Source organism: Callorhinus ursinus, unplaced genomic scaffold (assembly GCF_003265705.2).
Source record: "Callorhinus ursinus isolate GAN/ISIS: 27379988/994484 unplaced genomic scaffold, GSC_fseal_2.0 scaffold9, whole genome shotgun sequence".
In the NCBI taxonomy this organism is placed as follows: domain Eukaryota; kingdom Metazoa; phylum Chordata; class Mammalia; order Carnivora; family Otariidae; genus Callorhinus; species Callorhinus ursinus.
In genome coordinates this window covers 34,717,570-34,789,658 of record NW_027397071.1, presented here as the reverse complement: position 1 = coordinate 34,789,658, position 72,089 = coordinate 34,717,570, and the positions used below count along the sequence as shown (strand labels likewise).

At 34.9% G+C, this 72,089-nt stretch overlaps 1 long non-coding RNA gene across 2 annotated transcripts; it reads right to left on the bottom strand.

The window, feature by feature from the left end:
• Positions 1-37,576: 37,576 nt before the first annotated feature.
• Positions 37,577-69,399, bottom strand: LOC141373363 (uncharacterized). 2 transcript variants are annotated; one of them, XR_012379267.1, is made up of 3 exons: positions 69,187-69,399; positions 41,432-41,614; positions 37,577-37,980 (listed from the first exon to the last, which is right to left on the bottom strand). It is a non-coding gene; the product is annotated as an uncharacterized lncRNA (long non-coding RNA). The 2 variants fall into 2 exon arrangements; XR_012379268.1 differs by having other exon boundaries at positions 41,432-41,611.
• Positions 69,400-72,089: the final 2,690 nt, after the last annotated feature.

The window sequence follows — 72,089 nt, the reverse complement described above, 5'->3', positions numbered from 1 at the left end:
AAGCCCTTATGAATAGAATTAGTGCCTATAAGAAGAGGCCAAAGAACTAGCTATATCTTTTCTTTGCCATGTGGGGATACAAGAAGTTGGTTTCTAAAACCCAGAAGAGAGTTCTCACCAGAAATGGACCATGCTGACACCCTGATACCAGACTTTCAGTTTCCAGAACTGTGAGAAATAAACTGTTGTTTTTAAGTAACTCAGTCTGTGGTACTTTGTTCTAGTGTCCACTTGTCGACATCAGTTAATAACAGTACCATTCTTCCAGTTGCTCAAGGACTCTGGAATCTTCTCTTTCTCTCCCACTAGTTCATCAGCAAATCCTGTTGTCTCTAACTTCACAATATATCAGGAATCCACTGACACTTATTAACGCCTCTGTTGATACCAATCTGATCCACCCCAGAATCACTACAATAGTCTGCTAAATAGTTGCCTTATTCTGCCCTCAATTCATTCCTTGCAGTCAACATGGAAGTCAGGTGAAGATAAATTAAAGATTAGTTAAAGATAAGTTAATTAAAAGATAAGTTAAAGATAAGGCAGACTGTGTCCCTTTTTTTGCTCAAAACCCAAATGGCTTCCTATTTTAGAGTAGAAGGTAAACTTCTTCCAATAACAAGGTGTTACCTAATCTAGGTCAGTAGTACTTCTCTGACATCACGTTCTTTTAATTTGCTACTGTTCACTCTTATCCCATGCCATTGACTTACCAGTGCCAATGAATGGTGCATGCCTCTCCCTACCCCCAGGACTCACTTTCTCTCACTATAAGAAAGAAAAATGGGAAGGATAATTTGGAAATAAGTAAGTTTGGGAGTTGTGAACACTTAACTTTAATAATCTAGACTTAAGTTATTATGGACTTTTATTAAAATAGAATGTTATTTTCAGTATCAGTCAACATGGGAATTTGAAGATAAATGTTTAATGTGATTGATGTGGATGAGAGATCTGCCTGCTTCACATCCACTCCAGCTCCTCTGTAGTGTGCTTTCTCGAGCTGAAAGGCTAGAAAACTTGAGAAAGAATATATTGCTCATCTTTACAAGTAGGGTCCTGAGGGTAAGACTTCAATTTAGAGCTTCATGGGATGAAAGGCAGAGGACAAAGTGTTCATTTTGCTGATAGGATTATGAAAGAGGTGTGTAATTCTGGAGTAGCAGATACAGAGCTGCAGTTTCCAAATTCTATGCTTAGCTTTCTGATTGTACAATTTGCTAATCGTGGCTCAGGCAGCAGTTTCCTTGGCGGTCAAGTTCTGATGTGTGGCTTTGCCAGGAATAGATTGTAATAAATCCCTTTCTCCTTTTTAAAATTTTAAAAAATATTTTATTTATTTGAGAGAGAGAGTGAGCATGTGAGCACAAGCTGGGGGTGGGAGGGTACAGAGCGAGAAGGAGAAGCAGATTCCCTGCTGAGCAGGGAGGCAGGGCTCTATCCCAGGACCCTGAGATCATGACCTGAGCTGGAGGCAGACACTTAACCAACTGAGCCACCCAGGTGCCCTAATCCCTTTATCTTTAAACTAGAGCAAATTTTGTTCTCTTTAACCAACTGCTGATTGAAACAGTTGATGTAAGTTTTAGATTTTTTTTTTCTTAAATTACAGAAGACTGCATTGGTTATCTGGCAGAATATGGCTTAATCTTTATGTTCTCAACATGATTTGCAACTTGTGGAATATGGCAGCACAGAAAACATTATTGACTACTTATGTTATTTAAACCAGCCCTCTACCAAGATAGAAGAATGTCAGCTTTTAATAGAGCAGGAATACATTAGATTGGTTCAACTCTATATAGCATAAATGGACATTACATTTTTTAACCTGTCATGTGTTTGCTGATTTGGAAGAGAGAAAGGTTAAAAACTAAGGGCGAAATATTTTTGCAGTAATTTCATGAGGAAGATAAGTATATAGATTTAGCAGAATCACATGTGAGTAAGACATGATGATTTAATATACAGTAAACTCAACTTGATATGACCATCAAATGTATAATGGGTTTTAGGCTGCAATGTCAGAATTATAATATTTAAAATAAAACAGTTGCCTTGTTACAGGTGAATAATACATTTAGTTCTGCATGCTCCATTTTAAGACAAATATATATACATATATATATAATATGCATACACATATGTGTACATACATACTATATATACCCACATATACATCACACACACATATATATGCTCTCTATACACATATACACTATATATACATATATACACTATACACACATACATATGCAATATATACATATATATACACTAGAATATCTCAGAAAAGAGTGATCAATACAACTAAGGTAACTAAAATCTTGCTTTGCCTGGAAAAAGGAAGAAGATGGTAGAGGGTGTCAGGAAATAGTTACTAGGTATGAAAGCAAGTTGACATATTTATTCTTTTAGAAATGTCAAGAAGTAAACTGTACTTAATCAAAAGATACCAAGCTATCTGTCAGTGGAGCTGTTCAAGCAAAATTTATTTGACAAGTAGGTTGAAGTGATTCAGAGAAGATCCCAACCTCTGAAATCTGGTGAACCAAATGAACTTCAATTTCCCTTTCAACATCAAAATACTATGTTTTTGTCATGCACATTAAAATAACTATACAAGTCAATAAATGCCAGTCACTAAATAACTCATAAGTGCTAAGGGAGATTAGATGCTGGAGAAACAAATAACTTCTTTACAGTGGAGAAAAATCCTCAAAGAAGTAATGGAATTTGAATTGGGCCTTTGGGGAAGAAAAGAAAAGAACATGTTGAAAACACTCCAGCAAACGGAACATATTTGATCAAAGATAAGAAATATCCAAATATGCATGGAGTGCTCAGAAAAATCATAATGATAAAACATGGCATTTATATAGCTTATACCAGTTTTCAAAATGCAAAACAGAGGGGTGCCTGGGTGGCTTGGTCAGTTAAGCCTCTGCCTTCAGCTCAGGTCCATGATCTCAGGGTCCTGGGATGGAGCCCTGTGTTAGCTCCCTGCTCAGCGGGGAGCCTGCTTCCCCCTCTCCCTCTGCCTCTCCCCACTTCTTGTGTGTGCTCATTCTCTCTCTTTCTCTCAAATAAATAAAATCTTTAAAAAAATGCATATCAGTATCAAATTTGACTCTCACAATGTCACGATAAGATAATATTATTCCCTATTAAACAAAAGGAAACTGAAGTTCAGGCTGGTCCCAGTAAGACTGCAAGTAGATCCTGAATTTTCTAACTTGCTGTCAAGTATTCATCCTACTCTATCTTACATGACATCCCAAGGTGCAGGTGCAGGGAATAAGGTGTTTTTGGTTTTGGTTTTGGTTTTAATAGATGCATTTATGAGTCACAGAGCTTGGGACTTGCAATGAAGTTCTGAATTTTGAACACCGAGTAATACATATTTATTGTCCCACAATTGAATATGTGTTTGTATGGGAAATGTTACTTTGAAGATACTCTTGGAATCCTGTGATTTTAAAGATGAATAAATTATATGCCATTACAATGTACATATACAGTTATGATAAAATCTTCCTGTATAAGTTAAACTAATACATAAAGTAGTACTTGTTTATTTTTAATATACTATGTTTTTCTCCTGATATGTGGTGGGAGAGTGTTCTGACAAGCCTTCCATTTACTGTTCCAACTCCCTGGAACACTCCTCTCCTTATTCTTCTTGCCTGAATTACTATTATTTATCAAATTTAAATTTGAATGTAACTTCTTCAGGGGAGTCTCTTTCTGAACCCTCTCCATAGATCTGGCAAGATTCCCTTTTGTATGTCTTTATAGCATCTTCCATGTCAGGCTCCTAACAAATATCACAGTTGTAATTAAATGTCTTGAAAGGTTATGATTTGTTTTATGTGCAATGCCCTGACAGACTGGGCCTTCTGAGACAGCAGGGACCTCTTTTCTCTATATCCTCAGCAATAAGCACAGAAACTAGCACTTGTAAACACTCAGGAAATAGCTTTTAAATAAATGGACAATGATGAATACTAAAATTGAGTGTACCATTAAAAATAAATGTGTTGGTCATCCTTTGGTGAGTATTTATCAAGGAAGAATTTCATTAAGGATAATTTCTATTGTTTTTTTTTTCAGAAGCTCTTTATGTTGACATTCCATGAAATTCTCCTTTAAAAAAACTAATAAAAATAAGTAAATCCCTCTCAGAACACTTTTCATAAGATGGCTCAGGAAACTGGGATATCTTGAAGAACCAAGTACTACAGAGTTGGAATTAATAAAACAATCACAGGTTGTAGTTCTTGAAATATGTTTGTAGATGAGTATAAGGAAAAGAAACTGAGAGCACACTCCTGAGAAGGAATAGGTATTTAATAAAATGAATATAGTTCACACATTGCATGGGCCTTTCTATGCCTGAAAATCCAGGCATTGGCTAATATAAAAGTGGAAATGATTTCATTTACTATCATTATTTTAGTTTTAGTCCTTACTTCTCCAAAAGATTTTGGCATAAGCTACCTCTCCATAGGAAGCTCAGTGAAATTATCTTCAAATAAAATCACAACACTTTATTAGTTTACATGTAATCAGTTAAAATACACACATATAAACAATCATATATCTAACAACCTTTATACAAAACACCACTTTTAAAAATATTTCAGTGATGAATGCTTTGGTTTTCTTATATGTCTATGTATGAAATTCCATTAGACAAATTTATCAAGAATCATTCACAAATAACGGTGTAGGGTACCACCTGTGTTCACAAATTTAGTCAGTCTACCTGCAAGGATCATATATCATAATCCGAGAATTTTACCTAAGGCATATGGTTTAGAGACTTCCAGTAGGCTTACTACATATTAAAGTAGAAAATGTAAGCAAAAACAAAACAAAACAAAAAACCCAAAACAAAATAACCAAAAAACTCCCATGATTCCAAACATCCGAGTGGTTTTAGATGCTGTTTAGATCAAAGTGTCAATATGTTCCATAATATTTAAAGCATGTGCAAGGACAACAGCTTTTAAAAGTTCCGATGAGGTACATCTCACCCACAAGTACATTTATAAGTTGAAAAGCACCATTTGAATGACATTTTAAATTAGTTCCATGCATTCTATCTAGAACTATCATTTTCTCTAAATACACAGATGTCCACAGAGATATATAACTAGGTCATAATACAATTTCCACACTTATTACTAATCAATTATGTGCAAATGTAGAGAGCATCAGTGGCAAAATCTGGCAATTCAATAATACTTGAACCAGAGGGTTACATCAGCAAGTGTTGAGTTTGTCAGTTCTCAAATTATAAAGGATTAAGTCACAGACAGTATCCATATTACTGCATCACATCTATGAGAACTGGAAAGCTATCTTTGGAATTTAAACTGTGATTTATTAATGCTATAGTCATTGGTCATCATTAACCCTATAGGAAGTCAACAGTGTCAGTCAATTAATCCCTATTAGAGGACTAACCATGGAAAAAACCTTGGACGTCTCAATCACTAACATAATAAGTTTTTATGACCACATTTACTTACAGTAAAATACATTTTACTAATATGTAACTAGAATATTATTGAAATATAATGGTGCCATATGAGATATGGATGGCAGACTAATTCATTAAGACATCAAAGTTATTATAGTGACACAGCTTTTTATGTGTTGTATGATTATTGTGATGTAGCAATTTAACTTGATTATTAAATCAGTAACAGTCTAGGAAAATGGTGACATTTTTCTAATAAAACCTCTCTGCTACCCACAGATAGTGATAAACAGTGTGCAATCGAATTTATTCTGTAATGTCATAATTAAGCTGTGTTGAGAAGACGATATGAAACAAAAGTACTTATGAGCTCAATACCACACTCTCTATAATGAAACCAAATATTAATTCTTTCAGTTCAGGCGCTTGTTATCTTGGTAATACCCATCCTAAGTCATTACAATAGTTATTTAAAAATAGTTAACTATTATAAATGTAGGCTTTTTTTTAAAGATTTTATTTATTTATTCATCGGAGACACAGAGAGAGAGGCAGAGGGAGAAGCAGGCTCCCAAGGAGCAGGGACCCCAATGCAGGACTCGATCCCAGGACCCTGGGATCATGACCTGAGCCAAAGGCAGACGCTTAACCATCTGAGCCACCCAGGCGCCCATAAATGTAGGCTTTAATATTCATCAAAACAAAGGACTGCTCACAAAGAATACCTCATGTCACCTATGAATAATTGTTACCATGTTGTGAAGCAACTGAAAATAATTTATTTATTTTCATGAAAGGGAACTGTAAATATATTTATTAATATATTTCTAATGGAATTTAGGTGAAATTGCACAATGTGCAAGAATCTCATATTTACCCAGTTCATCCACTGGAATAACTAATAGGAATTCCATGTATAAACATCATTTAAAAAAAAATCAAAAGAATATAAGTTCTGTGAGTTTTTTTAAAAATGCTAAAATAAATTACATTTTTTAGGAAAGACAAATGAATATGTTCTAGCATTTGAAAAATACATACCAAATATATTATGTTGCTCCTAGCTGTAATATGTACAATGTGATTTCAATGTACTGTGGAACCCAAACAGGTGATTGCCTATTATAGTTCCTAAACTATAATAGCTCTGTGTTTCCTGTAAGTAAATGCTAGAAGTTTTGAAGTTAAGATTTGCCAAGGATAGTGCAATGAACATAATTAACTGCAATGTTCTGTGACTGGCACAATAAAATATGATAAATCCAAGATTTACGGAGTCAAGGGACTTAGTATAAAATTTAAGAGTATTTCCCAATTAATTTATGTTTAAAAAGTAAAACTAATACAAAAAAACAAGCTAATTGAAATAAAAGGAAAAGCAACTTTTATAAATAATAAAAAAAGAAAGTGTGAAGTTTGAAAAGTAGGTATTCTATATATATATATATATATATATATATATATATATATATATATATATATATATAATTTGTATTTTCTCTGCCCATGTTATAGTCTGAACTATCAGGATATGGAAATATTATTAACTTCTTTAAATTAGTGCACATAACCACGATATGATTTTAGATCTACATTCTTGAAGTATGTTTGAAGCAGCTGAAGAGGTGAGGGATAGTGTAGAAAGTGGTGAGGGGACAGATGGAATCAGTGCAGTCTTTCCTGGACTCTGGCCTAGAGTTATAATTAGATGAGTTTACTTAATCAGTACTGAATTTCTCTCTTTACTTAAAGAAATAGAAAATATCTTTAAAAATTTACTGAACATTTTACTTATCTTTTTTTTTTAAGATTTTATTTATTTATTTGACAGAGAGACAGAGAGAGAGCACAAGTAGACAGAGCAGCAGGCAGAAGCAGGTCTCTGTTGAGCAGGGAGCCCAATGCGGGGCCCAATCCCAGGACCCTTGGGATCATGACCCGAGCCGAAGGCAGATGCCTAACCGATTGAGCCACACAGTTTATTTATCTTTTAAAAGCATTGAGTTTCTTCTGTCATTGTAGACATAACGGTTTCTATACCGAGAAATGGGTGTTGACATGTAGCATTATTGACATAATCATTAACTCAAAAAATGGTTAAGACCTTAGGTGCAGCACAGAACAAGACATGTTGACTCAAATGTACTTAAGTTCAAATTTTCACTCTATCAATATGCAGAGTGACCTTGAAAGTTCAAAAATTTGCATTATGTTTTCATTAGTATGTCAGTTTTGTTCAGTGCTTGATGTCTAAAACATAGTTTTGTGTCTGACACAGTAAGTCCTCACTAAAAACTTTTTTTCTGGTACACATTAACATAAGATTATGCATCTGCTGCCTAACCCCATTGATGTTTAATATCCAGCAAAAATGATAGAAATCTTTGGTAAAATAGCATTTGTAATTCAGTGCTACTCAATATTTCGTCCCTTAATAGGCTCCAGAGAAACCTTAACCCTTTGAATATTCTATGTACATTTTCTGAAATGTTTTCATTCAATATGTATTTATTGAGGTACACTGGAATATACATTTCAAACTTCTTTATGTTGCTTTATCTCTTTGTGCTTCCATTATGTCAACTTGAAAATAAGATTGATAAGAAATTAAATGACTTAATATATGTAAAGTGTTAAACAATGACTAATAGTAAACAATAGTAAGTGCCTAATAAATACTTATCAGCATCAGCATCATCAGCCAGTAATTGATTTATAGGTATAAGGAAATGTAATACTTTCCATATTAGGAAGATAATATCTATTAGATTCCTCCAAAAGCTGGTGATTCAACAAAGATTAGGAACCACTGTTAGGAGTGATATGAGTGGGAACTATAGAATAAAAATCTCCAAGAACTCCAAAAACCCTTCTTCCATAGAAGCATTGAAAGCAATGGCAACAATTGTCAAAATCAACTTTTCAGAACTCTAGAAATTAAGTTAAGACATGCAACATTCCAGGGAACATTTAAGAAAAGTGGCTTTATCTTGTTTAAAATATTGAGCTTTGTGGCACTTTAACTTGTCCTATTTTTATTCCTCTCTTTCTAGCTCCACAGAATTATTAACTAGCCTAGCTGCCACCGATGAACACAAAACAGGTATGTTACCCTCTAAGCATCATTCTCAGAAAATTGTCATTTTTGACCTCTCTGGAAATTCCCTGGAAAACCTAAATCATAAGGCCTGCCTTTATTTGACCTGACTCAGAGCCTTCTCAGTGAAATCAGCCTTTTCTTTGGGGGCAATTGTCAAAGACGATCAGCAGCAATTGTTTAACATCACACATACCCAAGGTTGTGCTTAGAATTAAGGCCAACAAAAAGGTGACCAAAAACTTAAAAGGGAAAGCTGGGGAGTAAGATATCCATAGGGGGATTTGAAAAGGTCTGACATATTCCTGGGAATCTTAGAGACCACATTTATTCATATAGCTCTGTGCATTCCCAAGAAAGAACTGAGAAGATCCTGTGTTCTCACCTCTGGCTGACCTTAGGGCTCTATGCAAGCAGATAATGAAGATTAAGGCAGAGTTGTAAACTCCTGCCTGAATGTTGAAGGCATGCCCAACACACACATGGAGCATAGAGCTCCTTGACAAAAACTAGGAGACTATATTGCTTTCAATCACTTAAGTAAATCTCTCTAATAATCAGCTGACTACTAAGTTAATCAAACAGATTCTTCAATGGTCATACATTATAGTGAATACAGACTTTACAGAATTTTTTCAGTAAAGTCACTAAATAAACAAAAGTGACAACAGCAACAACAACAGTCCCTGAATAAAGGGGTGGACCTGATTTCCAGAGTTGCCACATTATTTAAAATGTCCAGATTAAAACACACACACACGTGTGTGCATGCACATAAAGTAGGGCACAGACATTGCAGGAAAAAAAAAAAGTCAACAGAACATGTCCCTGAGAAAGCCCAGACAATGGTTATAGTAAACAAAAGTTTTAAATAATCTATTTTAAATACATCCAAAAAACTAAAGTAAACCATGTAAAAATAACCAAAGAAAAATATGAAATGATGTCTCACCACATAGAGAATATCAATAGAAGAGAAGGCTTTGTTTTTTGTGTGTGTGTTTTCTAAGATAATAACTAAGTAAAAATTCTGGAGTTGACAAGTACAAAAATTAAAATGAAAATTTACTAGAGGGGCTCAACAGATTTAAGCTGGCAGAAGAAAGAAGCACAAACTTTAAGATAGGTCAATTATGATTACCCAGTCTTTGGAACAGAGCTAAAAAAAAGAAAAAAAAAATGAACAGAGCCTAGAGACCTGCAAAACAACATCAAGCATACCAAGTTACATATAATGGGAGTCTCAGAAGGAAAGGAAAGAGAGAAAGGGACATAAAATATATCTGAAGAAATACTTCAAAATTTGATGAAAAACAATCTATAAATCCAAGAAGCTGAATAAACTAGAAACAAACAAACAAACAAACAAAAGTCCACATCTAGGCACATCCTAATCATACTGCCAAAAGCAAAAGACAAATGTTACATCTTGGAAGCTGCAAGAGAGAAGCAACTCATTATATACAAGAGATCATCAATAAATTAACAGCTGATTTCTAATCAGAAACAAAGTAGGCCAGAGGGCGGTAGGACAGCATATTCAAAATGTTAAAAGAAAGATTATCAACCAAAAATACTATATCCAACAAAACCTTTCATCAAAAATGAAGGATGAATTAAAATGTTTTTGATAAATAAAAACTGAGTATTTTTCACTAGCAGACCTACCCTACAAAAAATATTGAAGGAAATCCCTCAGGATGAAATAAAAGACCACTAGACAGTAATCTAATTCACATAAAAAATTAAAGAGCCCCAGTAAATGTAACTACAGGAGACATATAAAAAACAGTATACAAATATATTTATTTATTTTAAATTTTTAAATATATGATTTAAAAGATAACTGCATAAAACAATAATTACAAATATGGACTCAACATATAATGTTTAAGATGTAATTTATGAAAACAGTAGTATAAAGGAGGGTAGAAGCAATGCAAGTATATATAAAAACACTCACCAAAATAGCAACAGAAAGGAACTTCTTCAACCTTATAAAGGCATGTATGAAAAACCCAGAATTAACATCATACTCAGTGGTGAAAAACTGAAACTTTCCCACTAAGGTAAGGAACAAAGCAAAGATATACACTCTTGTCACTTACATTCAACCTTGTGCTGGAGGTTCTAACAGAGGTGATCAGGCAAGAAAAATATATAAAAGGCATCAGATTGGAAAGGAAAAAGTATCTCTACTTATAGATGCCGTGATCTTACGAATATAAAATATTCATAAATCCACCAAAAAATTATAAGAGGTAATAAACTAGTTCAGCAAGGTTATAGGGTACAAGATATTTAAAAAATTAGTTATATTTCTAATACACTAACAATGAACAATCAAAAACCAGATTAAGAAAAGCAATTTTACTTATAATTTCATTAAACAGAGTAAAATAATTAGGAATAAGTTTGACAAAAGAAGTGTATTATATACTGAAAGCTATCAAACATTACTGAAAAAGAAATTAAAGAAAACCTACCTAAAAGAAAGATATTCGGTGTTCATGGATTAGAAAACTTACTATTATTAAAATATTAATACTCCTCAAATTGATCTATAGATTCAACACAATCTTTATCAAAATGTCAACCACTGTTTGGCAGGAACTGGCAAACTAATTCTAACACTTATAAGGAAATACAAGGGACCCACGCTAGCCAAAACAAACTTGAAGAAAAGTAAAGTTCAAGGATTCATACTTTCTAATTTCTATATTTATTATGAACATATAGTAATCAAGACATTGTAGTTACTGGCATAAGAATGGATGTATATACCAATGTAATAAAATTCAGAGACCAGAAGTAGGTCCTTATGTTGTGGTGAGCGCTGTGAATTGTGTAAGACTGATGAGTCACAGACCTGTACCCCTGAAACAAATAATACATTATATGTTAATAATAAAAAAAAAACAATGATCATAAAAGAACTTCTTTGAAAATATTAAAGAAGAGTGATATACTATCAAGCAAATGAGGCAAATGTGAAAAAGAATCAGCTACAGCTTTTAGAAATGATTAATAAAATCATGATTTTTTAAAAAGAAAAAAAGATTTTTAACAAGAGTGCCAAGACAAACGGGGACAGTAGTCTTTTCAACAAGTAGTGCCAGGGCAGCTGGACCTCACACAAAAAAATTAACTCAAAATAGATTAAATATCTAAATGTAACAACTAAAACCTTTATAAAACTTTTAGAAGAGAACATGGACATAGATCTCTGCAATTTTAGAATAAGCAATGTATCCAGAGCACACACAACAAAAGGAAAACAAAACAAATAAATTGTACTTGATCAATATTAAAACCTTCTGTGTTTCAGGGGATCCTATTCTGAAAAAAATGAGAAAATGAGATTATAGAATAGAAAAAACATGTCTGATAAGGGACTGGCATTGAGACTACATGAAGGACCGTTACAATTCAATAATAAAAAGACAAGTCACTCAATTAAAAAATTGACAAAGGATCTGAATAGACATTTTTCCAAAGAAAACAAATGACCAATAGGCATGTGGAAAAATCTCAGTATAATTAGTCTTTAGGAAAATGCAAATCAAAATCACAATGAGATACCATTTCATGCCCACTAGGGTGACTATAATAAACAAAAGATAAGGATGTGGCCAAGGATGTAGAGAAATAGAAGCTGCATACATCACTGGTGGGAATGTAAATGCTGCTTTGGAAAACTGTTTGGCGATTGCTCAAAAAATTAAAAGTTCCATTATCATATGACCTGGAAATAATACTCCTACCTAGGTACCCAAAAGAAATGAAAAATTCTACACAAACAAATGTGTACATTTGTGCGGACTGAATTTTTCAGAATTGCTAAAAATTAGAAACAGCCCATATTGCCCACCCGTTGATAAAAGAATAAACGGACTGTGGTATGGCCATACAATGAAATATTTATCTATAAACAGGAATGAAGTATTGATAATGTTGCAATGTGGATGGACACTGGCAACATGATACTAAGTGAAAGAAGCCAAACAGAAAGGCAATATGCAGTATTCTACTCTCTGAAATGTCCAGAGTGGACAAATCCATAGAGGTAAAATGAATTATTTTCCAGGGGCTACAGAGAAGGGACAATGGGGAGTGACTGTTAGCGACTATTAGTTTCTTTTGGAAGTGGTAAAAATGTCCTGAAATTAGATAGTGATGACAGTGTCAGAACTTTGTGAATATATTAAAAATCACTGAATTGTACACTTTAATGGGGTGAAATTTGTGGTGTGTGAATTATATACCAATGGAAAAAATACTGCTATAAAAATGTATGTGTGTGTGTGTGTGTGTGTGTGTGTGTGTGTGTGTGTGTAGCTTCAATAAGTAACAGCAAATATAGCATGCTTAGTAAGTGTTATGGATGGAGTATGTGCTTAGAATATCACTGAGTAAAAATGCACATTTGTTTTACCCTCAAGCAGCTTATTGTCTAATGTGAAAAATAGACATTTGATAAATATACTAAAAATGTATCAATATAAATTTTGGTTAAGTGTTAGGAAGTAAAGGTACAACTTAACTATACGAGCTGATACCAGGTATGTCTGAAAGGGCAGTGATGCCTTCAAAAAACAAGAAAAAAGGCCTGGATCTCAGAGAAGGAGACAAGTGAAGTGAGATCTGTCTGGAGAATGCAAGCAGGGTCTAAAGGGCCTTGTTAACATTTTTGTATTTATATGATAAAGAGAAAGCCATTCTAGAATTTTGAGACAAGAGGTGGAGACACATAATTGTATCTTTCTTTTGAATATAAGGACAATGTAAGAAATAGCTGAGAGAAAAGCAACAGGGAAAGAAGGGAAAACTAGTAGGAAGACGCATCAGTAGTCTAGAAAACAAAGGACAGAGATTTAGGCTGGGACCATGACAATGACCCTGGGATTGAAGAAAGGCAAATAAATCCAAGAACATGGTGTTTAGGTACTGGTACAAGGTTCCTGAAACTGTTTCTTGATTTGTTCATTGTTAGTGTTTGATAAAAGTTCCCCTTTTATGGGGGAAGATCATGAGTTCATTTTGGGGGCATGTTGAGTGTTATGGAGACATAAATGGCACATAGTAGGTGCTCAAAACTATTCATTAAAATTAGTGTTGAATTAATGTCAAACAGTCAATTGGATGGAGCAGCCTCCATCTAGGCCCTGATAAAATAATTTTGGCTACAAAAATCTATTTTTGGTACTTGATAATAGCAATGAATACATTGAGAGAATAGAAACCTAATACAGAAAACTGTATAGGAAATATGAAAACTCTTTAAAACCTGTTGACAATAGCTACATAGACAAAAAAAAGCTATAGTGTTACTGTAATATTAATAGTTTCCACAGCCTGCTCACCAACTATACAAGTAAAACTATGAGAAAAGTGTCTCTCCCACTCTCATTTAGGATTTATTGACCTTGTCTGTGTCTCATGATTATCATAATAAAATAAATGTAAATAGTCTTGTAAATAGTCATGTAAAATAGTTTTCATATATAGTTGCTTAGTACTAATTGCAGAAAACATTTAGTATTTCTATCTAGCAATTTTCAAAGGTCACCTATTAATATAACTGCATTTTCAAAGAAGCAGTTTGCTTTTATTGTGCTATGCAAAATGCAGGCGGATGTGACTTTTATTCCATGAATGGTATTTATGTTCAGGAAGTACTGAGTTTTGTATCATTCTAACACTCCAACGTACTCTATACTACATCAGTTGAGTGGGTTATATCTACATCAGTTTTGATTTCCTCTACTCCATAATAAAAAGCAATTTCTTTCTTTTACTTATTTAAATATGCTAATAAGGTGGAAGAAAAAAATAAATGATCCTACAAAAGACAGTCATCTACAATTTTGGTGTACATGTTTCCAAACAGTGTAATAAGCATATTGTAAATCCTTTAGTGTAGCATGTACTACTAGGTATGCAAAAAAATATACATTTCCATCTTCTACAGTTATTTATTGAAGCCTAAGTTGAAATGACTGCATATAAAATTATGTAATGTTTCATATTATTAATGCATTACTGTTAAACATTAAATAAATTTTTCATGTTTTGCTATTATACACCAAACTCTAATAAGCATATGGGTGCATAAATTTTAGCACAATTATCTCATTATTTCATTAGTATAAGTTGCTGGAAGACTGACAGTTCAAGAGATATGTGCAATTTAAGTTTGTTGATGTGTATTATAAAATTAGTTTAAAGAATAGTGTTATTAAAAAAAAGAATAGTGTTAAATTTATCATCTCCCTACCAATGTATTAAAGTATTCTTTCAGCCATTTTCTTTCATAAGTAGATGCTTTGTTGAATATTCTTAATTACAAACATTTTAAAATTAATTTTCTTGGTTCTCACAGTAAAATCCTATTTACCTCTTCTATATCATTTCTTTTTTATAGGTGATAAAGAATGTCAAAAAAATTAGTACTAGCGGGCATGCTTGATTCTTTCACCATTTACATTGTCTAGTAGTTTCAAAGCTAAGAAGAATGATAGTTACTGGTTTGTGATCCGTTTCTTGACAAATTTGCTTATGAAACTACCTGAGACCAATATCTACCTAGAGGTTAGCTTTTTGAAAACTTGTCAACTTTTGAACATGTACATGTAATTCAGTTAATTTTACCTCTTGGTTCAATTGACATTGACCAAAAAAATTATTTCAAGATTTTAAAATTATTACTAAAGAATTAAGTGTTTTCATTGTCATATATTTAAATAATAGTCTCTCGCAGTAGCATCTTTAACATTATATTCTATATTTATTTTCTCTTTTGATGTATTCTTGCATTTTGTATTTGTACCTTCAAATACCAAATATACACATTTTGCATTTTACTGAATAGAATTTTTGCTTTTTGTAACAAATTCTTTCATATTTTATATTTGCTATTTCCTTTTTTATTTTTAGCAAAATGTATTGAATTACTTATTTTTTTTCTTGAACATTCAATGTTATAGATTTTTTTCTCTAATATACAGTTGGTTTCATTCATTTTGTTTTGTTGTTACCTTTTATTTGACTATAACAATAACATTTGATTTTTCTTTCACTCAAGAATACCTAGAAGAGTTGTTTTTATTTTCTAAGTGATTTGATTTTATTTTTGCTCTTTTGATTACCATTGTTGTTTTCTCCTTTGTTACTGACTTGGGATTCTAATTCAGACAATATAGGCTATACTTGCTTTTCTGTTGAAAAGATACAGATTTACTGAGTGAAGAAAGGAAAACTTTGGCTCAACCTCCGTTAATCACATAACTAAAAATTTCTTCTTAACCATCACATCTTTCTTCTGAATTTTATTTGCAGATAAAGTTTTCTATATATATATATATATATATAGAACACTTTAAGTGATACTGAGATTGGAATTATTTCAGTTGGTGTGAAATACTTGAAATTAAAACATAAATGGAAAAAGTCCTTCTTGTATTTTTTAAAAACTCTCATTTCAGCAATAATAGCTTCACATCAGCTTGTAATGTAGGTGAAGTATAAATGAGAAGTTAACAAGTCTCAAATTAATATTGAATAATAACACAATTTTATGCATACTACAGAAATGTTTTAAAATCTGTTCCTATGTGCCAGGAAATCATGATTCCTCAAAAGAGAGTCACTTGGAATTTTAGGTTAGTTTTAGCTTATCCATGTTTTGCTTTGTTTTGTCTTTTAATATGAGGAAAGAAAAAATGAGATAAATATTCGCACTAAAGTTATTGTAATTCATTCTATCCACACAATAAACATGTTTAAGGGATAAATTATTTATTTTTAATCTGTCAATTTTCTAAATCATCTTAAAAGCTTTAATTAAATTTGCCAAAACTATATTGCCATTTTCTAATCTTCTACTAAAGAAACATATACTTTATATAATACTGTAATAGAGGGATGCCTGGTGTCTCAGTTGGTTAAGTGTCTGCCTTGGACTCAGATCATGATCTCTGGGTCCTGGGTTCGAACCCTGTGTTGGGCTCGCTGCTCAGTGGGGAGTCTGCTTCTCCCTCTCCCTCTGCTCCTTCCTCTGCTCGTGCTCTCTCTCTCATTCTCTCTCTCTCTCAAATAAATAAATAAATTTTCAATGTCAACATGGATTCTAATTTGAAGTATAGTGATGAACTCTCTTGTTAAAGATAACTAAGTATTTAAGTTTTCTGACATTGTGACCATCCACCACTTGGAAGAGGCACCGACGGAGAAGAATTGTGGACAGCAAGACTAGATCTGAGTGCTGCAAAGGATGGACTATAGCAGCTAATGTTTGGCACACAATGCATAGCCTGGTTGTCACCTATTTGCAGCAGTCTCATAGTGGACAATTTCAGTGCATTGTTGCCAATGTCCACCTCAAACAATCAAGCGCACACCTCCAGATACCCTAGTTTGCTTTCCTCAAAACAGTAGTTGGGAAAACAAACGAACAAAAAACTGTAGTAGGCCACTTAATCATATATAGGTGCAACAAAAAGCGTGGGTGAGTTAATGTTCCTCAGGACGACCCTCCCTTTGTGGGGCACGGGAACTGTGGATAAATACTGCAACCTTCCCATAAACTGGTGGGAAAATTCTGATGTGCATTCTACACATTTCCTTAGAAGGGTCCAGCAGGATTGAGCCCCAGTTGCCCTCAGCAGTAACCGGTTCATTAAGGCACCCTTTCCTGGCGATCCTCCTTTTCCAGTCTCACTTCAGTGCCGCAATTCCATTTCCTAAGGTCAATCAGCCCCTGCAAAGCTACTGAGCACTAAGTTTTTGTTTCATGTCCTGTTTCAGGTGGAATTCAAACTTAGATACTGTTTTTATTTCACTGAAATATTTTATTATCTTTGCATTTTAACTGGTGATTTGAGAAAGACCAGAGTAAAAATACGTTTTTACAGTATAAAAATATTTAAATTTGTAGACCTAATAATTGTAAGAGAAAAGATGATAAACAATTCCACTAAATTCAGAGCCAACTGCAAATGAGTGTTTTTGGAGAAATGCAATGCTTCTAAATCCTATATCCCAACAACAGGGTATATATATATATAATGTTCAATTAGCTTAACTATGTTGATTTTATTGATCTTTTCCAAGAACCAACTCTGCGTTTCATTGATTTTCTTTATTTTTCTATTCTCCATTTCATTTATCTCTGCTCTAATCTTTATTATGTCCTTCCTTCTGCTAGCTCTGGGTTTAGTTTGTTCCTTTTCTAATTCCTTGAGGTGTAAAGTTACGTTGTTGATATGAAATCTTTCTTGTTTTTAATGTGAGCAGTTACAGCTATAAATTTCCCTTTTGGCACGTTTTTACTATATTCTGTTAATTTTGGTATGTTATATTATTTTTATTTGTCTCATATTTCCTTATTTCCTTTGTGATTTCCTGTTTGACCCATTGATTGCATAAGAGCACATTGTTTAATTTCCACACATTTGTGGTTTTACCAGTTTTCCTTTAGCTATTGATTTCTAGTTTCTTTACAATATGATTGGAAAAGATATTGTATGTGATTTTAATCTGATTTTTAAATTTTAAATTTTTAGTAAGTTTATTAATATTTCTTTTGTGGCATAACATGTGACCTGGCCTGTAGAATGCTCCATGTGCATTTGAGAAGAATGTGTATTCTGTTGGTTGTGTGTAGTATTTTATATAGGTGTGTTATGTTCAATTGATCTATAGTGTTAAGTCCTCTATTTCCTTATTGATCTTCTGTCTGGTTGTTCTATTATTTAAAGTCAGGTATTGAAATCTCCTACTGTTATTATAGATCTGCCTATTTTTTCCTTCAATTCTGTCAATATTTGCTTTATATATTTAGAAGCTCTGATGTTTGGTGCATATATATGCATATATAATTTATATATTTTTGATAAATTGACACTTTTGCCATTATATAATGTCCTTCCTTGTCTCCTGTAAGACATTATATAATGTTTACTTTGTCTCATATTCGTATAACCACTCCTGCTCTGTTTTGGTTTCTATTCTCATGGGATATCTTTGTCCATCATTTCACTTTCAACCTATGTGTATCCTCAGAACTAAATAAAGTGAGTCTCTCAAAAAAAATAAAAATAAAAAAAGTGAATCTCTCACAGACAGCATATAGTTAGATCTAAATAATGGTCAACATGCTTGCTTTTGATGGTTTGTAGAGAATGGCCAATTCTTTGAAGAAGTACCTGTAAAGTAATCCTAAGCCTCCACCTCTACCTTTGCTCAAAGTTGGGAATTTAACCTAGAGTCATCAACAGTATTGTTTCTATACTTTTAGGTGTCCTTGTTATACAACTACTATAGAGATCTACTTGTAAAATAGCTCATTGCTCTTCAGTAGGTGCCCTTCTTCAAGTGTAATTTCCCAGGAAACTTTCTCAAGGAATATATTCTATTTACTTATGCTGTGTCTCTGGGATTTTACTTGTTTGGTTTTGTTTGGTTTTTGAGTTCTACCTCAGTTCTGAAATTCACTTGAATTATAAAATGTCTTTACTTGTCTACATTGAATTTTTATGAAATGGGAACATTTGTCAGATTTAGCATAATCTGAAAATACATTCTCTTCCCCTACAACTTAATGTTTTGACTATACAATGCCTGTTGCTTAACATTATAGATCAACCTGCTGGATGTAACTCCCCAAGATTTAGTTACAATCTCCTAGAGTTTGGAGATAACTATAATAATATATATAATATAACTATATATATATATAATATATATAATATAAATATATATATAACTATATATAGTTATTATAGATTATATAATTATGTGCAAATCAGTAAAATTATAAAAAAAATAAACTCTAAGGGCTTCACAGCAAATAGAAGTCAGACCACATCATTCTATATTATAAATAAAAAAGTAAATAAATACATACATGTACACATACTTTAATTTAACAAATGCTGAATGCTATCTCCTTCAAATAATACCAACACAAACCATTGATAACACAAGGCAGACTTTATTCTTGCTGCAGTAGGGGAGAGAACACTACCTCTTTAGAGCTATGAAAATATCCTAGAAGACAAAAAGTAAGATAAGAGCTAATTAAGAGTTGGAAGTTTGGTTTAAGGTGGATTTTTCATGCAGAAAATAGATTGGGAATTGGTAAGAATCACTTTTAAATAGTACAGAATTGGTGGAAACAACAAAGTGAGGATTTGGGGTGAGAGATTCAAAGAATCTTAAAGGACACAACTTTCTCTTAATGCTTCCCATTGAAGAATTGATGTATTTTTTAGAAAGTTCCTATAAAAAAAAGCAAACCATTTACTAAGCAAGAGACTCCTGGAAAAATAATGTTAGTGAATATACTGGACTATCAAAGCCATGTTAATGTAGACAGTAAGTATGGTTTCTGTTCTTAGTGTCCAGACTGAATGCAAGGTAGATGGTTTCAGTCCTCACAAAGAATACTATGTCCACCAAACTTATTTTTCTCCTATACCCTGGAAACACAGTAACCTATAAATTCTCAGCTTTGCCTTTAGTGTTAGGTAGGACCAAGTAATTGAGTTCTGGAAAACGAAGTGGGCAAAAATATACACTGGCCCATAGAATGTCCTGCAAAAATCTCTAGGCACTCTCTTTTCCCTCATTTGTTGACTGGAAACTGATGCCTATGGCAACATTTGGAGTTACAAGTATAATGAGGCAGTTATGGAATGGAAGGAGACTGAGTTCCTTAATGACTTTAGGGAGCAGACCTGCTACCTCCACTTTCTCCCCACTCCTAACACCAATGCCCTAATACCTACCAACCACATATAGGATTCTGATAGCAGAGAAAAATAATATTTGTGTTAAGTCATTGAAATACTGGAATTTATCTTGTCTCACTTCTCCTAACTTACCATGATCTTTTTATCAAATTAAAATCCTTAAAATGGCTTAAATTGTTCTCAGTGATATGAACCCTTCCCTCATTTCTCAATAATCTCTTGGCTATTATTCATACTCACTCTGATTTTTTTTTTGATGTTTATTGTTTGTTTTTGTTTTTCATATCAGTAGCTTTATCTAAGTCTTTTGGCTGAAAATCTTTTCCCCCTTGAGGATCTGAATTCTAATATTCTGATAGATCACAGTGTAAACCTCACTGCCTCAGAAAATCATTTCTTGATTAGATCCTTCCCCAATGTAAGAGTTCAGTTTCCTATCAGATCTACCATCATCTGTAGTTCTCTACAAAGGTACTTTTATTAAAAGTAAGTAAATTTCAATTGTGTATTAGCAAAGTTGGATTTCTGAGTATTTGAAGCCTGAATTTTGCTCACTCAGTTTAACTACTGTGATCTATTATCATATAAACATCCTTTTTTTTGACAATAGCTTTTCGTTTGATGACTAATTGTCTACTTGTGGGGAAAAATAGAATAGAAAAGGGAACATAATTTGTTTCAATTTCTGAAAATAATTTATTTACTAATTGAAATTTCATATAGCATGAATTACTTAGACAAATAGAATACTTCACCAACCCCAACAATGTCAATTCAAATTCAAAAAATAAGTATTAAACTTTGCAGTAGCATTGCTCTCTCTGGCAATTATTTTTAAAGTCTTCAAAGAAGAAGAGCATATTTTTATAGAGTATGTTTTGTTTTTAATTACCATATTACAAGCAAATGGAATTCTCAAAATACTGGTAGAAGAATGCATAGCCATTAAAGGATTATTTATAAAACAAGTATTTGGCAGCTTAATTTTTCTCTGTTCTACTCATCAGTGGACTACTTTATAGTAAACAAAACAACAAAACAAAAACTATCTTTTCTAAAATATCTATTACTACATAGAGCACACATATCTCTGTGATTTAATAATTGTTATAGGTCTCAATTTGGCCAATAAATTGTTTTCTGTATAATTTTCCCAACTGAATTTATAAAACATTAGAGTGTCATTCCCTGGGTGTTATAATAGTGAAGTATATACTGGATATTGGGAACATTAAGTATAATAAAATACCCCTACAGTCACCTTGGGTTGGTTCCCTGGTAGACTTCTGATCCTAAGCACTATCTTCTTTTATATTGTAAAGTAGCTACACTTTTACTTTCTTAAATATTATTCCTAGACCTGAAACCTGCTAGAAAGCAGTTAAGGCAATTTTAGAATAAAAAAAATAATAATTGTAAGTCTCCTTAAAATCCTCTTTACCTATGGTACTTCAAATTATAACTACTTCTCCAAAGAGGGGACAATCAAATTTTAGGTGCTAGTTCATGATAGTCTATATTGTGATTATTTTTGCTTGTTTCCAATTCTTGAGCCCTGAAAGTTAAACAAATGAAAAGATGGTTCTTTTCCATCTTAGCATTTTATCTTTGCTTTCTTTTCCTTTTCTTAAAAAAATTTTAAAGCCCTCTCTAGTTATGTTTGTTTTGAATTTAGGCTTTCAGGTTTACCAAGCTTTCAAAACCATTGGCTTAAAAAGTAGTAGATGGTATTAGTAGACTTTCTTCTGTTTGCACTTGGGAAAAATTATTAAGACTATGAATGATTATAAATATTAATAAACTATGTCACTAATGAAGAGATAATCTTATTAGATACTAGAAGAGTCTTATCAGTAAAATGCCTTTGAAAGTTTGAGGAAATGCTTTAATGCCTCACTCTTCCTTTAAGATATGGTATGGTCAGGGCCCTGGTTCAAATACGGATTAGTTTACTAGTATAAACTGATAAAAGAACTTATGGAAGAATAGCTATATTCTCCCCAGATTACTGGACTAAGGGCCATGAAGTAGTATTACAGGTATAACAATCACACTGTGAGTCTGAAAATAGGTCTCCGAAACTTCAGAGAGAAGACTGTCATTAAAGATAAATTACAGATTGAGAAAAAGGCTGTTTGGATATTGTTATTATTAGAAATAATACTAAAGCAAATGAAGGGAATTCATTTGATATATTGAGCAAGCAAACAGAAGACATAAAAGTCAAAATACCTTCCAGGCTAATTGACAGATTTGTTAATGATCTCTCACCACGTTCAACACATTCCAGCTCCTTGTAAAAAGCCAATTCTCTTCCTCAGTGTAATTTGTGGTTCATTAACTTTCAGTTGCTTAGAAGTAAAAAAATTACTGGAGGGTCAGGTAGGTTTATACAAGTGTAAAAGAAACAATTAGGAAAAATTGGTCTTTACGTATTTAAGTTTTTATTGTTCAGTAAACCTTCTTGCATTAACTTTCAGTGCAGCTTTTGAATGCACCACGTGTCTGTGGGAGGTGGAAAAAATAAAGAAATATATCAATAAAATTGTTTTATGTGAAATCATAAGAATAACTCAATACTGTACCTGAATCACTGCTATATTTTTGATCTCATCAATGACTCTATATGTTTTGCCTGTAAATGTACCTCAATCTCAAAATCCCAAGGGAGAAAAAGTAGTTATAACGAGATAACTAATCGTGCAAATTTCTTGTTATTAAATCAATACAATCCAAGTGTAGTTTTGCTTTAAAGTTAATAGAATGGCATTGGATAGATGTATATGATTACAAGACTGATAAAGCACACCACTTGATTTTCACACCTATCTTTTAGTGTGTTAATGTTGACTGCTGATGGCTAAACGGTAAATCAAAGTCAAATTATGGAAAAAGGGCAACGGAAGTACTGAATTCCATGAAGTTATACCTGTGGGAGGTAGGATCAAATGCAGCCAAGCTAAGATTTAAAGGTCAAATCTGTGTTGCTTCAGTTGAGATCCAGCTGTGAAAAGTGTGATGAATTAGTGGTGAACAAAGGAATAGGGTTTTTTCTTATTGTTGCATTTATCTCCTGGATTACCTTGATTGGCAGAAATACATAGAACCAAAGGTCTCTGAAGCTTTCTATTTTCTCCTATTGACAAGAATGTGATAAGGAAGTTTAAGACCTCTTCACTTCCAAGTGAACCGATAATGAGATCGTAGAGAAAACAAAATTACCAAAAGTATTTGATAAGACAGATCTTTCCAATGGTATGTACCTATTTAGATTTTTAACCATTACTGAATCCTTTAAAGCCTTCAATGGGCCATTAGTAAGTTTGACAGGAATGCTACCAGTAAAGGACCAGCTGTGACAGTGATGATGAATTAGCATAGTCCTTTTATTTTTGTTAATTAGTAAGTTTGAACACATTTAGAACCATATATGAAAAAAATAAAATTACAAATAAAACTTCAAACAAACATTAGAAACTATTCTGAAATTTGAAAACTAATCTGATAGAATTGGGAAATATTGATTCAGAAATTAAATTAATAATTTTCCTTCATTATCCAATAAAAGAATACAGTGAATAAAGGTACTTAATGAACTAATAGAATTGACTAATTGCTAGATCCTTGAAACAAGTCATGAATGTTACTGCCTTGGGTTGCTTTAGTTAGAATTAATCTTGGTCAGATAGTTTTGATAAGTCTGTTAATACATTAAACAAATAAAGTTTTGTTTGTTTTCTCCTTTCTAAGATTCCTTTGGTATGCTGGGTAACTATGCATAGCTATATTCTGCTCAGATAAGCAGAAGGCTGAATGAAAATCTTAAAAAAAAAAAGTTATAATAAACATGCCTAAATACCAGCTGCAATAATGCAGCTTTCTATGACTTGGATTAGCAGTTTTATGCAATTATTCATATGTATTAGTACTACTAAAATTAAAATTATAAATGGAACAGTTTGCATTTAGTAATTTAGCAGTGCCCAATACAGAGGAATTAACCAAAAATATGCAAATCACTCTCTTAGAAATAACAACAAAAAACTTCTTTTAGCCATAAAAAAAGGTTAAGAGCAAGTGACTGAATATGTAAATTATCTTTTGTTTCTCAAACAGGATTTTATAAAGTAATTGGATATAATTGAAAGCTAGAGTTTCAAACACTAATAACAATTCTTTTAAAGTATTATATGCTAAGCACTGAGTTAAGGGCTTTATTTTCTAACGACATATTAGTCTCATAACAGATCTAAATGTCAGATACTATTATTATTGCCATTTACAAATGGGATTCAGTCATTTATTGAAAAGTACACAATTAATACATGTTAGAGCTCTATTTTGAACCTAGGTTCTTCGACTTCTTGACTCCATTACACAACAGAGAACTGCCTCATAACTAAGCCTTTTAAACATTAAAGACGTTAAGAGTATAATTTTTTTGTAGGGGTTCTCTGTTTTAACTATATTGTAATATCACCCTTTGTCTTAGACACTTAGTGCTGAGAAGCACTATTGTAATAATATTTCGGTCCCAATTCAACAATGAAGTTGATTTATTGTTACTGACATTCATTTCTTTTATTGCCACACATTCATTAATTCAGTACAGATTGATTAACCACTTACTGAGTGTAATTCCAGTGCATCATCACCCCCAAGGTGATGGTGTTAGGAGGTGGGCCTGTGGGAGGTGACTAAGTCATGAGGGCAGAACTCTGATGATTGGGAGTAGTGCTCTTAGAAGACAGACCCTTGAAGAGGTCCCTGGCTTTGCCTGCACATGAGGACACACAGGTTGATAGTCTGCAGCATGCAAGAGGGCATTCACCAGAATGCAACCATGCCAGGGCCTTGATCTTGGACTTCCCAGCTACCAGAACTACGAGAAATAAAATTCTGTGGTTTTATAAGCCACCCAGTGTGTGGTACGGTGTTACAGTAGCCTGAATGGACTAAGTCAAATACTTTTATTCTACTTCTAGGTACAACATATACTGTTTAAAATGACAAGTTTGTCATTCTTGAGTAACTTCTATTCTAGTTGTAGAAAATAGATCATAAACAAAGAAAGAAACTTGCTTAGAAATCTGGTAAAAAAAAAAAAAAGTTGATTTTGTGCTAATAGAGACAGGTACTAGGTGGTTTCCATACACTGAACCCAAGTCAACTCTGGTTTAGTTACTCATCTATGTACCAACAGGAGAAGCACAGCAGTAAAGTTTGCACTTTGGAACTAGACCTCAGTATATATTCCAGGCCCATCAGCACCTACTTGCTAGCTTTATAGAAATGGGAAAATTCCATCATCTGTTTACACCTCAGTTTTCTTATCTGCACAGTACAAATACATATTGGTTCCACAGGGTTAACAATGGAGATAATCTTGATTGTGATAAACAAACTTGCAACATTTATTTATTTATTTATTTATTTTTTAAAGATTTATTTACTTATTTGAGAGAGCGAGAATGAGAGAGAGAGTACATGGCGGGGGAAGGGTCAGAGGGAGAAGCAGGCTCCTCGCTGAGCAGGGAGCCTGATGCGAGACTCGATCCTGGGACTCCGGGATCATGACCTGAGCCGAAGGTAGTCGCTTAACCAACTGAGCCACCCAGGCGCCCCAAACTTGCAACATTTAAAGGAAATTACAAAAATCCTTAGGATTTACTTCTTCATATTAAACTTTTCTACTACTTTCAAACAATTTTCCTCTGATGTGTGGTTGCTAAGCTTGTTTAAATCACATTTAACATGCAACTATTATATGCCATGCTCTGTGCTACGCACTGGAGATAAAGCTGAAAAAAGGAAATAATATGGTTATCAGGAATCTTATAGTCTAGGAAGAAAGACATCAAATGAGCAATTTCAGTTTAATGTGGCAGTTAGTTACTTTTCCTTTTACAGAAAATAATTGTTTGTTCTCTCTCATTCTGTTCTAGGCTCTACCATATAAATCAGCTAGTGACTAGAACTAATTGACTCCTCTAATAAACCATAATAAGCTAGGTATCAGTAAGATAAATATACTATAATTATGTAAGGATAATTATAGTATGTTATCTTATAGTTAGCTTAAGTTATCTTAAGCTAACTATATGATGGTTATATAATTACATTAAATGAGAGGCAGGACCACATTGAGCTATACTCAGAATATAAAAGCATCCAATTAAAAAATTATTTTATCCAGTTTTTAAAAGCCTGTAACTATTAGCACAGGTGCTAGGGTCCATTTTTTACCAAAAGATTTACGTCAGGAACACATCAGCTTTTTCATTCTTGAAGTATTTGGAAGACCTCAAAAGAAGATATTGCCCAATAATGGAACGCTCCCTTGAGGTTCAGTTGTTCATGAGACGCAAAGGCTATTAAGGCTAAAAGCTTTCTTGCCTTTTTTTATACATAGATATTTTTAAATAGCAAATAATAATAATAAATGAATGCTTCAAAATCTGGGCTTATTGCTTAAACCCTTTCTCATCTCTTATTTTGGGATTTGCAGGATATGAAAGAGATGAGAATGCTTTCCTTAGTTCAAATTTCCTCTATGTTTAATAAGTTTTTCAGATGTCATGGGCAGTTTACAGCACTGGAATCTCAAATCTATAGTAAACATAACTTTGAGCAATAGAAAAGAAGTTGCATTATGCCTTCATCATATTAATCAACATGCCTTACCTAGGTAAATATTTTGGTCTTACTGTTTCTAATCCTAACATGTATCATGGAAACTGACAATATTAGTTAACTATTATTTAATTTTATTGTTATGTCAAAATAAATGCATTTTGTGAAACTAATAGTTTGCATTTATTTTCTTTAAGCATAAAGAGCCACCTTTTGATTTAAGACTATGAATGAAACAAAGTTATTAGGGCAAGTATATAATTTTGATCATTATATGTAGCTAAGAATACGCTTCAAAGCTACATTAGAAGATAAAGAGTGCTCTCAATTTTTCCACGGTGACACTAAAAAACTGTGCAAAGTAATATCAACTACATATTTTGAATGTATTGATTAAATTTATATTGGCATACTGCATACACATGAACACTTCGACACATGGGGGCTTCGTGTAATATAGTGTAACTTTCTGGTTTCTGATATGGACTTTTCTTCCTTACTTACACTGAACCCACGCTTTAAATCAAAATGGGTCCTACTAATTTTTACCTGATTTGAATTTGAAAAGTGCATTTTCATCTGAAATCTAAGTTGGTCAGATTTTACTGATGGTAGGTACTAATTAAACACTTTTTGAAAGAACCATGAACATTGGGATTTCCACTGGGGGAGTGGGAGGGAATGACACAACCACCACCATGCACTTCCTTGAATCTGAAGATTGATAGTTCATTTTTCAATCCAAATTACTCCTACTCTTAGAGGGTTCTCTAGAGGTTAGAAAGAAATTTGGGTTTCTGGGTAGCAAAACTTGGAGCAAGGAACTCTCCGGCTCTCTTCAATCTAAATTTCAGATAAGAGTCAGGATGCAAACCAAACCAGAATGAGGGTAAGAGATTAAATTTGGGGCCAAGGAATTAACAAATTCAAAGCTGGTAAACCAAGATGAAAATAGATTGGGATCAAGTAGGGATATGTTTGAGAGCTAGGTATTCCTAAATTTGGAGATTATCTTCAGATACATTTGAATATATTTAGGTAGATCTCCTAAAATGTTTTAGGCTGAGTAAGGGCAGGTAGGAATTATATTTTTTGTACTTTCTAGTATAATAGATATTCTTAGTGTCCTGTTTTCTGTTAATGACACTATTGCTTTGAACTGCATTTTTACTTGTCAAGTCATTTACTCATTTTAATAAAAATGTATGATTTCCCATGTGCCAGAAACTCTTCCAGGCTAGAGTTACTGTGGTAAACAAGATAGAAAAATTCACTGTCCTCTCAGGGTTGGAGTATGGAAGATAAATTAAGCAAGTTAGACACATATCAAGTACTAAGAAGAATAAAGGAAAGCAAGAGAGTGAGAGAGGGAGTGTCCCAGAGAGAGAGAGGTAGTCAGGAATAGCCTCTCTGAGGAGAAGACTATTCAGCAGAAATTGGAATGTAATTAGGGAGCCAGTCTTGTGAAGATCTAGAGAATGAGTGTTCTAAGCAGATGGAACAACAGTTAATATATGTAAAATGTGTGATTCTCATCAAATAAGTCTTTTAGATGTCTTTGTAATATTTCAAACGCACTTCACTGAATCCATTCTACATAAATAGGCCAAATGAATCATACCAAAACACATACTCAATCATGTCACTTGAGGCCCCCAAAGCTCTCAATGGCTTCTCACTGCCTAGAAAGGAAAGCCAAATATACAGTCTAAGTATACAGAGGCTGCTGACTAGTGAATCTCTGTAATTAAATCACACACTTGAAGAGGAAGCAAATTTTTATAATAGAAATAAAGGAATTTACATTTTAGTATGGAGGGAAAAAAAAACTTCCCCCCAAAACTATTAGGTACAGAACTTCGAGAGTCAGATGATATAGAATATGTTTGTCTTGAGGGATTTGCAGTATACAGTAAAATATGCAATAATTTTTGCCTTGGCATACTGTCATATTAGTCAGAAGGAAACGATGGGTTAACGGGTCATGTAAAACTCTCTAATTTTTCCTTTACTGTATGTGAGGATATTTCAAAATGATTGACTAAAGGGAATTTGGCTGAAATCTCTGCTGAGTATTTCTTCCAGGAAAAGGCACTGGAATGGGAATGTTCTAAAACAAAACTGTATTTATAGATAAAGCACTCCAGACACTGATTAAAGCTATATGTTCATGAACTCTAGCACACAGACAAAAAAGGGGAGATGGACTGCAAGCAATGTAGTGGCTTCATGTAGCCATTTATGATATATATAGTCCCTCCTTCCTCCTCTCAGCAGCCAGCCCCTCAGGGTGTTTCTTTTTGTTTTGGGGGTTTTTTGGTCTTTCTCCCCACTCCCCTATACCCTACCCCCATGTATGTCTTGCTCTTATTCTGTTAATAAACTTTGTCTTAGGATTTGACTCAATTATCTATCTGTAACTGCATTCTATTTGAACCCATGTACAGTGATCATCAGATGGAGCTGGTCAGGAAGATTCACCAATGCTCTGTAACAAGAAAGTCGATTCTGGGTGGCCAGACTACTCTAGGAACTGCTAAGAAATATCTAGAACATTAGTAGGGAACCACATAATTTAATCAAAGTCTTCAGTGCAGAATATCATTGAGTTCAAAAATACCCTTGACTTCATCCACTGGGCAATCCAAGAAAATGTTGATCACCTTATATTTATCCATATTTTTGGAATGCATTTAGATAGATATTTTCCAATGGTGTAAAGAGTAATCATAAAGTGTTTTATTGTATTCTTTTTTTCATGAGGACGCTTAAGACTTGTAACTACCATTTTTTTCCTACTCCATAAAGCTGTATTGTCTTCACTGTTTTTTAACTTTACTAAAATATTCTATATAGCTTTAAAATTAAACTTTTTAGATCCTTACAAAGAATTTTCCATAAAATTGACATTTAATGCAAATGTGTCAGACCAAAATTTCTTTACTATTTTAGCAAGATATTTCTCTAATCCTTAGTGCAGCAACTTTCTTAATCATAATGGATTTACTCCTTAGGGATTAATTTGTACACCTAGAGAAATTTTACTACAGTCAATTGGAGAGCTACTTAAATTTAAATTTATTTTCATTTTTTAAGTTACATTTTGGGTCGCAATATATGTAGCTAATCATATTGGGAGGGAGGTCCTGTGAAATTATTCAATTTAAAAATATTCTAGATAAGAGCCTGTGGCCCTCCGCTTTAGATCATATGTTAGGCATGTATGAATGGACCAATTAAATTCAGCCTGTTGTGCCTTAATGCTATATTCTCAATTCATGTGGATAAGTCCTTTCCCAGAATTTGCCATGGACATTTTCATATTTTATCTGTTGTCTATCACTAAGTTAATCTCAGTTATGCTTTTGTTCTTTTTCTAGAAGAATGTTAACCAGAAGTTTTGCCTCTAAACTGGATTTTGTTTTAATCTTCCACAGGATTAGATTGCAACTATTTCTGAGAATGAATGCTCCTGAATCTTATTCCTTTATTTAGTTTTCTCTAAAACTCAGGCTGAGATGTTTATTATTCATCATCTGATGGGAACTTTTGCTATACTGGTTTCTCCTACCGCAGATGATAATAGGTGGTTCATTTCCCTCTGCTTTTCATTGGTGGTTAGATTGTTTATATCTAAATGCTTTTAGGGAAAAAACAACAACAACAGCAACAAAACCAACCAACTAATATTGGAACCAAGAGCATTTTTTTCTGAAAATCTATTTTTATCAGATTTGCTTTATAAATTTAATTTCATTTTGTTTTAATCAAATCTGCTTCTTCATTTTAACCAGATATACTTGTATGTTTGCACTACACTTGAGCACACCATATGCTTTATAAGAAGCTTTTATCCAATACATATTTATTTTACAGTATATTATTTTTCAAACATAAATCTGGTCTTGCATGAGCTTACTGTCCATGTAGAGATAAATAAGCATTATTTTAGGGTACCTAACTGGCTTAGTCAGGAGAACTTACAATTCTTGATCTCAGGGTTGTAAGTTTGACCCCCAAGTTGGGGGTAGAGATAACTTAAAAATAATTTTTTAAAAAATTTAGCTTTATTGGGCGCCTGGGTGGCTCAGTCAGTTGAGCGACTGCCTTCGGCTCAGGTCATGATCCTGGAGTCCCGGGATTGGGTCCTGCATCGGGCTCCCTGCTCAGCGGGGAGCCTGCTTCTCCCTCTAACCCCCCCCCCATGTACTCTCTCTCTCTCTCATTCTCACTCTCTCAAAATAAATAAATAAATCTTTAAAAAGAATTTAGCTTTATTTTTACATTTAGGTAGTACATTTAGGTAGCTTAAAGTTTGGATTCAACTGACAGCCTATGTTTAGATTCCTGACATTTCCTTCTAGAATTATCATCTAAGAAAAAATTTTAAAGTTTATCTATAAAAAGGAGATAATTATAATATTATAGAATAGTATCATTAATAATAGCCAAAGTAATAATGATAGTATTTATTTCTTAATTGTTCATCTATGAGGCAGTGTCTTAACAATCCCTCTCAATGTAAAATGAGAAATGAAGTAGATTGTCCAACTTACTCAAATAATTCAAAAGGCATAGCAGGAATCTGCACCCCAAATTATGTACTTCCACAGATAATTGAACAATTCTCTTATATATAACTAAATAACTTCTCTAAAGGAATTGGTTTTGTTTTGGATGGAGATGATGACACCGATGGTGCTAACGATGATAAGTGGATAAAAATGACATGCTCAAGGGGTACCTGGGTGGAACAGTTGGTTAAGTGTCTGACTCTTGGTTTCAGCTCAGGTCTTGATCTAAGGGTCATGAGGTGGAGCCCTGTGTTGGGCTCCATGCTTAGCCAGAATCTGCTTGAGATTCTCTTTCCCTCTCCCTCTGCCCCTCCCACTCTTGCTCTCTCTCAAATAATTTTTTTTTTCTTAGATGATGTGCTTGCCCCGCTTCTAACTTATCTACTATAAGTAGGAATGTAACAAAAGCAATTATTTTCATTTGATTTTTTAAAAAATCAAGAGGGCACGTATTGAATGGAGCACTGGGTGTTATACGCAAACAATGAATCATGGAACACTACATCAAAAACTAATGATGTAATGTATGGTGATTAACATAACATAATAAAATAAAATTTAAAAAAATCTTTTTCTTTTCAGTTTCTGGAGCACTCACTACTCATGCGAATGCACACTATAAAGCAGCTACTTTTTATTTTTCAAATTCAAACTTTAATTTGGTCCTTGATGCTAATTGTCACTAAACACTTATTCTGCTAGCAATACTATGTTTTACAAGTATAATAAGAATATGATGTCAATATAAAAATATTTGTCTTTGTAAAATGGTAATTTATCCACCAGTTTATATTTTCTTATTGCATCAGGGAAATTGTAAATGGCCTGATATATTAGAGACTTTTATGTGACTATCTTTAAAAAGGACCCTGTAAAGCTTTATGAGAATTTAAAAAATAAGAATTGAAGGAGTTTTTAAGCAATCCATATTTTTAGGTTGTGAATTGAGTAAATTGGTTATACAGAAGGGAGAAAAATGTATATCCACATTTAACAAAGACCAGAGAGGTTATTTTCTATAGCATTTCTTTTTTTTTTTTCGTTCCATCCTCAGAAGGCAGAAGAAAAGGACAAGTGAACATTTCCTACAAAAGCACAGTCATTTGTTCTCTGAATTCAATGCTACCAAAGTATGAAACCCATTGCAATAGACTCTGCCAAAGACATTTAGAAAGTCTAAAACCTCTTTTTGCTATGAAAGATATTACTTCTGTAACATCTTCAAAGGAGCCAAATTTTTATCCTTTTCTGCACTTGTAAACCCCACACTGGAAGATAGATTTGGGACAACAAAACCAGTAAGAAAATGAGAGTCTTTACTATTAAAGTGTAGGGGGGAAAATGTAGCCAAGAACTGCATACAAAAGACATATTTGTATATACTATGTTTAAGTTTAAGCCAAAAAGTATGTGAATGTGTTGATATACTTTTAATATTTCCATTTTAAAATGCAAGAATTATTTTAATTTATAATTGATACTGAGGCGCAAAATGCTACAGAACTTTCATATATTTGTTTCAAAGTTTTCAAAAGTGTCAATAGACTGTTCAAAGGTATAATATTCATTAAATAGTACTTGTATGTAATTATTTTGCATTTCTGGTAGATTTAACATGTAAAATGCTTAGAGTTATTTATGATTTTTCTAGACATGCCATTTTCTTTTAGCAATGCCTTTGGCCTTTAAATATTGTTTCCCATTAATAAAAGGAAGTAACATTTTAAATTGAGGAATGAATCTAAGCTTTAAATAAATTGCATACGATTTACAATTGCAAGTCTGGCATTTAAATAGGCTTGTACTATTCAAAATATGTTCTCTGATTACATGGTTTGGGTTTGAAGCATAAACTATTGTTCATAATCTTAAACCTCCACTAAAATGTCTTGTTTCCCTCCTAAATATTAAAACAGATCCTTAAGATATGATGTGAAGCATATGTGGTTAATTAGCTAAGCAATAGTGGAACATTGCATTGTATAGTCAAAATGAAGGTGTATTTCATCTTGGAAATACTGAAATTATCTCTTAACACACCGCAGCCTGTATTTTTATTTGTTATTAAATATGCATTTCTCTCACGTAGATTTTCTTTATAAAGATGGTTTTGCCAAATATCACTAATAAATGACATTTATGAACTGCTGCCTCCAACTGCCTTGGATTGTTTCTGAGAACTCATCATTACTCTAATATATTGTTCACATCCATGTTCTTGAGCACTTAAAAATATTTACTTTTCAAATATTTCCATGTTGGTTAAAGGAAAAGATTACTGAAAGGCCCATGGTACAAAAGATCATATGACTTAAAAGGTAGTCAGTGATTTATGACATTGTTACCGCCCATCATTGAGTAAATGAGGCTTGAAACTGACTAATGTTTCTCTTCATTTTGTTTGTTGGAAACATTTATAACTTCCTCCAGGGATTTTTTTAGTGCCGTATTGTAGAGTAGTGGTTGGGGGTTGGAGGAAGGGAAAAGTCTTGAACTGTTATTTGGTTTTAATTAAATTTGAGGGATAATGCTTTGGACTTAGTATTACTCAGAATACTTGTGGCTTAGGAAACTTCTTTTTGCATTTTTTGGACACCATATACATTGATAAAGGCAAAAAATAGCCCTGATAACAAAATCCATTTCAAATCAATGTTTCTTCAAATGATCAGTTAATCATTTTCTAGTTTTCTATGCTTATATCAAATCATAGAAATTAGGTTCTCCTAATTTCTTTTTTAGAAACAGTTTAAGCCACTTGAAATAAAAATGCACAGAAGATATTATGGTTTGAGCTGTTATATAAAGTGGCACTAGAATAGACATTAAGAAAAGTTCTATTGCTTCAAAAAGAAAAGAAAGTGTATGAAATACCTTTGATGTTTTTGCTGTGAAGTTAAGACATCTCTTAATGCACACATCCAACTTCTGTTTTTATGCTCAAGTATTACGCTCAAAAGAAGGACTTTATTTTTCCCTAAGCGTCCAAGTTGAACCCCAACTGTAGCCATCTTTGGATTTTGATGATAAGTGCAGTGGTGATTTAATTTACATTAATTTCTGAGGCACGGGGGCGCCTGGGTGGCTCAGTTGGTTAGGCGACTGCCTTCGGCTCAGGTCATGATCCTGGAGTCCCGGGATCGAGTCCCACATCGGACTCCCTGCTCAGCAGGGAGTCTGCTTCTCCCTCTGACCCTCTTCCCTCTCGTGCTCTCTATCTCCCATTCTCTCTCTCTCAAATAAATAAATAAAATCTTAAAAAAAAAAAAAAAAAACCTTTAATTTCTGAGGCACATAATTTACTCTTTGGAAAATTTATCAAGAATAAAATTTTAGTTTAAGTGTTTAGGATAAGCAGAGATAAGAAAGATCGATTTTAAATACAGCACCAATGTTTTTTTCTCAGCTTCAGTCTTGGAAGAAGAGCCTAAACTAGAACACAAATGATAATGCCAAGAGTTTATTTAAAATTTAGCAAGTCACTGAGAATTTAATGCACTATTATTTTGAGGATGTATAACAAAATAATAGTTAAGACTGTTACAGATTTTGATTTAAACTGCCTTTTGCTGCCTACTGTGTGTGATCATGGTAAATTACTTGATGTTACATGGGTAAATTACTTGATGAAGGTTAGTGGACTTCTAAATTGGGATTAAAACAATAATAGTCTAGGAGCACCTGGGTGGCTCAGTCAGTTAAGCATCTGCCTTCGGCTCAGGTCATGATCCCAGGGTCCTGGGATGGAGCTCCATGTCATATTGTGCTCCCTTCTCAGTGGGGAGTCTGTCTCTCCCTCTCCCTCTGCCTCTTCCACTGGCTCACTCCTGCTCTCCTCCTTCTCAAATAAATAAAATATTAAAAAAATACAATATTTGTCTTTTTGTTTGTTGGCTTTCAAGGGAAAATGCAATATAGTATATAAAATAGCACAGTGTCAGCCACAAATAAGTTTTCAAAAATATGTTTTGTGAATAGGTAAAATGGTATGTTATTTAAGACCTTGAGGTCTGCTTTCAGGTATATTTGATTGTCTGTCTAGGATTTACTCCTTACCGGCCTTGAGGCCTTGGGAAGGCTTTTTAAAATTTTGATACTTACCTTTCCTCGAATGCAAAAACAGATAGTAAAAGTGCCACCTACATCAGCTCTGTTTGAATGTGATAATACAGGTACACACTCATATGCTCAGCACTGGTTAAGTTTATAACAAATACTAGTTCAATTATTCCTGTTGTTACTAGAAGGTTACACACACACACACACACACACACACACACACATATACATATATATTGAGGCTACACTGGAAGTTGGACTCACCTACATCTGGAAAGCAGAAGAGCAGAAGGGGATATTCTGCATCTGCTTATTCTTGTGCCGTTAGTGTGCCTTGCTGGCATTGGTAATTTCAGCACCAGCAGCATGAGGAGATAGCATCACAGCAAGCCCCAAAAAGAGCATACGGAAATGCTAGAAACCATGTGGCGATCAAGGAGAACAGCTCAATGGTACATGTAAGTCACCCCCTAAGAAATCTACAAACTAGCTGGGAAGAAATGGTTGGAAGTGCAACCATTTGTGCAATATGCACAAGAGGCAAACATCATAGAAACGCTTTTTTGTATTTATTTTAACCCCTGGAATAGCCTACTGCATTGCTATGTAAAATTATTATTTGTTCCACTCTCTTTCTCCTCCCTAAACTTTATAGTCATTTCATATTTTTCTTGAAACTAGTCATTTCTTCCCCATGATCATGCACGAGATATTCTATGTGGGAATAGTTGAATATGTTCCAGACCAAAATACCCCATCACCCTTAATGAATACCATCAGTGGTACCAATATTTCTGGTTTGCTGCCATTGGACACAGCTATCTAGGCAAGCACCTGCAACTCAGGGTATTGAAATGCTAGAATCAGCTTCTCTTTCTTTTTTTTTTTTTAAAGATTTTATATCTTTGAGAGAGAGAAAGCATGAGAAGGGGGAGGGGCAGAGGGAGAGGGAGAAGCAGGCTACCCGCTGAACATGGAACCCAACACAGGGTCCGATCCCAGCACACTGAGATCATGACCTGAGTGGAAGGCAGATGCTTAACCTACTGAGCCACCCAGGTGCTCCCAGCTTCTCTTCTAAATAAACAATTTGAAAGGGATAAATAAATAGCAAGATATTAAAAAAAATTCTCTTTTAGCATCTTTATAAGAGATAAGCAAGAAAATAGAGAAAACCAGCCCACAGTTGGTGGCTTCCTATACGTTCCCACTGATACATATATTAAAGGTAGAGAATACGGTGGGCCACTCTGACTTAGAAAGGCTTGACTTCAAGCCCAATACATAGGAATATTAGATCACATGCATAGCTTAATATATCAAAGGAAGAGAAGTACAAAATTCCAGAAATACAAAGAAAATTCAAAGTTAAAAGAATGAGTAGGGGAGGCATCTAAAAGAGTCAGTAATATATGAATGAAATATAAACTTTAATGATGAGTCTGAAGCTCTAACATTCACTTCTAGAATGAGTTCAGGATACATGTTCTAGATAGAAGACTTTGGAAGCAGTGAGAAAATTTTCTATCCACCTATGAGCCTGATGAGAAAAATTATAAAACTTCAATCCATTTTTATTCATATGTGAGGGATATACATTACTCTAAAGCATGATGCAGAAAACCGAAGTTAAATTAAAAGCAAGTTTGGAACCAATAGAAAACACAGGGCCCTGGTCAGGGTCATCTACAAATATACCTCATGGAGACAATTCTACAACACAGAACTCTAGGAAAACAAGTGTCATAGTAAATAAACTTATATTGACATTTTATAAACCATAAGAGGAATAAACCAGGCTTATTAAAGAAGCTTTGGGGGAAATGCTAAGAACATCAGAGAGAAAAAGGAAAGAAGAGAAAATATGAGATATTGAGAAAGGCAGTATTATGGTCACAATGTTTTTAAACCCAGTCAGCCCCATAAGAATGGGCCTTGGGCCTGGAATATTTCCTTACCAAGAGGTAAAGTGTTCTTACAGCTTGTGCTGGTCTTGTTGCCTTGTGTGGGAATCTCTTTCCCAATTTCAGACTCAACGTGGACTCCTTTGTTCTGCTTAAGCACGTGCGTCATATGGCACCTGGCCAGTCCCACTAATATATTTGTCCCCTGCACAGGGGATGTGGGGTTCTTCTGCTTTAGCACAAAAGGAGTGCATGCAGGCCAAGTGCCCTGCTTTGGCGGCCAGGAGTGATCTGCAGGCCCTAGGACTCACTGGCACACACTACTGAAACTAATCTCACTCTGCCTTTTCTGTGTGAGCAGAGCATTGTTCCATCCAGCGTTTGACTGATGTCTTCTCCTTGGTGACTCTGATACCAAGATGAGTGGGCAGAAGTGTTTAGACTCCTGATAATAGGTGAGAGATGCTGCTTGCTAAACATAAGACTGGTATAAAAAAGAAACAGAAACATTTAGCAAAGTACCAAAAAGAAAAGAAAAGAACCCCCCCAACACACACACAAATCCCTCTAGGAATAAATAACAGAATTACGTTTAGAATAATAGAATTGCATTTAAAAAATCAATACAATGGAGAAAAAGATTTTAAAGAATTAAAGAATTTAAATATAGATTTGAGGAAATCACCTGGAATGCAATGAGAAAAAAATAAAGAGGTACAAAATATAAAAGGTAAATTGAACATGATATATATAAGGGCAAGATCCTGCATGTTAATAGACATTTCAGGAGGACAAAGTGGAGACAATGATAAAGAGGCAGAGTCTTAAGTGATAACGGTAGCTATTTTCTCTTCAGAGTTAAAGGAATACATGAATTCTTAGGTCGAACAAGCCTATCAAGTCCTAATAAAATTAAAAAGATCAAAAATATTCCACTCTTTAATACATAGTGGTGAGCTTGCCAGATATCAGAAACTTTAAAAATCTACAAAAAGAAAGATTTCTTATAAAAAATACAGTAATTAGATTTATAGCAGACTTCATTTTAGAAAAAATAAATGTCTCTATCTCTCTCTCCCTAAAAGAATAAATAAAATCTTTTTTTAAAAAAGGGGGGAAGCACTTGAGTGGCTCAGTCGGTTGAGCGTTTGACTCCTGGTTTTGTCTCAGGTCATGATCTCAGGATCTTGAGATTGAGCCCCACACTGGGCTCTGCACTCGGCATGGAGTCTGCTTGTCCCTCTCCATCCCCCTCTGTCCCTCTGTGTGCTCTCTCTCTCTAAATGAATAATAAAACCTTAAAAAACAAGAAAAAAGAAATGTCAGAAATGGTAGATAATAACTTCAAAGTTCTGAGGTTAAAGAGATGTCCATTTCAAATGAACTATTCACAGACCATCCCTTAAAAAATTATCAAAGAGGGCGCCTGGGTGGCTCAGTTGGTTAAGCAACTGCCTTTGGCTCAGGTCATGATCCTGGAGTCCTGGGATCGAGTCCCGCATCAGGCTCCCTGCTCAGCAGGGAGTGTGCTTCTCCCTCTGACCCTCCCCCCCATGCTCTCTCTCTCTATCTCATTCTCTCTCTCAAATAAATAAATAAATAAATAAATCTTTAAAAAAATTATCAAGGAATTTCTATAGGAAGAAGGTAATTGTACTAAAAAAAAGGAAAAAAAAGAGTAGGTATCAGTAAGAATTAGTGATTAATTGGAAAATGCTAATATATTTAAGTAAAAATTAACTGAAAAATTTATGATGACTAATGGAGTGCTTAAAAACAATATCAAACTAAAATTAAATTACAGGGAAATAAAATGAGGAAAAGTAGATTTAAAGTGAGCTGATGTTCTTATATTATTCTAAAAGTAGTTTGGGTAGGGTGCCTGGGGGGCTCAGTCGTTAAGCGTCTGCCTTCAACTCAGGTCATGATCCGGGGTCCTGGTTTCGAGCCCTGCATCAGGCTCCCTGCTCAGCAGGAAGCCTGGTCTCCCTCTCCCACTCCCCCTGCTTGTGTTCCCTCTCTCGCTGTGTCTCCCTCTGTCAAAAAAAAAAAAAAAACAAATAAATAATCTTTAAAAGTAGTTTGGGGAAGGGCGCCTGGGTGGCTCAGTTGGTTAAGCGACTGCCTTCAGCTCAGGTCATGATCCTGGAGTCCCGGGATCGAGTCCCACATCGGGCTCCCTGCTCAGCAGGGAGTCTGCTTCTCCCTCTGACCCTCTTCCCTCTCGTGCTCTCTCTCATTCTCTCTCTCTCAAATAAATAAATAAAAATCTTTAAAAAAATAAATTAAAAAAAAGTAGTTTGGGGAAAATAAGGAGATTTTTTATTAAACCATTCATGTTAAAATGTATGGGTAACTCTAAATGCCTAAAAATGAAATGCAAAACTTCTAAAGTTGGATGGGAGTGGGGGAAATGAAAACTGGACCAATTCAACAAAAAAAGGAAAATAATTGGGGGGGGAGTTATCAAGAGATCAATAGTCACCATAGGTTAAAATTGGTATAACTACTCTAGAATGCATTGGAAATATCTAATAATGTTTGAAATATGCATAATGACCCAATACTTTATCTCCCTAGTTGCAGTATAGAAACTTTTGCACTGAGTACTAATAGACATAAAGAAGGATGTTTTTGTTTATTCCTGCATTGTTTGTTATAGAGAGAAACTAGAAACAATATAAATATCTATCTGGACCGAAATGGATAAAGTGTGATTTATTTGTATGTTAAAATATAGTACTGCAATTAAAATGAATAAACTCTACCTGGGAATGTAGACCTAAGTAGGATCTAAAAATATACTATTGAATTAGTCATACTTTTTTTGGTTTTTCACGCTGCCATAAAAGATTATCATAAACATAGTGGCTTAAACAAGATAAAATCATTATCTTATAGTTCTTTAGGTCAGGAATCAGACATAGGTCTCATCAGGCTAAGACAAACATGGTGTTAGGGCTGTCTTCCCTTCTGTAGACTCTAGGGGAGAATCTTTTAAAATATTCTGGCATTGGCAAAATTCACTTCCACGTAGTTGTAGAACTATCTTAAGAGTCAGTCTTTTGCCTTCTGTCATCCAATCTTTCTGACCAAAGCCAGGAAATGTTCTTTAATTTTAATGATTCATGTGATTACATTATTCCCACCTGAATAATTAAGAATAATCTCCTTATCTCAAAGTTCTTAACCTTAATGAGAACTGCAAAATCCCTTTTACTCTATCTATGTATTCACAGGTTCCAATGAATAGAGCATGGGCATATTGGAAGCCATTATTCTGCCTACAATATAATCCAACCACTGAACCTCAAAGGTTCACATACATCCCAAATATAATTATCCCCATTTTAACATATCCAATCCATTTCGGCATCATCTACAAATCCAATAATCTCAATTAAGTTTCATCATCTCAGAAGTCCAAAATCTCATCATATAACGTATTTATTTATTTATTTATTTATTTATTTATTTATTTATTTAGAGAGCACGCACATAGGTGGGAGGGGCAGAGGGAGATCGAGAATCCCAAGCAGGCTCCATTTGCAGAGACCGACGTGGAGCTCAGTCTCACAACCCCAAGATCATGACCTGAGCCGAAATCAAGAATCCGACACTCAACCTACAGAGCCACCCAGGCATCCCAATCACCTAAATCATCTAAACCAGGTATGGGTGAATCTCAGTATAATCCATCCTCCAGCACAATTTCTCTCCACCTGTGGACTTGCTAAACTAGAGAAGCATGCTATATGCCGACAAAATCCAATGGTAGAACAAGGATAGTGTAAGAGTTAATATATCAGTTTAAAATAGAGGAAAATAGAAGGAAAATGGAGACACTAATCTCATCCAATTTTGAAATTCAGTCACAGAAATTCCATTAGTTTTCAAGGCCTAGGAAGAATTCTCTCTCTCACCTTGCATCTCTGCCCTCTGGTTCAAGGCTCTGTTTTCTGAAGCATCCTTTTTTCATAAATGGTAGTAGGTCTTTGCAGCTGAATAGTTTTATCAACTTGTTTCTTGCCGTGAATATCTGGAGAATCAATACTTTCTTATTTATGTCTTTTCTTTCTCTTCTAGTCTAACACGCAGTGTTTCTGCTGATATAAAATTCTCATGAACATTTATAGATCTCGCATACATGTCACAAAGATTCACTCAATTAAACAAGAGAATTGTCCATGGATCTGTCCTAGATAATTCAGTATTGATAGCATTTGCAATAATGTTTAAAAACACATCAATGTTAGATAATATTCACGGGTAATAGACACACAGTGAAATAAAAATATGTATAAGAAGAATACACAGTGAATTCATAATAGGCTTCTATATGAAGAAGAAGATGGAATGAGAAATAGAAAAAGGGAATGGATTTTTAAAAGGTCTTTAGTTTTATGATTCTTTAGAAAAAAAATAACAACAAAAACAACCAGTGCTTCTATAGAAAACCATAAATGTTAGCCTTTGTTCATTCTTGATGGTAGATATCCAGGTGTTTGTTATATTAGTTTCTTTATTTTCTACAATTAGAAAAAATTATAACAACTAAACACATGAAAATAATTCTTCAGGGAGTTGTTCTGATAAATGGATTTTAGGTCAACATCCCTACAAACATTCTCAGTTGAACATTCAGCAGCTGAACAGTGGCTTTCTAGAGCAAGCCAAAGCCTCTAAAGATGCCATTTTGCAGAGACAGATGGGCAGATAGATACTGTCCAACATGTAGCATATGCTTCTCTGTGGAGTTCAGAAAATGCTTTCTAGGTGTCATTTTTACATAGTGTTAGTTACAGAAAGTAGACAATGGTCATTAATATCCCAAAATGCCGTCGTTTGTCTCATAAGAATTTGTGAGACTGCTCTAGTACTCTATTAAACTTTTGAAAAGCCAGATATACTAAACCTTGAAATTGCTCTTAATTAAGCTTAATTATTTATACTGTACTTGTTAATGTCATTTTAACTTTTTAAACCTAATAAATAAAACAAAACAATTCAATATCTACTAATGAAGGTGCCAAATATATAAGTCAGCTGCCTTTATGTCTTTTTATGAAAAATAGTTGATTTAAAGAAATCCCACATGTTGCTGTTTTCATCATGATACATACTCCTTACTGTTGGTGATACCAGGAGTACATGTTCATAGTCTCTATTACTTTTGTTTCAGAAAAGAGAAGTACCAAATATGGACAACCAGCAGTTTTCAGTTAAGGCAATGTCCCTCTTATTAACCCAAATCTGAGAGGAGTTGAAAACAGCATTTTCAGTGGACAGCACAATGGAGTTCTCATTTAGTTAGAAAGTAATGAAATCAAAGTCCCTACAAGTTGTTTTATAGCTATCAACTAACTGATGCTAAAATTTATATGGGGAGACAAAAGACCCGGAAATATTCGACACAATATTGAAGGAAAAGAACAAAGCTAGAGGACCCATGCGGCCTAACTTCAAGACTTGCTATGAAGCTCAAGTAATCAAGATGGTGGTATTAGAAAAAGAATAGGCAAACAGATCAATAAAACAGAATACAGAGTCCAGAAACAGACCCCCATAACTACAGTCAACTGATCCTTGACAAACAGCAAAGAGAACATAGTGAAGCAAAACTAGTTTTTTTCCAACAAACAGTTCTGAAAAAACTGACATTCACATGCAAAAAAAGAAAAAAATCTAAATACAGCTTATGTCCTTCACAAAAATTAACTTAGAATGGATGAGACTTAAATGGAAAATGCAAAACTGTAAAACTCCTGGAAGAAACATAGAAGAAATTCTAGATGACCATGGGTGTGGTGATGCCTTTTTATATGAAACATCAAAGACATGATACATGAAATAAATAATTGATAAGCTGGACTTCATTAAAATTAAAAACTTCCCTGCAAAAAATAATGTCAAAAGAATAAGACAAGCCACAGACAGGGAAGAAATATTTATAAAAGACACATCTGATAAAGGACTGTTATTCCAACTACACAAAGAACTCTTAACACTCATCATTAAGAAAACAAATAACCCAATTAAAAAGGGGGGGGCAAAGACCTTAGCAGACATCTCCAAAGATGACATAAGGATGGCAGATAAACATATGAAATGATTCTCCACTTCACTTGTCAATAACAAGATACCATTACACACCTATTAGAATGGCCCAAATCCTGGGGTGCCTGGATAGCTCAGTCGGTAAGCATCCGACTCTTGATTTCAGTTCAGGTCATGATCTCAGGGACTTGAGATCAAGCCCTGCATTGGGCTCTGTGCTCAGTGGGGAATCTGCTTAAGATTCTCTCTCTCCCTCTGCCCCTCCCCTGCTCATGTGTGTGCTCTCTTTCTCTCTCTCAAAATAAATAAATTAATTGATTTTAAAAAATGGCTAAAATCCAGTGCACTGACACCACCGAATCCTGGGGAAGATGTGGAGCAACAGGTACTCTCATTCATTGCACTTGGCATTGGGAATTCCCAAATGTCACAGCCACTTTGGAAAACAATTTGGTGGTTTCTTATAAAACTAAACATACTCTCATCATATAATCCAGCAATTGTACAACTTGGGATTTACCCAATGGTGTTGAAAACTTATGTCCACACAGAAACATGCACACGGATGATTATAGCAGCTTTATTTATGATTTCCAAAACTTGAAGGCAACCAAGACGTCCTTCAGAAGGTGAATGGAGAATGAAATGTGGTTCATCCAAACAGAATATTTTTCAGTTCTGAAAAGAAATAAGCTATCAAGCCATGAAAAGACATGAAAGAGCCTAAGTGCATATTACTAGGTAAAAAAAAAAAAGGCATCTGAAAAAGCTACAAACTGTATTATTCCAACTATATAACATTCTCAAAAAGACAGAACTATGGAGACAATAGAAAGATAAGTAGTTTCCACCAAGGGGAGTGGAGAGGAATAATAGAGAACAGAGGATTATTACTGCAGTGAGAGTACTTATTACTTCAGTGAGAGTACTTCTGTATCATACTATAATGGTAGACACATGTCATATTACATATGTCCAAACCCACAGAATATACAACATCAAGAGTGAATCCTAATGCAAATTAAAGACTCTGGGTGATTATGATGTGTCGATGTAGGTTCTTCCTTGGTAACAAATATACCACTCTGAAGAGAGATGTTGATAATGGGGGATTCTATGCATGTGTGGGGAATCCCTGTACCTTCCTCTTAATTTTGTTGTGAACATAAAACTGCTGTAAGAAAATGTGTTTAAAAAAAAAAAAAAAAGAGGGCGCCTGGGTGGCTCAGTCGTTAAGTGTCTGCCTTCGGCTCAGGTCACGATCCCAGGGTCCTGGGATCAAGTCCCACATCAGGCTCCCTGCTCAGTGGGAAGCCTGCTTCTCCCTTTTCCACCATCCCTGCTTGTGTTCCCTCTCTCACTCTTTCCCTGTTAAAAAATGAAATCTTTAAGAAAAATAAAAAATTTAAAAAAATTAAAAAAAAGAGAGAGAGAGAGAGAGAAGAGCAGAGGTGAGTGGCCGAAAGAGGTGTCCAATCAAGTTGAAGCTTCTAGCTCATTCCCCAGGCTAGGATATATTCTTGTCTCTGAAATCCCTCACACACTTCTTTACAATCAACTCTTATATTTTGCATAAGATAGAAAAAATAAACAATAATTCCATATAGTGTTTCCCTCACTCTCTTTTTATGTGCAATTTCCCCATTAATGTTGACTATAAAATGAATAGACCTTACCAATAAAACAAAAGGGAAAATTGCAGACTTAAAATAATTTAAGAAAATATTATACATTATACAGATATTTAATGTGTATAATCATGTGGTATTTGATAGGAAAATTGTATAGCATCTGTTTTTTTTTAACGGCATCATCCAATTCCTCAAAAAAATTAAATTCCTTATTTTTTTTCAGTTTACAAAATTTCAAGGTCAGGAGTGGTAATCCAGCACATGCCTACACAAAAATAACATCGTATTATTTAACAAGCTAATCCCATTAACATTCTGCCGTCTTAAACAGTTCCATATGTGAAAAGGCTAGGCAGAAGTCCAAAAATGAAAAGACAAATCCAGGTAAAATTGCAATAATAATAATAATAAATAAATAAATATAAATACTCCCCCCATTACCTGGAATGCATAATGTGGCAAGTTTAACACTAATAATTTATGACTTTGCCTCTTTGGACAATACCCATTAGAAATTTTTTAAGATATGTGAGTTTTTGTTTTTTAACAAAAACTTTTAACAAAAACAAAACAAAAAACGTGAGTTTTTTAAGATACGTGATTATTGTTGCCCAACTATTTTATATTTGTAATTTTAATTTTTCTGTTAAATCAGTAATAGTTTGAAAACATGTTTAAAAATTTTAAGTAGCTGAGATTTGTTTATTCCTTTGTTACTGATTTTCAGTTTCATTTCATTATGCTCAGATAAATGATTTTCTGCCTTTTAAGAATCTTATTCTGTGATTTTAATTTTTTTTCAAATTTTAAGAAACTTAAGGGGCACGTGGGTGGCTCAGTCAGTTAAGTGTCCGACTCTTGCTCTCTGCTCAGGTCTTGATCTCATGGTGGTGAGTCTGAGCCCTGCGGGGGGTAGGGGGAGAATTTAATAAGTCACTGTAAGGGCAGAAAAATTGCCCCTTCTTACCTTCTAGATTTTTTTGGCAGGTCTAATAATCAAATCGGCAGAAGACAGATTGAGTAAAAACAAATTTACTTCCTTATGAACAGGAGCCCTGAAGTTATGAGACCCAAGGGCAAGTTAGGCAGGTGAGGCTTATATGTCATCCTCAACTAAGGACTACGATAGGGGCTAGAGCTCCATAGGGGATGAGAGTAATTCACAGAATTATACAAAGAGCAGAGAGAGGTTTGCTAATTAGATGTTTGCCCTGCTATATAGATAGGTCTTTCAGATAACATGTTATCCCTGGTAATAACTCTCTTTCTGGGCCAGGTCCTATGTCTAAATATTTTTTAGGTAATTAGGGAGAAGTAAAAGTTTTTCTTGAGTTAGCTATGTCTTGCTTGACTTCAGCTCAAAATAAGCCACATGCCAAAGTGGCACATTTTGGGGTTGCATATCCTGCCCCCCCCATCAAACTCTCAAGAGCTCATTTATAATAGCCCTTTCCTTAAAGCTGCCTGAAGCTTATCCTGAAAGTTCTACAGAATTTTAAGACTTACTTATCTAACAATGATTAATATTTATAATGAAATATATAATTAAAAAAAAACTTTTTTAAGATTTTATTTTATTTATTTGACAGAGAGAGAGAGACAGCGAGAGAGGGAACACAAGCAGGGGGAGTGGGAGAGGGAGAAGCAGTCTTCCCGCTGAGCAGGAGCCCGATGCGGGGCTCGATCCCAGGACCCTGGGATCGTGACCTGAGCCGAAGGCAGATACTTAACTGAGCCACCCAGTCGCCCCTAAAAAAACAAAAAACAAAACAAAACAAAAAAAAACTTTTTTGTTAGATCCCAAGTACTAAAGACTCCTGATAGAGATGTCACTAAGCAGCATTAATCCCCATCTAATTGTGTTCATAAATAAAAATTATTTTAGTGATACCTGAAAATTCAAATATAAAGTTCTATAAAAGAAAAACACATTTTAAGGATTCAATGAGCTCTCCAGATATGCACGATCACAATATTTAAGATTACATTTGATTTCTGCTTTAAATTTAACAAGAGATTATAACCAAAGCTTGAATTTTCTAAGGTCAAGCAATCAAGTTTCCTTTAGTAGATGCTTTCTGATTATTGATTGTCCTAGTAAACAAATGAGCTTTTTCAAGTAATGAAAACACCTCTTACTGCTTCCTTTTGAATAGAACACAATAATTGCACTTTTAGGCAACCCATAATTACAAATACTCCCAATGCAATAATAATTGTAATAACAAAGAGCAATATTACTACCATTATTACTAATAATATCTTTATCCGATTAGGCTGTGGTAATAAAACTCCAAATATACATGTCTCAGAACAACAAAGTCTTTGCCATGTTCAATTCACCACGTTTGGCTGCTGGTCTTTACTTTTATTAATTGTGAGTCTTACAGGAAGGAGTGGATCTTATCTAGGATATGCCACCTTCAGGATTAAGGAAAGGAAGCATTTTATGAGAATAGTGTTGACATGGAGATTCTAAATACACATCTTTGGGAGAACATATGAATGCAATCTGGGGGAGGGGAGCATACTACATGGATGCAGGGCTCGATCCCATGACTCTGAGATCATGACTCAAGTCGAAATCAAGAGTTGGATGCTCAAGCAACTGAGCCACCCAGGTACCCCTAGAGGTTCAGTTTTAAGAGATCCTGCCAAATACTTTTCTGAAGTGATTGTAACATTTCATATCCCACTAGCATTGCATAAGCTACCATATTCATACTTACACTTGGTATTTTTCATCTTTTGCATTTTAACCATTGTTATGAAAGTATAATATCACATTCTGGTTTTAATTTGTATTTCCTTGAAAACTTCTTAAGGGGACAACTTTTCATATATTTAGTGGCCTTTTACATAATATCTTTTGTAAAATGTCTATTCAAATATTTTACCTATTTTAAAAATTGTGTTGGTTGTCTTTTTCTTACTGATTTATAAAAGCTTTAATAGATTATTCATCCTTTGTTGGATATATATGTTGAAAATGTCTTCTCCCATTTGGCGTGTTGCCCTTTAATTCCCTTGATGATGTGCTTTAATGAACAGAGGGTTCTATTTTAATATAGTCTCATTATTAATTTTCAGTCATATTTAACAATTTCATGCCTGATCAAGAAATATTTGCCTATACCTAGATCACAAAGATGCTTTTCAATGTTTCCTTCTATAATATTAATTGTTTTACCATTCATGTTTATACCTATAATATAGCTGGAATTGATTTTTGTTTATGCTGTGAAGTAGGGGTCAAGACATTTTTCCATATGGATATTTAATTTATCCTACACAATTTATTAAAAAGATCATTCTTTTCCCCATTGCACTACAGCAGCACTTTCTTCATATATCAGGTGACCATATATGGTCTGGTTTGGGATTCTGTGTTTGTTTTAGTGATCTATTTTCATATTTATTGTATTGATTCTATGCTGTCTTCCTAATCATAAATATTTATGATATGTCTTCATATTTAATATAGTAAACCTTCCACATATTAATTCCTATTGCTGTTGTAACAAAGTACCACAAATTTAATTGCTTAAAACAACATAAATTTGAGAATAATATCATCAAGATGGCAGAATAGTAGTCCCAGCAGCCCTCATTTCCTCACAGAAACACAGAAACAACAATGATATATGGGCCAAAATATCTATATGTGAATTCCAGAATCTAGTTAGGAAGTTACAGTACCCCAGACAAATACAAAGTTAACAGCCACATTGAACTAAGTAAGAAGAGCAATTTCAATTTCCTTGCATCAGTCCCAACCCCAAGCCAGCAAAGCTCAGTGCCAAGAGAGAATGTCCTGCTGGCCTGTGACTTCTTCCTCAGAAGGAAAAAGAGAGTAGAGCATGAGTTCAACCTCCTGGTCATTTAAAGCTGTCCAAGGGACAGATTTTAGTGTATTGCCACACTTGGAGCACTGACTAAATTGATATCGTTTGGATGCATGGAAGTTGCTGAGAACAAAGGGAAGCAGCAGGTAGATTGCTCTACCTGGCATGGCTTTGTGCAATTGGAAAAGGCACACAGCTTGAGAATTCTTCTCCAAGAAGGAGGGACATACATGGTGTATACATATAACATTTTTTTTTGGGGGGGGTGCTGCCCAAAGGACCAATTTCTGTCATGTCTGACTTGGTATGCTGATAAGGTGTGACATACTCTAGATATTGAGGGGCTACTGAGAATAAAAAAAGAGCAGGGTGGCATGCTCCTATTTCAGAGGAACTGCAGTACAGCAGATAGGCAGTAGAGGGAGCAAGAGATTAAAAGCTTCTATCCCTCACTCCCAAGCCCCCCAAAAGAGCAAATTCTCTCGTTAGGAATCTATATGTACAAGTTGAGAGAACATACAGCAACAGAAAAGGTTTCAGAGAACAGAGTTTTCAGTTGAGCTAACTGGATAGGGTAGGGTCTTACCCTGCCACATCCTGTCCATAAAGACTAGGGGAGGTGGGTGTTTCTTCAAATGCACAGATATCAATGATAAGCTATAAAGAACACACACACACACAAACACACAAAATCATGACCCAACAAAAGGAAAAAATAAATCTCCAGAAACCTACCCTAAAGAAATGGAGGCAAATGAATTATATGTCAAAAAAATTCAAAATAACCATTGTAAAGACACTCAACAAGCTAAGGAAATGATATATTAGCAAAATGAAAATTTTAACAGAGAGAGAAAATATAAAGAAAGACACGTTTTGGAGCTGAGGAATATAACTGAAAAATTTACTCCATGGATCCAATATAGACTTGATCAAGCAGAAGAAAAAAATAGTAAACTTAAACTTAGGTTATTTGATATTATCTACAGGAACTAAAAGAAAAAAAAGAATAAAGCATGCAGAAAGCTGAGGGGCTCATAAGATAACATCAAATGATCCAGTATACACATAAGGGGAGTCCCAAGTTACCAGTATCTCCCTGGAAAGAGCTTATACACATGTCTGGTGCCCCACCTTTGCAACTGCCAGCTAAGGGGCAGTCCCTCAAATCACCTCAGTTTGGTAGTCAACAACACTTGATTCACAAGTCCCACAGAACTATAGCAAACAAAGAATAGTTTTTAAACAGGTGTCAAAGCACCATTCCATGGGTGTACACCTGGGATCAGTGCAGAAGGAACAGGTTAAAGCACATCTCCCATTTATCTTTAAAGGGGCTTACCTACATACTTTCCAAACTGCCGCTTAGGATCCAGCTTCTAATCAGATTGCATCTAGTTACTGACTGTAATCCTCCCTTTTGGTGTCAGTGATTGCTGATGGCACAATCTCAACTACTAGGAGCCCCTAAGAACAAAGAAGTTGGCTTGTACAACCACAGAGGTTTGGAGACAACCAGGAGCTCAGGCTGGGCTAATTTTTGAAGTTCATCTCCTACACAAGACTACTCTAGCAACACTGGGAAAGATGGCTGTTTTATTTAGCATGCAGGAGCCAAAAGAAAATCAAGAAAAAAATCCCACATCAGGCTCCCTGCTTAGCAGGGAGCCTGCTTCTCCCTCTCCCTCTGCCTGCCATTGCCCCTGCTGTTCTCTCTCTCTCTCTCTCTCTCTCTCTGTCAAATAAACAAATAAAATCTTTAGGGGCACCTGTGTGGCACAGTATTTAAGAAAATCAAGGAAAAATGAGCAGACAAGGAATATGTTCCCAAAAATGCACAAAATAATCTCCAGAAACCGATTTTATTGAAATGAAGATAAGTGATTTACCTGACAAAGTGTTTACAATAACAGTTATAAAGACAGCTCAACAAGGACAGAAAACCAATGCATAAACAAAATGAGAATTTCAATAAAGAGACAGAAAACATTTAAAAAGTACCAAACAGAAATCACAGAGCTGAAGAATATAACTGGACTGAAAAATTCAATAGAGGGACTCAACAATAGAGGAGATCGAGTGGAAAAACGGATCAATAAACTTGAAGACCCAGCAATGGAATTCATCCAATGGTTGGGGGGGGGGGGAGAGTGAAGATAGCTTACGGGACATCACATACCACAAAAAGACCAATATGTGCATTTTAGGGATCCCAGAAAAGAAGAAAGGGGGCTAAAAGCTTATTTGAAGGAATAATGGCAGAAAACTTCTCTAACCAGAGGAGAAAAGATAGTCCAAGATACCCAAAAGTACCAAAAAAATGAATTCAAGAAGGCCCACACAAAGACACATTGTAATTAAATTGTCAAAAGTTAAAAACAATAAGAGAATCTTAAAAACAGCAAAAGTAACTTCCTACATAGAAGGGAACCCCCAAAAGAGTATGAACAGATGTTTCAAGAAAGCCATTACAGGCCAGAAGAGAGCAGAATGATTCAAAGTGTTGAAATTAAAAACAAAAACAACAGAAAAACAAACAAACAAACCTCCTAGGGCACCTGGGTGGCTTGGTGGGTTAAGTGTCCAACTCATGATATTGGCTCAGGTCATAATCTCAGGGTTGTGAGATCGTGCCCGCATCAGGCTCGGTGCTGGGTGTGGAGCTTGCTTAGGATTCTCGCTCTCCCTCTGCCCCTCCCCCACATAAAAACAACAACAACAACAACAGAAAACAAAAAACGGCCAAGAATACTTTGCCCAACAAAGTTGTCCTTCAGAATAATAATAATAAAGAGTTCTGCAGATAATAAAAGATGAAGGATTTCATCACCACTAGACCTGCCTTAAGAAATGATTCTTAGCTATAGAGAACAAACTGAGGGTTGGTGGAGGGGAGAGGCGGGTAGGGGGGGTGGGTTAAATTGGTGATGGGGATTAAGGAGTGCATTTGTGATGGGCACTGTGTATTGTATGTAAGTGGTGAATCACTAACTCCTACACCTGAAACTAATATTAAACTGTATGTTAACTCACTAAAATTTAAATAAAAACATGGAAGAAAATGCTAAAGGGAGTTCTTCAAGCTGTAATGAAAGGACACTAATTAGTAATAGGAAAACATATAAAAATATAAAATTTACAGATAAAGGTATTTAGTTATATCCAGAATACTCTAATATAATATTATGGTGGTAAACCACCTGTAACACTAGTATGAATGTTAAAAGATAAAAGTATTAAAAATAACTATAAAAACGTTTTTAAAAGATTTTACTTATTTGACTGAGAGAGCATAAGCAGAGGGAGAGGGAGAAGCAGGCCCCTCACTGAGTGGGGAGCCTGACGTGGGGTTCAATCCCAGGACCCTGGGATCTTGATCTGAGCTGAAGGCCGATGCTTAACCAACTGAGCCACCCAGGTGCCGCTAAAAACTATTTCTTAATAGATACACACAAAAAGAAGTAACTTATGACATCAAAAGCATAAAACTTGGGAGAGAGTGTTAAAAGATAAAGTTTTGGTATGTATTTGAAGTTATTATCAGCTTAAAATCAATTTATGAATATGTTTTATGTAAGCAGCAAGAGTAGTTCTAAGAGAGAAATTTATAGTGATAAGTGGTTACATTAAGAAAAATGAAAGCTCTCAAATAGTCTAACTTTATACCTCAAGGAATTAGAAAAAGAAAAAAAAGAAAAAAACTAAACCCAAAGTTAGCAGGAGGAAACAATAGTGATCAGAGCAGAAATAAATGAAAAAGAACTAAAAAGACAATAGAAAAGATCACTGGAACTAAGAATTGTTTTTTTTTTTTTTTAAAAAAAAAAAAAAAACAAATCTTTGGTTAAACACACAAAAAAAAAAAAAAAAGGGATTCACATAAATAAAATTAGAAATAATGAAAAAGACATTATAACTGAAACTACAGAAACAGAAAGTATATCAGAAGAGACTACTATGAGTAATTATATGCCAACAAATTGTACAACCTAGAAGAAATGGATAAATTCCTAGTAACATATACCTTACCAAGACTGAATTATGAAGAAAAGAAAATCTGAGTGGACTGATTACTAGTAAGGAGATTGACTCAGGAATCCAAAATCTCCCAACAAATAAAGGTCTAGGGCCAGATGTCTTCACTGGTGAATTTTACCAAACATTTCATACCAATCCTTCTCAAACTCTTCCAAAAAAATAGAAGAGGAAGAAATACTTCTAAACTCATTTTACAAGACAAGTGTCACCCTTATACCAAAACCAGACAAAACACTACAAGAAAATAAAGTTACAGGCCAATATCTGTAATGAATATAGCAAATTTTTTCAACAAAATATTAGCAAACTGAAATCAATAGTACATTAAAAAGATTATACGCCATGCATGATTCAGTGGGAGTTATTTCAGGGATGTAAGGATGGTTCAACATTTGCAAAGCTGATGTGATAAACCACATTAACAAAATTAAGGGAAAAAATCATAGATGATCTGAATAGAAGCAGAAAAGGTATTTGACAAAACTAGCATCCTTTCATGATACAAATTCTCAACATAATGGGTATATAAGGGATGTACCACAACAAAATAAGGACCATATATGACAAGCCCACAACTGACATCATTCAATGGCATAAAGCTGAAAGCTTTCCTTTAAGATCAAGAACAAGACAATGATATTCACTCTTGCCACTTCTATTCAACACAGTAGTTGGAAGTTATAGCAGAGCAATTAGGCATGAAAAAGAAAGAAAACATACCCAAATTGGAAAGAAAAAAAGTATAACTGTCTCTGTTTTCGGTTAATATGTACATATAGATAACTTAAAGACTCCAAAAAACTGTTAGACTAATAAACAAATAGTTTATTCAGTAAAATTTCAGGATACAAAGTCAATATATAAAAATCAGTTTTGTGTCTATACATTAATAGCTATCAGATATAGAAATTAAGAAAACAAGACCATTTATAATAGCATCAAAAAGAATAAAGTATCTTTGAATAAATTTAACCAAGGAACTTAAAGATCTCTACATGAAAACTCTAAAACACTGATGAAATAGATTTAGGAGGATACAAATAAATAGAAAATATTCCATGTTCACAGATTGGAAAGATATAGGTTTTGTTGTTGTTGTTGGTTTTTTTTTTGAGATTCAGTTTTTTATGCATTTACAATATCATCACTTGCAAAATCTCTTAAATTACATCTTAGAAATACATTGGGATCATTCTTTTTTTTAAATTTTATTTTATTATGTTATGTTAGTCACCATATAATACATCATTAGTATTTGATGTGGTGATCCACAGTTCATTGTTTTCATATAACACCCAGTGCCCCATGCAGTATGTGCTCTCCTTAATACCCATCACTGGGCTAACCTACCCCCCACCCACCTCCCCTCTAAAACCCTCGGTTTCTTTCTCAGAGTCCATAGTCTTTCATGGTTCATCTCCCCCTCTGATTTCCCCCCCTCCATTTTTCCCTTCCTTCTCCTAATGTCCTCCATGCTATTTCTTATGTTCCACAAATAAGTGAAACCGTATGATAAATGACTTTCTCTGATTGACTTATTTCACTTAGCATAATCTCCTCCAGTCCCATCCATGTTGATGTAAAAGTTGACTATTCATCCTTTCTGATGGCTGAGTAATATTCCATTGTATATATGGACCACATCTTCTTTATCCATTCATCCGTTGAAGGGCATCTCGGCTTTTCCCACAGTTTGGCTACTGCAGACATTGCTGCTATGAACATTGGGGTGCCTATGGCCCTTCTTTTCACTACATCTGTGTCTTTGGGGTAAACCCAATAGTGCAATTGCTGGGTCATAGGGTAACTCTATATTTAATTTTTTGCGGTACATTCACACTGTTTTCCAAAGTGGCTGTACCAACGTGCATTCCCACTGACAGTGTAAGAGGGTTCCCCTTTCCCCACAACCTCTCCAACATTTCTTGTTTCTTGCTCTGTCAGTTTTTGCCATTCTAACTTGTATAAGGTGGTATCTCAATGTGGTTTTGATTTGAATTTCCCTGATGGCTAATGATGATGAACATTTTTTCATGTGTCTGTTAGCCATTTGTATGTCATCTTCAGAGAAGTGTCTGTTCATGTCTCCTGCCCATTTTTTGACTCGATTATTTGTTTTTTGGGTGTTGAGTTTGAGAAGTTCTTTATAGATCTTGGATACCAGCCCTTTATAGTGTCATTTGCAAATATCTTCTCCCATTCTGTGGGTTGCATCTTTATTTTGTTGACTGTTTCCTTTGCTGTGCAGAAGCTTTTTATCTTGATGAAGTCCCAAAAGTTCATTTTTGCTTTTATTTCACTAGCTTTTGGAGAGGTATTTTGAAAGAAGTTGCTGTGGGCGATATCAAAGAAGTTATTGCCTATGTTTTCCTCTAGGATTTTGATGGATTCCTGACTCACATTGAGGTCTTTCATCCATTTTCAGTTTATCTTTGTGTATGGTGTTAGAGAATGGTCAAATTTCATTCTTCTGCATGTGGCTGTCCAATTTTCTCAGCACCATTTATTGAAGAGACTGTCTTTTTTCCATTGCATATTTTTTCCTGCTTTGTCGAAGATTATTTAACCATAGAGTTGAGGGTCCATATCTGGGCTCTCTATTCTGTTCCATTGGTGTATATGTCTGTTTTTGTGCCAGTACCATGCTGTCTTGATGATCACAGCTTTGTAATATAGCTTGAAATTGGGCAACGTGATGCCCCCAGCTTTGTTTTTCTTTTTCAACATTTCCTTGGTGATGTGGGGTCTTTTCTGATTCCATACAAATTGTAGGATTGTTTGTTCCAGCACTCTGAAGAATGTCATTGGAATTTTGATCAGGATGTCACTGAAGGTACAGATTGCTCTGGGTAGCATAGACATTTTAACAATGTTTATTCTTCCGATCCATGAGCATGGAATGTTTTTCCATCTTTTTGTGTCTTCTTCAATTTCTTTCATGAGTGTTCTGTAGATTTCTAGAGTATAGATCCTTTGCCTCGTTGGTTAGGTTTATTCCAAAGTATCTTATGGTTTTTGGTGCTATTGTAAATGGAATCGTTTCTCTAATTTCTCTTTCTATAGTTGTATTGTTAATGTATAAGAAAGCAACTGATTTCTGTGCATTGATTTTGTATCCTCCCACATTACTGAATTGCTGTATGAGTTCTAGTAATTTGGGGGTGGAGTCTTTTGGGTTTTCCACATAAAGTATCATGTCGTCTGTGAAAAGAGAGAGTTTGACTTCTTCTTTGCCAATTTGAATACACTTTATTTCTTTTTGTTGTCTGATTGCTGTTGCTAGGACTTCTAGTACTGTGTAGAACAATAGTGGCAAGAGTGGCCATCCTTGATGTGTTCCTGATCTTAAGGGAAAGGCTCTCAGCTTTTCCCCATTGAGGATGATATGCACTGTGGGTTCTTCATAGATGGATTTTATGAACTTGAGGAATGTTCCCTCTATCCCTATACTCTGAGGAGTTTTAATCAGGAAAGGATGCTGTTTTGTCAAATGCTTTTTCTGTATCCATTGAGAGGACCATATGGTTCTTCTCTCTCCTCTTATTGTGTTCTATCACATTGATTTATTTGTGAATGTTGAACCACCCTTGCATCCCGGGGATAAATCCCACTTGGTCATGGTGGGTGATCCTTTTAATGCATTGTTGGATCCTTTTAGCTAGGATTTTGTTGAGGATTTTGGAATCCATAGTCATCTGTATCGGTCTGAAATTCTCCTTTTTGATGGGGTCTTTGCCTGGTTTGGGGATCAAGATAATGCTGGCCTCATAGAATGAGTCTGGAAGCTTTCCTTCTGTTTCCATTTTTTTGAAACATCTTCAGGAGAATAGGTATTATTTCTTCTTTGAATGTTTGGTAGGATTCCCCAGGGAATCCATCAGGCCCTGGACTCTTGTTTTTTGGGAGGTTTTTGATCACTGCTTCATTACTAGTTATTGGCCTATTCAGGTTGTCAGTTTCTTCCTGTTTCAGTCTTGGCAGTTTATAGGTTTCCAAGAAGGCATCCATTTCATCCAGATTGCTCAGTTTATTGGCAAATAGTTGTTGATAATAATTTCTAATAATTGTTTCTATTTCCTTGGTGTTAGTCATGATCTCTCCCCTTTAATTCATAATTTTATTAATTTGGGTCCTTTCTCTTTTCCTTTGGATAAGTGGCCAGTGGTTTATCGATCTTATTCTTTCAAAGAACCAGCTTCTAGTTTCGTTGATCTGATCTACCATGTTTCTGGTTTCTAATTCATTGATCTCTGCTCTAATCTTAATTATTTCTCTTCTAATGCATGACTTAGGCATCGTTTGTTGCTTTTTCTCTAGTTCTTTAAGGTGTAGAGTTAGTTGGTGAATTTGGGATTTTTCTATTTTTTTGAGTGAGGCTTGGATGGCTACGATTTTCCCTTGGGACCGCCTTTGCAGTATCCCATTGGTTTTGGACCAATGTGTTTTTGTTCTTATTGCTTTCCATGAATTGTTTAAGTTTTTCTTTGATTTCCTGGTTGACCCAAACATTCTTGAGCAGACTGGTCTTTAGCTTCCAAATGTTTGAATTTCTTCCAAATTTTTTCTTGTGATTGAGTTCCAGTTTTAAAACATTATGGTGTGAGAATATGCAGGGAATAATCTCAATCTTTTGGTATTGGTTGAGACCTGACTTGTGACCCAGTATGTGGTCTAATCTAGATAAAGTTCCATGTGTGCTCAAGAAGAATGAGTATTCTGTTGTTTTAGGATGGAATGTTCTGTACATATCTATGAGGTCCATCTGGTTCAGTGTGTCATTTAAGGCTCTTGTTTCTTTGTTGATTTTCTGCTTAGATGATTTGTCTATTCCTGAGAGTGGACTATTGAGGTCTCCTACAATTAACATATTGTTATCAATATGACTCTATTTTGGTTAACAGTTGGCTTATGTGGATGGCTGCTCCCATGTTGGGGGTGTAGATATTTACAATTATTAGATCTTCTTGTTGGATAGACCCTTTAAGAATGATATAGTGTCCTTCTGTGTCTCTAACTATAGTCTCTAGTTTAAAATCTAATCTGTCTGATATAAGAATTGCTCCCCCAGCTTTCTTTTGAGGTCCGTTGTCATGGAAGATGGATCTCCATCCCTTCACTTTCAGTCTGGATGTATCTTTAGGTTCAAAATGAGTCTCTTGTAGACAGCATATGGATGGGTCCTGTCTTTTTATCCAATCTGCAACCCTGTGCCATTTTCTGGGAGCATTTAGGCCATTCACATTGAGAGTGATTTTTGAAAGATATGAATTTATTGCCATCATGTTGCCTGTGAAGACCTTGTTTTTATAGATTGTCCCTGTAAATTTCTGTTGTATATCACTCTTGGGGTCTTTCTCCTTTTATAGAACCCCCCCTTAATATTTCTTGCAGGGCCGGCTTAGTGGTCACATATTCTTTCAGTTTCTGCCGGTCGTGGAAGCTCTGCATCTCTCCATCCATTCTAAATGACAGCCTTGCCAGATAAAGTATTCTTCGCTGCATGTTCTTCTCGCTTAGTACCCTGAATATGTCTTGCCAGGCCTTTCTGGCTTGCCAGGTCTCTGTGGATAGGTCTCACATTATTCTGATGTTCCTCCCTCTGTATGTAAGTAATCACTTCCTCCTAACTGCCCTTGAGATGTTTTCCTTGGTTCTAAGATTTGCGAGTTTTACTATTACATGCCGGGGTGCTGGCCTGTTTTCCTTGATCTTAGGAGGGGTCCTCTCTGCCTCCAGGACATGAATGTTTGTTTCATTCCCCAGATTAAGGAAGTTCTCAGCTACGATTTGTTCAAATATATCTTCTAGTCCTCTCTCTCCACCCCCTCCAGGATTCCAATAATTCTGACATTGGAATGTTTCATGGTGTCACTTATTTCTCTGATTCTATTTTCATGGATTCTGAGTTGTTTTTCCCTGGCTTCCTCTTTTCCCTTTTTATCTATCAAATTGTCTTCCAGGTCACTAATTCGTTCTTCTACCTCACTTACCCTAGCTGTTAGATTATCTAGATTGGATTGGATCTCATTGATAGCATTTTTAAGTTCTGCCAATTCAGCTTTCATTTCTTTCCTTAGAGACTCTATATTGCCATTAATTATTTCTCCATTCTAGCTATTGTCTTTACAATTGCTAGCCTGAATTCCATCTCTGACATCTTGGTTATATCTGCATCCATTTGTAAATCTGCAGCATAAGTCATAATCTCTGAGTCTTTCCTATTTTGGGGGTTCCTCCTCCTAGTCATTCTGTTGAGGGGTGGTTGAGGGAATGTATAGAGTCCAAATTATTGACCACAACCCAAGCAAGATGCATCTGTTTTATAGGAACCTTAAGGTTGCTGGCCTCTTGTTTTCCCAGCCTGTCTTCTGGGGGAGGGCTTGCTGCACTGTTACTCAGGCAATCCTATTTGGGCAGAGTTGCCCCGCCCCCTGTGGCAGGGGATGGGCTCAGTGAAAACCGGTTTTTGGGGGCTTTTGTTCTCTGGTGGCTTTCCACGTCTCTTCTGAGAGTCAGAGCAGAAGAGACCATTTCCAACCCTCTGCCTCAGAAAAGAGAGATCACAGTCTGTTCTTCAGTAAGCTCTCCAGGCCACACTATCTCCATTTCTGTCTGTGCTGCTGTAAACTGCAGCGTCCTGGGTTGTGCACCCCTCAGCAGGGCTCCCAGTCCTTGCCTCCAGGTCGGGGCATGTCTCTGCCCTTTGTGCTTCTAAAACCGCCAGCCACCCCAGTTAGCATGTGCAGCCCTGCTGCTCTGGTTTCCATCCAGGGGGTTGCTGTAAAGTCCTTTCCTTGTTGCTACTGGACTGTGAGTCTGTGACCCATCCCCATCGTGGGAGACTATCCCTCACTGGGGGTGTAGGATCCCCAGGGCCAGGCTCCCTCCCACTGCCATTTATCCTCCAATAACTTCTCGTGGAATCATGGCTCCCCAATTCATACCTTGAAACCAACCAGCTGTGATATTCTGTTTGTAGAGATCCAGATTTTCTTACATCTCAGGCTGATTTCATGGGCATTCAGAGTGGTCTGGTAGCTATCCAGCTCAATTCCGGGGACCGGTTGAAATAGGGTCCTGTACTACTCCGCCATCTTTTCCCCTTCCAGAAGAACTAATATTGTAAAAATATCCATCCTATCCAAAGAAATCTATAGATTCAATGCAATCTCTAGCAGGATCCTAATGATACTTTTCACAGAAAGAAAAAAAAATTCCTAAAATTTGCATGAAACCACAAAAGACCTAAATAACCAAAGCAGTTGAAGAACAAAGCTGGAGACATCACACTTCCTGATTTCAAACTATCCTACAAGGCTAAAATAATCAAAATAATATGGTATTAGCATAAAAACAGACACATAGATCGATGGAACAGAATAGAGAGCCTAGAAATAAACCCATGTATATAGGGGAAATTTTTGACAAAAGAGCCAAGTATATACAATGGAGAAAAGCAAAACAAACAAAAAAACAAAAAACAATGAAAAACCCCAAACCCAAACAATCCAATTAAAAATTGGCAAAATGGGGTGCCTGGGTGGCTTAGTCATTAAGCGTCTGCCTTTGGCTCAGGTCATGATCCCAGGGTCCTGGGATTGAGCCCCACATTGGACTCCCTGCTCAGCAGGAAGCCTGCTTTTCCCTCTCCCACTCCCCCTGCTTGTGTTCCCTCTCTCACTGTGTCTCTCTCTGTCAAATAAATAAATAAAATCTTTAAAAATAAACAAATAAATAAATAAAAATAAAAATGGGCAAAGGATCCAAGTAGACATTTTTTTTCCCCAAAGACATATAAATGGCCAACAGGTACATGAAAAGATACTCAACATTACTAATTACAGAAATGCAAATCAAAATCAGAATGACCTCACATCTGTTAGGATGCCCCATTATTTAGAAAAAAAAAAACAAAAACAAAACAGAAATAAAAAGTGCTGCAAGAATGTGAATAAATGAGGAGTCTTGTGCACTGTTGGTGGAAATGTGAAATGGTACAGCTGCTACGGAAGCAGTATGAAGTTTCTTCAAAAAAATTAGAACTAGAACTATTATATGATTAATCCAGCAAGTCCAGCTTTAAGTATTTAACCAAAAGGATTGAAATCAAAATCTTGAAAAGATATTTGTACTCCCATGTTCATTATAACATTATTCATAATAACCAAGATGTAAAAGCAACTTAAATGTTTATAGCAACAGATGAATGAAGAAAATGTATGCATATAAAGTGGAAAATTATTTAGCCTTTACTGTCATATGTGACATCATACATGTACCTTGAGGACATTATGCTAAGTGAAATAAGTCAGTCACATAAGGACAGATACTATATGATTCCACTTACATGAGGTATCTAAAGTAGTCAAAATCATAAACACAGAAAGTACAATGAGGTTTCTAGATCCTGGGGAAATAGGGTACTGCTGTTCAGTGGTTATAGAGATTCAGTTATACAACATGATAATATCATAACGATATGCTGCACAGTATCAACCTGATAGTTAACAATACAGTAATTTATACTTAATCATTTGTTCAGAGAGGACCTTATGTGTTTTTTACCACAATAAAAAATAATTAATTTATTTATCTTACAGCTCTGGAGATCAGAAATCTGGAATGGATCTTACCCGGCAAAAAACAATGTATCAGCAGGGCTGTGTTCCTTCTGGAAGCACTTGTTAAAGAATCTGTTTCCTTGTCTTTTCCAGGTTCTAGAGGCTACCTGCCTTGGCTCATAGGCCTTTATTCTGTCTTAAAAACCTTCAACATAGTGTTTTCGGGTCTCTGACATTAATACCCCTGCTTCTCTCTATTATGAGAACCCTTGACTAATTTGGGTCTACCCATACACAATCTTCCCACCTTAAAATCCTTAATTTAATCATATTTGCAAAGTCTCTTCTGCCATGTAGGGTAACGCAGTAAAAATTTGGTGTGTTTAGGATATAGACTGCTTTGGAGGCAGGTGCATTATTCTGCCTACCATAGTCTACTTTATGGCCCACAAAGATTTACATTCTCACATACAAAATACGTCCACAACACCCTAACATACTCCCTGTCATAATGTATTACAGCACCAAATTTCACTTAAGTCTCATTAGCTCAAGAGTCCCAAATTTCATCATATAAGTCGGGTATTGGTGTCTGATACAAGAAACTAGAAAATTTTCTTTCTGCATCTATGGACCTGTGAAACTCAAGAAATAAGCTATCAGATCCCCAAAGCACGATGGTGAAATATGCATAGGATTTCTTACTGGTATTTCCCATTTAAGAGGACAGAAAATGGAAGGGGGGGTGGAAATGTCATTGGTTCTGAGCAATTTCAGAATCCAGCCATACATTAGACTTCAAGGCTTGGGGAAAAAAATCTTTGGTTTGTGACTCCACCCTCTGTGATTGCACAGAATTTGTAGATTAATGTAGAGAATTTTTACTAGACATCTTTTATGTATTGAGTCTTTCAATCCACATATATGGTGTATTTCTACATATATTTAGTTATTTAGTTTCTTTAAATAATATTCAGTCTTCAATGTAGAGGCCTTGTACATATTTTTGTTAGATTTATTCCTTGGTATTTGTAGGATTTTAATTCTACTATAAGTTGTTTTAAATTTTTATTTTCTATTTATTGCAGTTATATAAATATGCTATTTTATTTTTATATTGACCCATACACTTAATAAACTTAATACAGCCAGTAGATTTTCTGTATTTTGATATTTTCTACAATCACTCAGTCATATCATCACTGAACAATGAAATTTTTTTCTCATTAAAAACTTTGTTTTATATTTAATTTTTTTTTACCTAATTGCACTAGCTAGGACAGTGAGTATAATGTTGAGTAGGAATGGTGTTAGCAGATATCCAGATTCAAGAGGAAACATTACTAAGAAAGTTTTTAAGTGTAGGTATGTTGATATCCTTCATCAGGTTAACAAGTTCCATTCTGTTCCAAGTTTCCTAAGAGATATTTTCATAAATGGGTTTTGAATTTTATTAAATCCTTTATATTGAATGATCAAATAATTGTCTCTTTTATTCCATTAATGTGGTTACATGAATTACATTTAAATGTTTAAGCCACTTGTATTCTTGGATTAACCTCCACTTGGTTTCATGTATCTTTCTTTTTCTTATATTACTGGACTCAATTTGCTGTTTTGTTTAGAGTTTTGCATAAGAGATTGATCTATAATTTTCTATTTCTATAATGTTCTTATGTTGGCCTTGTATTTGTCTCCCAGTGCAAGCTGAAAAGTTTTCACTCTTTTTCCTGCTATACAGAAACATATGTGTAAAGCTGGTCATTTATTCCTTCCCCCTTTTTTTTTTTAAGATTTTATTTATTCATCAGAGAGAGAGCATGCACAAGCAGGGGAAGTGGCAGGCAGAGGGAGAAGCAGGCTTCCTACCAAGCAGGGAGCCCGATGTGGGACTCGATCCCAGGACCCTGGGATCATGGCCTGAGCCAAAGGCAGACGCTCAACGACTGAGCCACCCAGGCGCCCCTTTTGAAAGACTATTAGTGAAGACTACCAGTCCTGTTGTATTTGTGGGAAGGTTTTAATAAAAGGTTCACATTTTTTTTTAACCAGGTAAACTATTCCAATGTGTATTTATTCTTTTAGTTTTTGTTAAAATGTATTATCAAAGAATTTACCCATTTTATATAAATTATCAAATTTACTGATGTGAATTTATTCATTTTATAAATATCTAAATTTCTAAAGTTGTTCATAATGCCTTATTATCTTTTTAATGTCTATAGGCTCTGTAATGGTATTCTCCTTTCACTCGATATTGAAAATCTATGTTTTTACTTCTTTTTATTATTTAGTCTTGCTTGGGGTTAATCAATTTTATTTATCTTTTTAAAGAACAATCTACTGGATCCATTGATGATTTTCTATTGTATATTTGTTTTTTTTTATTTAATGCTCTTAAAATAGTTTGCTATAAAACAAACTATTAATGATTGAAATTCCAAAGAATGAATCTTAGATACTATGTAATAAAAGGCTGTAGATCTTCCACATGATGTATCTTCCACAACAGAGGGTTGCTTTTCTCTTTAGTAGGATTTATAGAGTAGAGGGCCGCTTCCCACAGCCTAGTTGGGGATGGAGGTGAGTTGGATTTTGGATGGGGATTGCTTAAAACTGTCTATTTCTAATTTACTCCCCCACCCCAACCCTAGAGCTTGACTTTTTCACTGTGGGCCTTTTTCTTTAATTCTTTAGTCCCAAATGATTATAGCATATTTAGTTCTGTCTTTTAGAGGCTTTAACCCCAGCTGTTTATCTTTCTGCCCCACAAAGTTTTAAAATTTGCAGATTCATTGATTGGACACCAGTCATGATTTCAGCTCTTTCCGGGTTACAATTTGCTCATGTGAATGGCAGTCATTCTTGGTTTCTCTGTTCCCTAGAAGGTTTTCTACAAGAGCCAAACACAGACACTCACCTTTAGTTGTCCCAGATGTCATGGATGCCCCTGATAAAAAGTAGATACAAATCTTCTAATATATGACTCCTTCTAGGGCTTTCATTAACCACCTGCTTCATTTACAAAACCACCTCTCCATGATGGGTATATTCTTCTTAAATAGCATGAGACTTTGAGGTACATTTTTCTGAATTTTGGACATTTTCAGTCTGACTCTATAGTCCCTGCATAGTTTCAGATTTTAGCAAATGTTCTACAGGAAATATTAGCCATGTGGCCTTTTCAGTTCTCCAATCTTGTTTTACCAGTCTTGAAGAACTGATAAAAGCCCCTCTGGTTTCCCAGTGTTCTCCACTGTCATCCTTTTTCCACCCACACACGCACACCATAATAATCCTCTGCTTGGGCCAAGCCCTATCCTTCGAATCAAGCAAATGACCCCAGAAGAAAAAGATCCAAAGACAGTCATCCACACATCTTGAAATAGCTTGTCCTTGTCCAGAAAGTTATCTATCCAATTCTTCTTTCTTCAAAAGGTATCAAAAGAATTTTAAAGTATGGCTTTAAGATATCTGCAAATGTCTTAGATAAAGGGCTAGTATCCAAAAACTATAAAGAACTTATCAAACTCAATACTCAAAAAAACCCCAAAAAATGCAGTCAAGAAATGGGCAGAAGACATGAACAGACATTTCTCCAAAGAAAACATACAAATGGCCAACAGACACATGAAAATATGCTCAATATCATTTGGCATCAGGGAAATACAAATCAAAGCCACAATGAGATACCACCTCACACCAATCAAAATAGATAAAATTAACAACTCAGGAAACAACAGATGTTGGCAAGGATGTGGAGAATGGGGAACCCTCTTACACTGTGGGTGGGGATGCAAACTGGGGCAGCCACTCTGGAAAACAGGATGGAGGTTGGAGATTCCTCAAAAAGTTAAAAATAGAACTACCCTAGGACCCAACAATTGCACTACTATTTACCCGAAAGATAGAAATGTAGCGATCTGAAGAGGCACCTGCTCCCCAATATTTATAGCAGCAATGTCCACAACAGTCAAACTATGGAAAGAGCCCTTTTGACAGAGAAATGGATAAGGAAGATGTGATATACACATATCATCTGATATATGTCATAAGGTATTATATATAGGTCATCTGATATATATATGATATTATATATAATGGAATATTACTCAGCCATCAAAAAGAATGAAATCCGTCCATTTCCATTTGCAATGATGTAGATGGAACTAGAGGGTATTATGCTAAGCGAAATAAGTCAGAGAAAGACAAATACCATATGATTTCACTCATATGTAGAATTTAAGAAACAAAACAAATGAACATAGGGGAAGGGAAAGAAAAATAAAATAAGATGAAAACAGAGAGGGAGGCAAACCATAAGATACTCTTAACTCTAAGGAACAAACTGAGGGTTGCTGGAGGGGAGGTGGGGAGGCTGGGGTAACTGGGTGATGGGCATTATGGAGGGCACCTGAGTAATGAGCACTGGGTGTTGTATGCAACTGATGAATCACTAAATTCTACCTCCAAAACTAATAATATAGTATATGTTAATTAAATTGAATTTAAATAAAAATAAAAAGTAAAATAAATTTAGAAATTTAAAAAAAATAAAAGTTTATCTCAATTTTTTAGTTATTGTGAGTTTTGGTGTTGGTCTCCTCACAGCTATTACCTCCTCTTAGTATCTTATGATGGATTGGAAATGTGGTATGAGAGTAAAGGTCTAGCAGTATGAATGGAACTGTCATTTCCTGAGTCAGGGAAAATGGGAGTGGAACTAGTTTGGTTGGGCCAAGGGTAATTATGAGTTTGGTTTGAGTTGTGTCAATTTGGGATGCCTATTAAAGCAATTCAACTGGAGAAGTAAAGAAGGCTGCTGGATGTGAAGCAAGTTCTAGAAAAATCTGAGGTTTGAGATAATAGATGATATTATCTGAGAAGGGACGGTAAAGAGAAAAGAGATCAGGTCCTAGGAGAGAGAACTGAGACACTTATTTAGAGGTAAGGAAAGAAAAAATGAGCTAAGCGAAAACCTGAACAAATCAATGACTGAATGAAGGCAAAAATACTGTCAAAGAATTACCGCTTCAAAAGCTTTGGACTGTAGTGGTTTTATGGGCAAGCCCTTCCACATTTTTAAGATGCATATGGGGAACATATGTCATTGAAATTTTGTGATATTTTGAAACACCATTGTATCAAAATGAACTTGCCATTAGTAATACTTGTTACAACGTTTTAGAACTGAATAAATCCTAAGATCTTGGTCCTCTGTTGCCAAGAAGAGATATGAGGCTTAATCATGGTTAATGATGACCCTCAAGCTTAAGCAATTAGTGGTAGACTGAGAATTAGAATTTAGCAATTCTTGCACTCAGTCTAGTTTTTTGTTTATTTGTTTACTATACCATTCAACACCTGTTTCTAAACTGAAAGTATTTCAAAATTTACCCTGTGTTAAATAACATCAATTTTTTTTTTAGTTTACCTATTAGGAAATTTGCTAGCAAGTTTATAGATTCTGCCTTTATTTTATTTCAAAATTTGTTTTGGTAATTTTGTAGCATAAGAGGAATAATTACCACTTGTTACATTTAATGAGTCCCTTTAATCATGGTCATTGATAGGTCATAGAAAACTTGAAGGTAAGATTGATATAGATCATTTTATAAAGAAAATTCCTGGAATTATTTTGAAATCAAGTTTTAATCTCTAAAATTAGAAGTCAAAATGTCATTCTTTGGGGGTGGTGAAAAGTGGCCCTTGTTTTGAATAAAACTCAGAATTTTTCAAAAGGCATTTGCTACAATGCCAAAATGCTTAGAGAATTACTGAAAAGTCACTGGAGGAAAAAGTGAATTCATCCTCCCATTTACATGAGTCTAAAGTAATTTTTCATTTTATAAAATCAATCCATTTCATAAAGATATATGATACAGCAGATATTCCAGTAATAGAGCCAAGACAAAATAACTTCCTGGTTATTTTAATGAATACTAGGCTAATCTTGGCATCATAAATGCACATGAGAGTAACTATTCCAAGATACTCAGCAACATTTAAAATAACATAATAAAATCACAGTAACATAAGAAATTTACATTTCCTCACACAAGTACCACAAAATTCAAAACCATATTTTAGCATTAAAAAATATCAGTTATGAACACACAAGTACTTCTAGTCCCTGATTAATGCACCTATTGCTATGGTTTTTGATGTGTGTGTGTGTGCGTGTGTGCATGTGTGTGTGTGTATGTGTGTGTAACTTTCCATGAAAAACTGAAGGAGTTATTTGAGCCTCTTTGTTAATACTATTGCTTCTTTATCCTCCACAGAAATTTAAAATGAAATCAAGTTCCTTATTGTAGGGACTACAGACGCTCAGTTAAAACATCAGCTTTCTATTAATCAGTTGTCTAGTAATTACCACCCCTTGTCTATTGTATCCTGTTTGCTTCTACAACTTTCTCTCAACAGGTTCAAGTACTGGGAAGTGCCCCTTCTAAGAGAAAGCGCCCTGATGTACTTTGCAGGAAGAAGTACACTGAAGGGCAGCTGTTCTAAAAGGAACAAGTAACACTTTGAAGTAATGACCTGGCTAATTATGCTGGATTCCCGTAGAAATCCTATTCCTACCGAAGTACTTATGACATCCATGTTAATCCTAAATGAGCCCATCAGAATCAATGTCCTTGCAACAAATACCAAAGGAGTGAGGAATGATTAGGCTCTTATTGTAAAGTGTTACACAGAAAGGCAAAAAGACTAAGGCTTAAAAGAAAATAGCTGTGATTTGTTTCCGAGACTGTAGCTAGGGGAATCCATATTTATTAAATACATAAAGACATGGAAATACACAGAATATTTGACTCCCAGTTCTGTCCATTTTAAGTGTAAAAATGAGTTGGTCTAAAAATTGTAGTGTCTAATACCATGAAAATTATTTAACGATATACTACCTTGGCCTTTTTTTTTTTTGAAATCAACCTTTTACCTTACCTCTTATGTGGTATATATGCACACATTCTATATGTACAAACAAAGCCTGGAGAAACAGGTTTTCCCTGCATAAGGCTTTAAGGTTTTATCCTTAACACAATGTAGCTGTGGTCATCTTAGTTTATGATTAATAATTAATAATCTAAATTTAAAAAAAAACTTTAAAATGCCTACAGAATTGTAGTCATTTTTAAACAGTTTCACAACCCTAAGATTTCACAGTTTCCTAAAAAGCCACGTCAGGAGGCGATATAAAGAGAAGACCCTGCTGAAAGAACCTTTCCTCTATCTCCTACCACACCTACAGGAAGCAGAGCATCCCTACTGCTCTCTCTTTTAACTTCTGCCATTCTATGTAAGGTTTTGTTGGGGGAAAAAGCTGTTGCTTGAGAACAAATTTCAAATAAATTTGAAAAGCTTTGCCTAATCAAGATTGCTAAAGTAAATGATCTGTTTTAAATATTTATCTTTTTTATAAAGGCACTGTTAGTACATAAAGGGTTTCCGAGGGCCATGTGTTGGTTCTCAGCAAGGACTGAAGATAGTCAAATATTTTCAAACTGTAATGGCTTCTTGTCCACATGACCTCAAGGCTCACCTGAATCACTTCCCTGCCTTCCAGTGCATCTTCTTCCAGTCTCCTGCTGGGGCGCTGTCATTCTGCACACTGTGCTTAGAGTTACCTTTCACTTTAACCATCATGGTAGGCATGCACATAAAAGACAAACATGAGTCACTTCTATACTTATGATGAATATAACTGGTAATGCCCTTTCTTTGCCTCTACTGCTATGGGCTGTATATATTTCTACTCACACCATTCACATTCCTCTCTCTGAATATGTTTCTAAAGAATTCCATTCTAGAACACTTACTAGTCTGTGTGTTTGCTTTCCATTATTAGGTACTGGAGGCAGGGCCTGAGCCTTTTTTTTCCTTTCATGTTCTTGAGTCAGTGCTTTCTATAGAAAACCTGTATTGGAATCACCCAAGGATGCACACTAAAAATGTAGAATTATGGGTACTACTCTGATTTACAACTAAAAATTTCTGATCTAAGAATAATATTTATACTGTAAATCTGAATTTTCAACAAGTTAAGCAGGTGATATTTCTAGCAACAAAAGCTTGAGAATTAATGTCTATTGCCTCTAAGGGATATAGTATTTAATTAGAGTATATGTGTTGATTAAATTAGTAAAACCAACCTCTGCAACAGGCCTTAGGATATTCCCTCTGAGTGCCAAATGGCCTTATTTTTTGTGAAGCTGCATTTCATATGACTAGCTCTAGATAAAAAGACATCAGATTGCTGAATAACATATTCTACTCTAACGGCTAAGTAACCCACTCGCTGCCACCCCCCCACACACATACACAACGACTGCCCTACATAACAGAGTTTATCAAGTTTCCAAAAATAAAGGCAGAGATTAATTTATAGTTTTGATAATACAGATTTTTATGATGCTTCAAATTTGGTTTAAATTTAAGCCAATAATTTGATTTCCTTTTCTCATGCAAAAACAATTATGTGCAATATCCTTCACTCTAAAGCAATTTCAGTATTACATTTCGTTTCTGTGACTAAAATATCCTCCAATGAAATCTCACTGAATTTGGCCAGTGAAATATTTTCTCACTGGTAAATACAACTTTCCTTCAGTATTCAGTGACATAGGGTTTTATAAGACCATGTCTCTATCAAAAGATGGGACAAAGAGATGTTTTCCTGCCTAAATAAGGGCATTTCCCACAGAATTTATTTTCTTTCTTTCTACCCTTTTCCTCTACAAATTAATTACTAATTAAAGATTAATTATCAATTCTAATCTAATGTATATCTAATTTGTAAACCTAGCCGAACCCATTCCATTTACTCATTATCTTTGTCTTTAAAGACCAGATAAACAGCTACACTCAGATATTTTGTCACAGTAAACATTGTTGATACTAATCAGACTTAACCACTGACTTTTAACAATAGTTCTGTCTGATGCTTTTTTTAATACTTTTTTTTTAGATTTTATTTATTTATTTAACAGAGAGAGCAAAAGAGCACAAGCACGGGGAGCAGCAGAGGGACAGGAAGAAGCAGGCCCCCTTCCGAGCAGGGAGCCCGATGCAGGACTCGATCCCAGGACTCTGGGATCATGACCTGAGCCGAAGGCAGATGCTTAACCATCTGAGCCACCCAGGCGCCCTGTCTGATGCTTTTTAACAAAGGTGCTGTATTCTCATCAACCCAAACTTCAAACCTAGAAGCCATCATAAGTTCTCCTATCTCTCTCCTTTTGCCTTCATTTGAGAATTTCCAAATTCCACAGCATCTATTATCCCTTTATTTCCATTCTCAGTATCATCACTACTTCTGCCATCCCTGCTGGACATCTACCATGATCTGCCAAAGGGTTCCCTGGCTTCCTGTTTTTACTATGTAAACTCAGGTTGCAAGAAACTGCCAAAACAAACTTCTCAATTCGTATTAAATCACTCTCCTCTCCTGCTCAAAACCTTGCATTTATTCCCCAGGTCTTACATCATTTTTAGTTGCCTCTAATATTTCTCTAAGAGAATATTCTAAGTCGATCTTCTACCACATATACCCTAAACTCTGGTCAAAATACATAAATTATTATACATGCCCTAGTCCCTTCATTTTCCTATTCAGCTCCAACTAGAATATTCTGCATCTCTCCAGGCAATCTTCTGTATATGGCTCAATCTGCAATTCTCCTCTTTTTTCTTCCATCACCTTAAATTTTTCAATTCAACTACCTAAGCACACCAGTAGATAAATGGAAACATTACTTTCAATGCGTGAATTTATAAGTTTGTTTTGTTTTTAAAGATTTTATTTATTTATTTGAGAGAGAACAGGGGGAGCAAGAGAGGGAGAAGCAGGCTCCCTCTGAGCAGGGAGCCCGATGCAGGGCTCGGTCCCAGGACTCCAGGATCATGACCTGAGCCGAAGGTAGATGTTTAACCAACAGAGCTTCCCATGCGCCTGGAATTTATGTTTGAATTAAGAAAAGAAAAGGAGAAGATAGGACTCAGCTCTTTGCAAAACATCCTGATTTAGAATGCTAGGCTCTGGTATTTAATTTTATTTAATTTTATCTACCTCTAATATTCCAGTAAGTTTTATAAACAAATAAGCAACTACCCAGCAATATGTCTCAAAGCATAGTTCTAACCTTCAGACCTCATTACTTTTGAGAGAAGAAATGTTATAAGATTATATCTAAGAAGTAAAAATCTTGAGAATAACATATTCTTTGATTTGTTTACTCATTCATTCTGAGGCCCAACGATGTGGCATTTGACTAGACAAGAGTGAACAAGACATATCCTTGCCTGAGAAGTTCTCGAAGCTAAGGGGCTCCAAAAATTATTGCTAGGTAAGTCCCCATTACCTATTAGTTTATTTCTATTAGAGAGTCAGGGTCTCTGCCAATGGCAAGGGTATTCTACATATAAGTAAAAAGAGATGGCTTAAAG